A 72,089-nucleotide genomic window follows, 5' to 3' on the forward strand; every position below is an offset into this window, starting at 1 on the left:
TATTTACAAGTATTGCAGACAATCCGCACTTGGGATGGGCGCCCAGCATCCACTACGGACTACGAGAAATAGAATTACCGGTGAGTAAATTCTTATTTTCTCTGACGTCCTAGTGGATACTGGGAACTCCGTAAGAACCATGGGGATTATACCAAAGCTCCCAAACGGGCGGGAGAGTGCGGATGACTCTGCAGCACCGAATGAGAGAACTCCAGGTCCTCCTCAGCCAGGGTATCAAATTTGTAGAATTTAGCAAACGTGTTTGCCCCTGACCAAGTAGCTGCTCGGCAAAGTTGTAAAGCCGAGACCCCTCGGGCAGCCGCCCAAGATGAGCCCACCTTCCTTGTGGAATGGGTATTCACAGATTTTGGCTGTGGCAGGGCTGCCACAGAATGTGCAAGCTGAATTGTACTACAAATCCAGCGAGCAATAGACTGCTTAGAAGCAGGAGCACCCAGCTTGTTGGGTGCATACAGGATAAACAGAGAGTCAGATTTTCTGACTCCAGCCGTCCTGGAAACATATATTTTCAGGGCCCTGACAACGTCTAGCAACTTGGAGTCCTCCAAATCCTTAGTAGCCGCAGGCACCACAATAGGCTGGTTCAGGTGAAACGCTGACACCACCTTAGGGAGAAATTGGGGACGAGTCCTCAATTCTGCCCTATCCATATGGAAAATCAGATAAGGGCTTTTACATGATAAAGCCGCCAATTCTGACACTCGCCTGGCTGAAGCCAAGGCCAATAACATGACCACTTTCCACGTGAGATATTTCAGATCCACGGTTTTTAGTGGCTCAAACCAATGTGATTTTAAGAAGCTCAACATCACGTTGAGATCCCAAGGTGCCACAGGAGGCACAAATGGGGGCTGAATATGCAGCACTCCTTTCACAAATGTCTGAACTTCAGGTACTGAAGCTAGTTCTTTTTGAAAGAAAATCGACAGAGCCGAGATCTGTACTTTAATGGAGCCTAGTTTTAGGCCCATATTCACTCCTGCTTGCAGGAAATGCAGAAATCGACCTAGTTGAAATTCCTCTGTTGGGGCCTTTTTGGCCTCGCACCATGCAACATATTTCTGCCATATGCGGTGATAATGCTTTGCCGTAACATCTTTCCTGGCCTTAATAAGCGTAGGAATGACTTCTTCCGGAATACCCTTTTCCTTTAGGATCCGGTGTTCAACCGCCATGCCATCAAACGCAGCCGCGGTAAGTCTTGGAACAGACAGGGCCCCTGCTGTAGCAGGTCCTGTCTGAGCGGTAGAGGCCACGGGTCCTCTGAGAGCATCTCTTGAAGTTCCGGGTACCACGCTCGTCTTGGCCAATCTGGAACCACGAGAATGGTGTTTACTCCTCGCTTTCTTATTATTCTCAATACCTTTGGTCTGAGAGGCAGAGGAGGGAACACATAAACCGACTGGTACACCCACGGTGTCACTAGAGCGTCCACAGCTACCGCCTGAGGGTCCCTTGACCTGGCGCAATATCTTTTTAACTTTTTGTTGAGGCGGGACACCATCATGTCCACCTGTGGTTTTTCCCAACGGTTTACCAGCATCTGAAAGACTTCTGGATGAAGTCCCCACTCTCCCGGGTGGAGGTCGTGTCTGCTGAGGAAGTCTGCTTCCCAGTTGTCCACTCCCGGAATGAACACTGCTGACAGTGCTAGTACATGATTCTCCGCCCATCGGAGAATTCTTGTGGCTTTTGCCATCGCCATCCTGCTTCTTGTGCCGCCCTGTCGATTTACATGGGCGACTGCCGTGATGTTGTCTGACTGGATCAGCACCGGCTGGTGTAGAAGCAGGGATTTTGCTTGACTTAGGGCATTGTAGATGGCCCTTAGTTCCAGAATATTTATGTGAAGGGAAGTCTCCTGACTCGACCATAGTCCTTGGAAGTTTCTTCCCTGTGTGACTGCCCCCCAGCCTCGAAGGCTGGCATCCGTGGTCACCAGGACCCAGTCCTGTATGCCGAATCTGCGGCCCTCTAGAAGATGAGCACTCTGCAGCCACCACAGTAGAGACACCCTGGTTCTTGGAGACAGGGTTATCAAGCGATGCATCTGAAGATGCGATCCGGACCACTGGTCCAACAGGTCCCACTGAAAGATTCTGGCATGGAACCTGCCGAAGGGAATTGCTTCGTAAGAAGCCACCATCTTTCCCAGGACCCGCGTGCAGCGATGCACTGATACCTGTTTTGGTTTCAGGAGGTCTCTGACTAGAGATGACAACTCCCTGGCTTTCTCCTCCGGGAGAAACACTTTCTTCTGGACTGTATCCAGAATCATACCCAGGAACAGTAGCCGTGTCGTCGGAACCAGCTGTGACTTTGGGATATTCAGAATCCAGCCGTGCTAGTGCAGCACCTCCTGAGATAGTGCTACTCCCACCAACAACTGTTCCTTGGACCTCGCTTTTATTAGGAGATCGTCCAAGTACGGGATAATTAAAACACCCTTTCTTCGAAGGAGTATCATCAATACCCTCGGTGCCGTGGACAGTCCAAACGGCAGCGTCTGGAATTGGTAATGGCAATCCTGTACCACAAATCTGAGGTACTCCTGGTGAGGATGGTAAATGGGGACATGCAAGTAAGCATCCTTGATGTCCAGGGATACCATGTAATCCCCCTCGTCCAGGCTTGCAATAACCGCCCTGAGCGATTCCATCTTGAACTTGAATTTCTTTATGTACGTGTTCAAGGATTTCAAATTTAGAATGGGTCTCACCGAACCGTCCGGTTTCGGTACCACAAATAGTGTGGAATAATAACCCCGGCCTTGTTGAAGTAGGGGTACCTTGATTATCACCTGCTGGGAATACAGCTTGTGAATTGCCGCTAGCACCGCCTCCCTGTCTGAGGGAGCAATCGGCAAGGCAGATTTTAGGAACCGGTGGGGTGGGGACGCCTCGAATTCCAGCTTGTACCCCTGAGATACTATTTGCAGGATCCAGGGATCCACCTGTGAGCGAACCCACTGATCGCTGAAATTTTTGAGGCGACCCCCCACCGTACCAGGCTCCGCCTGTGGAGCCCCACCGTCATGCGGCGGACTTGGAAGAAGCGGGGGGAGGACTTTTGCTCCTGGGAACCTGCTGTTTGTTGCAGCCTTTTTCCCCTACCTCTGGACAGAAAGGACCCGCCTTTTCCACGCCTGTTTTTCTGGGTCCGAAAGGACTGAACCTGATAAAACGGCGCCTTCTTAGGCTGTGAGGGGACATAGGGTAAAAATGCTGACTTCCCAGACGTTGCTGTGGAAACTAGGTCCGAGAGACCATCCCCAAATAATTCCTCACCCTTATATGGTAACACTTCCATGTGCTTTTTTGAATCTGCATCTCCTGTCCACTGGCGAGTCCATAAGCCTCTCCTAGCAGAAATGGACAATGCACTTACTTTAGATGCCAGTCGGCAGATTTCCCTTTGTGCATCTCTCATATATAAGACTGAGTCTTTTATATGGTCTATGGTTAACAGGATCGTGTCTCTGTCTAATGTGTCAATATTTTCTGACAGTTTACCTGACCACGCAGCGGCAGCACTGCACATCCAAGCTGGCCTAAGTATAATGCCTGTGTGTGTGTATATACAGACTTCAGGATCGCCTCCTGCTTTCTATCAGCAGGTTCCCCTTGAGGGCGGCCGTATCCGGAGACGGTAGTGCCACCTTTTTAGACAAACGTGTGAGCGCTTTATCCACCCTAGGAGGTGTTTCCCAACGTGACCTATCCTCTGGCGGGAAAGGGAACGCCATTAGTACCTTCTTAGGAATTACCAATTTTTTATCAGGGAAAGCCCACGCTTCTTCACACATTTCATTTAATTCATCTGATGGGGGAAAAAATAAGATTTTACTTACCGATAAATCTATTTCTCGTAGTCCGTAGTGGATGCTGGGGACTCCGTCAGGACCATGGGGATTAGCGGCTCCGCAGGAGACAGGGCACAAAACTAAAGCTTTAGGATCAGGTGGTGTGTACTGGCTCCTCCCCCTATGACCCTCCTCCAAGCCTCAGTTGGGATACTGTGCCCGGACGAGCGTACACAATAAGGAAGGATATTGAATCCCGGGTAAGACTCATACCAGCCACACCAATCACACCGTATAACTTGTGATCTAAACCCAGTTAACAGTATGATAAACGTAGGAGCCTCTGAACAGACGGCTCACAACAATAACAACCCGATTTTTTTGTAACAATAACTATGTACAAGTATTGCAGACAATCCGCACTTGGGATGGGCGCCCAGCATCCACTACGGACTACGAGAAATAGATTTATCGGTAAGTAAAATCTTATTTTCTCTGACGTCCTAAGTGGATGCTGGGGACTCCGTCAGGACCATGGGGATTATACCAAAGCTCCCAAACGGGCGGGAGAGTGCGGATGACTCTGCAGCACCGAGTGAGAGAACTCCAGGTCCTCCTCAGCCAGGGTGTGCCCCTGACCAAGTAGCAGCTCGGCAAAGTTGTAAAGCCGAGACCCCTCGGGCAGTCGCCCAAGATGAGCCCCCTTCCTTGTGGAATGGGCATTTATATATTTTGGCTGTGGCAGTCCTGCCACAGAATGTGCAAGCTGAATTGTACTACACATTCAACTAGCAATCTTCTGCTTAGAAGCAAGAGCACCCAGTTTTTTGGGTGCATACAGGATAACAGCAAGTCAGTTTTCCTGACTCCAGCCGTCCTGGAAATCTATATTTTCAGGGCCCTGACAACATCTAGCAACTTGGAGTCCTCCAAGTCTCTAGTAGCCGCAGGTACCACAATAAGCTGGTTCAGATGAAACGCTGACACCAACTTAGGGAGAAACTGGGGACGAGTCCGCAGCTCTGCCCTGTCCGAATGGACAATCAGATATGGGCTTTTGTGAGACAAAGCCGCCAATTCTGACACTCGCCTGGCCGAGGCCAGGGCCAACATCATGGTCACTTTCCATGTGAGATATTTCAAATCCACAGATTTGAGCGGTTTAAACCAACGTGATTTGAGGAATCCCAGGACTACGTTGAGATCCCACAGTGCCACTGGAGGCACAAAAGGGGGTTGTATATGCAGTACTCCCTTGTCAAATTTCTGGACTTCAGGAACTGAAGCCAATTCTTTCTGGAAGAAAATCGACAGGGCCGAAATTTGAACCTTAATGGACCCCAATTTGAGGCCCATAGACACTCCTGTTTGCAGGAAATGCAGGAATCGACCGAGTTGAAATTTCTTCGTGGGGCCTTCCTGGCCTCACACCACGCAACATATTTTCGCCACATGTGGTGATAATGTTGTGCGGTCACCTCCTTCCTGGCTTTGACCAGGGTAGGAATGACCTCTTCCGGAATGCCTTTTTCCCTTAGGATCCGGCGTTCAACCGCCATGCCGTCAAACGCAGCCGCGGTAAGTCTTGGAACAGACATGGTACTTGCTGAAACAAGTCCCTTCTTATCGGCAGAGGCCCTGAGTCCTCTGTGAGCATCTCTTGAAGTTCCGGGTACCAAGTCCTTCTTGGCCCATCCGGAGCCACGAGTATAGTTCTTACTCCTCTACGTCTTATAATTCTCAGTACCTTTGGTATGAGAAGCAGAGGAGGGAACACATACACCGACTGGTACACCCCTGGTGTTACCAGAACGTCCACAGCTATTGCCTGAGGGTCTCTTGACCTGGCGCAATACCTGTCCAGTTTTTTGTTCAGGCGGGACGCCATCATGTCCACCTTTGGTCTTTCCCAACGGTGCACAATCATGTGGAAAAAACTTCTCGATGAAGTCCCCACTCTCCCGGGTGGAGGTCGTGCTGAGGAAGTCTGCTTCCCAGTTGTCCACTCCCGGAATGAAAACTGCTGACAGTGCTATCACATGATTTTCCGCCCAGCGAAGAATCCTTGCAGTTTCTGCCATTGTCCTCCTGCTTCTTGTGCCGCCCTGTCTGTTTACGTGGGCGACTGCCGTGATGTTGTCCCACTGGATCAATACCGGCTGACCTTGAAGCAGAGGTCTTGCTAAGCTTAGAGCATTGTAAATTGCTCTTAGCTCCAGTATATTTATGCGGAAAGAAGTCCCCAGACTTGATCACACTCCCTGGAAATTTTTTTTTTCCCTGTGTGACTGCTCCCCAGCCTTTCAAGCTGGAATCCGTGGTCACCAGGACCCAGTCCTGAATGCATAACTGTGGCCCTTTAGTAGATGAGCACTCTGCAGCCACCACAGAAGAGACACCCTTGTCCTTGGAGACAGGGTTATCCGCTGATGCATCTGAAGATGCGATCCGGACCATTTGTCCAGCAGATCCCACTGAAAAGTTCTTGCGTGAAATCTGCCGAATGGAATCGCTTCGTAAGAAGCCACCATTTTTCCCAGGACCCTTGTGCAATGATGCACTGACACTTTTCCTGGTTTTTTGGAGGATCCTGACTAGCTCGGATAACTCCCTGGCTTTCTCCTCCGGGAGAAACACCTTTTTCTGGACTGTGTCCAGAATCATCCCTAGGGACAGCAGACGTGTCGTCGGAGACAGCTGCGATTTTGGAATATTTAGAATCCACCCGTGCTGTCGTAGAACTACTTGAGATAGTGCTACTCAGACCTCCAACTGTTCTCTGGACCTTGCCCTTATCAGGAGATCGTCCAAGTAAGGGATAATTAAGACGCCTTTTCTTTGAAGAAGAATCATCATTTCGGCCATTACCTTGGTAAAGACCCGGGGTGCCGTAGACAATCCAAACGGCAGCGTCTGAAACTGATAGTGACAGTTTTGTACCACGAACCTGAGGTACCCTTTGTGAGAAGGGCAAATTTGGACATGGAGGTAAGCATCCTTGATGTCCAGGGACACCATATAGTCCCCTTCTTCCTGGTTCGCTATCACTGCTCTGAGTGACTCCATTTAGAATAGGTCTCACCGAGCCGTCTGGCTTCAGTACCACAATATAGTGTGGAATAATACCCCTTTACTTGTTGTAGGAGGGGTACTTTGATTATCACCTGCTGGGAATACAGCTTGTGAATTGTTTCCAATACTGCCTCCCTGTCGGAGGGAGACGTTGGTAAAGCAAACTTCAGGAACCTGCGAGGGGGAGACGTCTCGAATTTCCAATCTGTACCCCTGGGATACTACTTGTAGGATCCAGGGGTCCACTTGCGAGTGAGCCCACTGCGTGCTGAAACTCTTGAGACGACCCCCCACCGCACCTGTTTGTACGGCCCCAGCGTCATGCTGAGGACTTGGCAGAAGCGGTGGAAGGCTTCTGTTCCTGGGAATGGGCTGCCTGCTGCAGTCTTCTTCCCTTACCTCTATCCCTGGGCAGATATTATGGGGACGAAAGGACTGAGGCTGAAAAGACTGTCTTTTTCTGCTGAGATGTGACTTGGGGTAAAAAAGGTGGATTTTCTAGCTGTTGCCGTGGCCACCAGGTCCGATGGACCGACCCCAAATAACTCCTCCCCTTTATACGGCAATACTTCCATGTGCCGTTTGGAATCTGCATCACCTGACCACTGTCGTGTCCATAAACATCGTCTGGCAGATATGGACATCGCACTTACTCTTGATGCCAGAGTTTCGCATATATAGAAATGCATCTTTTAAATGCTCTATAGTCAATAAAATACTGTCCCTGTCAAGGGTATCAATATTTCCAGTCAGGGAATCCGACCAAGCCACTCCAGCGCTGCCCATCCAGGCTGAGGCGATCGCTGGTCGCAGTATAACACCAGTATGTGTGTATATACTTTTTAGGATATTTTCCAACCTCCTATCAGTTGGCTCCTTGAGGGCGTCCGTATCTGGAGACGGTAACGCCACTTGTTTTTATAAGCGTGTGAGCGCCTTATCCACCCTAAGGTGTGTTTCCCAACGCGCCATAACTTCTGGCGGGAAAGGGTATACCGCCAATAATTTTCTATCTGGGGAAACCCACGCATCATCACACACTTCATTTAATTTATCTGATTCAGGAAAAACCACATGTAGTTTTTTCACACTCCACATAATACCCTTTTTTGTGGTACTTGTAGTATCAGAAATATGTAACATCTCCTTCATTGCCCTTAACAAGTAACGTGTGGCCCTAAAGGAAAAAACGTTTGTTTCTTCACCGTCGACACTGGAGTCAGTGTCCGTGTGGACAGGTACTAATTGGTTTGCCGGCCGTCTCATGTCGTCAACCGACCTTGCAGCGTGTTGACATTATCACGTAATTCCTTAATTAAGCCATCCATTCCGGTGTCGACTCCCTAGAGAGTGACATCACCATTACCGGCAATTGCTCCGCCTCCTCACCAACATCGTCCTCATACATGTCGACACACAAGTACCGACACACAGCACACACACAGGGAATGCTCTGATAGAGGACAGGACCCCACTAGCCCTTTGGGGAGACAGAGGGAGAGTTTGCCAGCACACACCAAAAACGCTATATTATACAGGGACAACCTTTATATAAGTGTTTTTCCCTTATAGCATTTTAATATGTGTATATATATATATATATATATATATATATATATATATACATATACATATACATATATATATATATACATATCGCCAAATAAGTGCCCCCCCTCTCTGTTTTAACCCTGTTTCTGTAGTGCAGTGCAGGGGAGAGCCTGGGAGCCTTCCCACCAGCATTTCTGTGAGGGAAAATGGCACTGTGTGCTGAGGAGAATAGGCCCCGCCCCCTTTTCGACGGGCTTCTTCTCCCGTTTTTCTGAGACCTGGCAGGGGTTAAATACATCCATATAGCCTCCAGGGGCTATATGTGATGTATTTTTAGCCAGAATAAGGTATTATACATTGCTGCCCAGGGCGCCCCCAGCAACGCCCTGCACCCTCCGTGACCGTTGGTGTGAAGTGTGTGACAACAATGGCGCACAGCTGCAGTGCTGTGCGCTACCTTCATGAAGACTGAAAAGCCTTCTGCCGCCGGTTTCTGGACCTTCAATCTTCAGCATCTGCAAGGGGGGTCGGCGGCGCGGCTCCGGGACGAACCCCAGGGTGAGACCTGTGTTCCAACTCCCTCTGGAGCTAATGGTGTCCAGTAGCCTAAGAAGCCAATCCATCCTGCACGCAGGTGAGTTGAACTTCTCTCCCCTAAGTCCCTCGATGCAGTGAGCCTGTTGCCAGCAGGACTCACTGAAAATAAGAAACCTAAAAACTTTTTCTAAGCAGCTCCTTAAGAGAGCCACCTAGATTGCACCCTGCTCGGACGGGCACAAAAACCTAACTGAGGCTTGGAGGAGGGTCATAGGGGGAGGAGCCAGTACACACCACCTGATCCTAAAGCTTTAGTTTTGTGCCCTGTCTCCTGCGGAGCCGCTAATCCCCATGGTCCTAACGGAGTCCCCAGCATCCACTTAGGACATCAGAGAAACTACGGGTATTTTTTTCTCCCCAAACATAATACCCTTTTTAGTGGTACCTGCATTTATATCAGAAATGTGTAACACCTCTTTCATTGCCTCAATCATGCAGTGAATGGCCTTAGTGGGCATCAGGTTTGACTCGTCGTCGACACTGGTGTCAGTATCAGTGTCGACATCTGGGTCTGCTTGAGGTAGCGGGCGTTTTAGAGCCCCTGACGACCCATGCGACGCCTGGGCAGGCACGAGCTGAGAAGTCGGCTGTCCCACATTTGGCATGTCGTCGATTTTCTTATATAAGGAGTCTATACGTGCACTCATTACTTTCCATAAGCCCATCCACTCAGGTGTCTGCCCCACAGGGGGTGACATCCCTTCTAAAGGCATCTGCTCCACCTCATTATCCTCATCAAACATGTCGACACAGCCGTACCGACACAACGCACACACACAAGGAATGCTCCGAATGAGGACAGGACCCACAAAAGCCCTTTGGGGGATAGAGAGAGTATGCCAACACACCAGAGCACTATATAATGCAGGGACTAACCGAGTTATGTCCCCTATAGCCGCTTTTTATTTTTATATATATATATATATATATATATATATATATATATATATATATATATATATATATATATATATATATATATATATATCGCGCCTAAATTTAGTGCCCCCCCGCTCTGTTTTTACCCTGTTCTGAAGTGTAGACTGCAGGGGAGAGCCAGGGAGCTTCCTTCCAGCAGATCTGTGAAGGAGAAATGGCGCCAGTGTGTCGGAGGGAGATAGCTCCGCCCCTTTTCCGCAGCCTATTCTCCCGCTTTTTCCTGGATTCTGGCAGGGGTATTTACCACATATATAGCCTCTGGGGCTATATATTGTGGTATTTTTGCCAGCCAAGGTGTTTTTTATTGCTGCTCAGGGCGCCCCCCCAAGCACCCTGCACCCTCAGTGACCGGAGTGTGAAGTGTGCATGAGAAGCAATGGCGCACAGCTGCAGTGCTGTGCGCTACCTTGGTGAAGACTGATGTCTTCTGCCGCCGTTTTTCCGGACCTCTTCTTGCTTCTGGCTCTGTAAGGGGGACGGCGGCGCGGCTCCAGGACCGAACACCAAGGACTGGGCCTGCGGTCGATCCCTCTGGAGCTAATGGTGTCCAGTAGCCTAAGAAGCCCAATCCGGCTGCAAGCAGGCGAGTTCGCTTCTTCTCCCCTTAGTCCCTCGCTGCAGTGAGCCTGTTGCCAGCAGGTCTCACTGAAAATAAAAAACCTAAACTATACTTTCTTTCTAAGGGCTCAGGAGAGCCCCTAGTGTGCATCCAACCTCGGCCGGGCACGAAATCTAACTGAGGCTTGGAGGAGGGTCATAGTGGGAGGAGCCAGTGCACACCAGGTAGTCATGAATCTTTCTAGAGTGCCCAGCCTCCTTCGGAGCCCGCTAATCCCATGGTCCTTACGGAGTTCCCAGCATCCACTAGGACGTCAGCGAAAATAAGATTTTAAACCTACCAGTAAATTTCTTGTAGTCCGTAGAGGATGCTGGGCGCCCGTCCCAAGTGCAGACTACTTCTGCAATACTTGTATATAGTTATTGCTTAAATAAGGGTTATGTTTTAGTTGCATCGGTTTTGAACTGATGTTTTGTTGCATACTGTTAACTGGGTAGTTTATCACAAGTTATACGGAGTGATGGTGTGGCTGGTATGAATCTTGCCCTTGGATTAACAAAAATCCTTTCCGTCTCCTCTGGGCACAGTTTCTCTAACTGAGGTCTGGAGGAGGGGCATAGAGGGAGGAGCCAGTGCACACCCAGATCTAAAGTCTCTTAAAGTGCCTATGTCTCCTACGGAGCCCATCTATCCCCATGGTCCTTATGGAGTCCCCAGCATACTCTATAGACTACGAGAAAAAGATCTACTGGTAGGTTTAAAATCTTATTTTAGAATACAAGTGAGCCTTTAAGATTTCCAGCATGTGCTCTTACCCCCGTGAAGGCACAAAAACCACTGATACCTTGGGAGTATGGAGGGTTACAATTTAAATGTGCCTGACCCTGCCGATGCCCCTTCCATATCAAGAGTACGCAAGTGACCCCTAGTGGATGAAAAAGCCTTGTTCAGCCAAGAAGTTGGTCCAATATGCCATAACTAGTCTTAAATTTAACTCTATACTGCAGTCACTTATGCTTATTCCATATCCATTTTCTTTTCACATGGTTTTCAATCCACCAATAAGTATCTGAAGTAGCATGCAATATCCTCAAGTTAAATGTACTAGAGCAGTTCATGCTATTAGTCTGCATGCATATAGCAGTATGTACTTCTGATCAATAAACTTATTTGGAAACAATTAATGTTTACCCTTGCAGTCTTGAGTTTCAATTCCCAATAGATATCCAAGTGAAACTGATCAAGATTCAAAACCTGGGAGCCGTGGGCTACATGTATTTAACCCTAGCAGGTCTTCTGACACCAAAGTCCATTAATTCACCATCTATACCATGTAACAGACTGAATCTTATCACAGCAGATTTAAGTCTTGCAGACAGGAGACTATTGGGCATAAATACTAGTTTGAAGGCTTCATTATAATACAAACCCTTTGCTATGTAACAACTGATTGAATGCTGTGGGCACCTTCTCCACACAACCCTTCCCTGATCAGGCTTGAAGCTCGTTCCACCTAACTAGTCTGTATACATATCATCCAGGAGGTACCTGCAGTACCAGTGTTTGTGTACTTCAGCATTACTCAAGAGTAGACATTCCAAAGCCAGTCACACAGTTGTGCACAAGAGGAACACAACTGGTATTTGCATATTTTTGCACCCAAGAAGCTGTAGATCAGTTTGCATTTCTGAATCAGGGCCTTCAGGTGCAAATACAGCAAGATTGTCTATGCTCAATTTAGACTAGAAGATTTCCCTTTAACTCCCCTAGAGCCCAGAAGCACCAAGTCTATACATGACTTTGATCACACTGAGCTAGATAGTAAAGGTTGACTTGCCTGCACAGTCTTTTCTTGCAATACCAACACCACACATTGGTATCACAAGCCGTGTACACGCGTGATATGCACTAGTTTTCCTTGCTATTTTGACTATAGTCTATATTGCACCTTTAGTCAACCTGCATGACCCTGTATAATACTTGTACATTTAGTTGCACCTGATCCCTTTGTGAAATTCTTCAAGCCCTTGTCCATGCCCTATACACCATATCACCCGTATACAGAACTGAGGCACCATGTAAGGGCTATATCTGAACTAGCTGTAAGCAACAAGTTCTGGGAATTGAATATTAACCCTCCCATCTTGAGTTAAATTTCTAGCATGTTTAACACTAGATTTTCAACATTCCAACCCATTACACAAGAGCAAACAGATTAGTTTTCTGAAGACTTTTATTGTAGTTCTTGGCCCCTAGTGGATGAAGGAGAAATGTAACATCACATCTTTCTAGCATATCCATGCATTGCAGCTCCTGATCCATCCAGGTAATGATTCCCTGCAGAAAAGAAAGAAAGTTAGGTCTGCAAGGACTAAGATGTGTACTACACATGACCAAACCCGTCTCAGAATGTGTACATGTTCTCATACAGAATTCAAACAATGTAGGTAAAAGACAAAGCATCATTGACAGATCGGATACATGCAATAGTAGGGTGCATAACTTACCAGTCATCTGATCTTCCATCTTTGCTTGCCAATGTACTGCAAAATAAAGAATGTTTTAGTTCCCAATAATCACATGTCTGAGTCAGTAATACAGGAGGGGGAACAGAACTCAGCAGTCAGATCCATAATAGTGTGTCATCACAAGTCAGGTTCGGGATAGACTCATCATTGTTCAGGTGTAACCAGGTTAGAGACTCCCTGCCAGCCCCAGTACATCACAGACTAGACTAGTTTGTGGAATTTCCTATAAAGCCCACTCAAAGACTGGGTGTAACACATGACTTCATACATTTGCTACTGAGATGTAGCAAGTCCCTCCAGGAGCCTATAATAAAGGCTCCAAGTCTGTGCACATCTACACAAGTCAATGCTGCTTGGCCATAAAGCAAGTAGAGCCATCAGATTTGGGCCTCTATGAACATGTGGTCTAGCCTGAAACAGCTAGTCAGGGACTGAGTCAGATAAGGTTACATAGCAAAAACTATATGGCATCAATACAATTACCTGTGAGTGGACAGGTTGCATTTTGAAAGGGTGCAGGCCCACCAGGCAGCACTGATACGCAGACTTGTGGTTTTGCATGCAGCTTTATGGGGCTGTGAACAAAACAGTCCAGGGGTATTGGAAGTGGCATATAGCTGCACTTATGGGTAACTGAACCCCTATCATTGGGCAATTCTCTAGAAGTTAATAGAAAACAGTTTCATTGACTAATCTACTGTAGCAACTTTGAGTACACAGGCAGCAACTAAACTGGTGAAGTGATAATGCCTGTTAATAGGTCTGACACCAAGTAGTAAAATTATTACTCATTTTTTTTTGGGGGGGGGGGGGGGGGGATTTTGCATACGAGTTCACTAGGATAAACTATGATAAAAGCCACGTGTCCTATTATGTTGCCAGAAGTGACACTGTACATGACATGTGAATTGCCAAACATGTGAATGCCGTACACTACTGCTCCTACCATGCAGTCACCCACTGGTGGGCACTTCATGCTGAAGCACTGGCATCATAAGAGGATGCATATGTAGTTGGTCTGAAGCCTGATGTGGCACCATAATGTAGTCCCTTCTGTTGACAGAACATGACTGATCACTTGAACATACCTGATAAGCCTGGGGCTCCTGTCCTCTGAAGGGCTGCTTGAGGCCAAGGCACTGTTTCAAAGACACTGTCAGAAAACAGAAGACCATGTGTTTAGTCATGGAAGATGTAGAACACTAACCCACACCAATAGTCTGTAGCATCAGCAAAGCCATTTGGCAGTATCGTCAAAGTCTCTTCATGAGGCTTGGAAGACCATCGTGAGAACAAACATCATTTGCACTAGAGTCCTGAATCCCAACACTCGCAGCATCTAACAAATTACCAAGCCAATAGCACATTGTAGAACCTGCATTAAAATAAGATTTTACTTACCGATAAATCTATTTCTCGGAGTCCGTAGTGGATGCTGGGGTTCCTGAAAGGACCATGGGGGATAGCGGCTCCGCAGGAGACAGGGCACAAAAAGTAAAGCTTTTCCGATCAGGTGGTGTGCACTGGCTCCTCCCCCTATGACCCTCCTCCAGACTCCAGTTAGGTACTGTGCCCGGACGAGCGTACACAATAAGGGAGGATTTTGAATCCCGGGTAAGACTCATACCAGCCACACCAATCACACCGTACAACTTGTGATCTAAACCCAGTTAACAGTATGATAACAGCGGAGCCTCTGAAAGATGGCTTCCTTTAACAATAACCCGAATTAGTTAACAATAACTATGTACAACTTATGCAGATAATCCGCACTTGGGATGGGCGCCCAGCATCCACTACGGACTCCGAGAAATAGATTTATCGGTAAGTAAAATCTTATTTTCTCTATCGTCCTAGTGGATGCTGGGGTTCCTGAAAGGACCATGGGGATTATACCAAAGCTCCCAAACGGGCGGGAGAGTGCGGATGACTCTGCAGCACCGAATGAGAGAACTCCAGGTCCTCCTTAGCCAGAGTATCAAATTTGTAAAATTTTACAAACGTGTTCTCCCCTGACCACGTAGCTGCTCGGCAAAGTTGTAATGCCGAGACCCCTCGGGCAGCCGCCCAAGATGAGCCCACCTTCCTTGTGGAGTGGGCCTTTACAGATTTAGGCTGTGGCAAGCCTGCCACAGAATGTGCAAGTTGGATTGTGCTACAGATCCAACGAGCAATCGTCTGCTTAGACGCAGGAGCACCCATCTTGTTGGGTGCATACAATATAAACAACGAGTCAGATTTTCTGACTCCAGCTGTCCTTGCAATATATATTTTTAATGCTCTGACAACGTCCAGTAACTTGGAGTCCTCCAAGTCACTTGTAGCCGCAGGCACTACAATAGGCTGGTTCAGATGAAATGCTGACACCACCTTAGGGAGAAAATGCGGACGAGTTCGCAGTTCTGCCCTGTCCGAATGGAAAATCAGATATGGGCTTTTGTAAGATAAAGCTGCCAATTCTGACACTCTCCTGGCAGAAGCCAGGGCTAGAAGCATGGTCACTTTCCATGTGAGATATTTCAAATCCACCTTTTTTAGTGGTTCAAACCAATGAGATTTTAGGAAGTCCAAAACCACATTTAGATCCCACGGTGCCACTGGAGGCACCACAGGAGGCTGTATATGCAGCACTCCCTTAACAAAGGTCTGGACTTCAGGGACTGAAGCCAATTCTTTTTGAAAGAAAATCGACAGGGCCGAAATTTGAACCTTAATAGATCCCAATTTGAGACCCATTGACAATCCTGATTGCAGGAAATGTAGGAATCGACCCAGTTGAAATTCCTCCGTCGGAGCACTCCGATCTTCGCACCACGCAACATATTTTCGCCAAATTCGGTGATAATGTTGCACGGTTACTTCCTTCCTTGCTTTAATCAAAGTAGGAATGACTTCTTCCGGCATGCCTCTTTCCTTTAGGATCCGGCGTTCAACCGCCATGCCGTCAAACGCAGCCGCGGTAAGTCTTGAAACAGACAGGGACCCTGCTGAAGCAAGTCCCTCCTTAGAGGTAGAGGCCACGGATCTTCCGTGATCATCTCTTGAAGTTCCGGGTACCAAGTCCTCCTTGGCCAATCCGGAACCACTAGTATCGTTCTTACGCCTCTTTGCCGTATAATTCTCAATACTTTTGGTATGAGAGGCAGAGGAGGAAACACATACACCGACTGGTACACCCAAGGCGTTACCAGCGCGTCCACAGCTATTGCCTGCGGTTCTCTTGACCTGGCGCAATACCTGTCCAGTTTTTTGTTGAGGCGAGACGCCATCATGTCCACCATTGGTCTTTCCCAACGGGTTACCAGCATGTGGAAGACTTCTGGATGAAGTCCCCACTCTCCCGGGTGAAGATCGTGTCTGCTGAGGAAGTCTGCTTCCCAGTTGTCCACTCCCGGGATGAACACTGCTGACAGTGCTATCACATGATTCTCTGCCCAGCGAAGAATCCTTGCAGCTTCTGCCATTGCCCTCCTGCTTCTTGTGCCGCCCTGTCTGTTCACATGGGCGACTGCCGTGATGTTGTCCGACTGGATCAATACCGGTTTTCCCTGAAGCAGAGGTTCTGCCTGGTTTAGAGCATTGTATATTGCTCTTAGTTCCAGAATGTTTATGTGAAGAGACGTTTCCAGGCTCGTCCATACTCCCTGGAAGTTTCTTCCTTGTGTGACTGCTCCCCAGCCTCTCAGGCTGGCGTCCGTGGTCACCAGGATCCAATCCTGTATGCCGAATCTGCGGCCCTCCAATAGATGAGCACTCTGCAACCACCACAGAAGAGACACCCTTGTCCTTGGAGACAGGGTTATCCGTAGGTGCATCTGAAGATGCGACCCTGACCATTTGTCCAACAGATCCCTTTGGAAAATTCTTGCGTGGAATCTGCCGAATGGAATCGCTTCGTAAGAAGCCACCATTTTTCCCAGGACTCTTGTGCATTGATGTACAGACACCTTTCCTGGTTTTAGGAGGTTCCTGACAAGCTCGGATAACTCCTTGGCTTTTTCCTCCGGGAGAAAAACCTTTTTCTGAACCGTGTCCAGAATCATCCCTAGGAACAGCAGACGAGTTGTCGGCATTAACTGGGATTTTGGAATATTCAGAATCCACCCGTGCTGTTTTAGCACTTCTTGAGACAGTGCTAATCCCATCTCTAGCTGTTCTCTGGACCTCGCCCTTATTAGGAGATCGTCCAAGTATGGGATAATTAATACGCCTTTTCTTCGAAGAAGAATCATCATCTCGGCCATTACCTTTGTAAAGATCCGAGGTGCCGTGGACAATCCGAACGGCAGCGTCTGAAACTGAGTGTGACAGTTTTGTACAACGAACCCGAGGTACCCCTGGTGTGAGGGGTAAATTGGAACGTGGAGATACGCATCCTTGATGTCCAAGGATACCATAAAGTTCCCCTCTTCCAGGTTCGCTATCACTGCTCTGAGTGACTCCATTTTGAACTTGAACTTCTTTATGTACAGGTTCAAGGACTTCAGATTTAGAATAGGCCTTACCGAGCCATCCGGCTTCGGTACCACAAAAAGAGTGGAATAATACCCCTTCCCTTGTTGCAGAAGAGGTACCTTGACTATCACCTGCTGAGAGTACAGCTTGTGAATGGCTTCCAACACCGTCTCCCTTTCGGAGGGGGACGTTGGTAAAGCAGACCTCAGGAAACGGCGAGGTGGATCTGTCTCTAATTCCAACCTGTATCCCTGAGATATTATCTGCAGGATCCAGGGATCTACTTGCGAGTGAGCCCACTGCGCGCTGTAATTTTTGAGACGACCGCCCACCGTCCCCGAGTCCGCTTGATAAGCCCCAGCGTCATGCTGAGGCTTTTGTAGAAGCCGGGGAGGGCTTCTGATCCTGGGAAGGAGCTGCGTGTTGCTGTCTCTTCCCTCGACCTTTGCCTCGTGGCAAATATGAATAGCCCTTTGCTCTCTTATTTTTAAAGGAACGAAAGGGCTGCGGTTGAAAAGTCGGTGCCTTTTTCTGTTGGGGAGTGACTTGAGGTAGAAAGGTGGATTTCCCGGCTGTAGCCGTGGCCACCAAATCTGATAGACCGACTCCAAATAACTCCTCCCCCTTATACGGCAAAACTTCCATATGCCGTTTTGAATCCGCATCGCCTGTCCACTGTCGCGTCCATAAAGCTCTTCTGGCCGAAATGGACATAGCACTTACCCGTGATGCCAGTGTGCATATATCCCTCTGTGCATCACGCATATAAAGAAATGCATCCTTTATTTGTTCTAACGACAGTAGAATATTGTCCCTGTCCAGGGTATCAATATTTTCAATCAGGGATTCTGACCAAACTACCCCCGCACTGCCCATCCAGGCAGTTGCTACAGCTGGTCGTAGTATAACACCTGCATGTGTGTATATACTTTTTTGGATATTTTCCATCCTCCTATCTGATGGATCTTTAAGTGCGGCCGTCTCAGGAGAGGGTAACGCCACTTGTTTAGATAAGCGTGTTAGCGCCTTGTCCACCCTAGGAGGTGTTTCCCAGCACTCCCTAACCTCTGGCGGGAAAGGGTATAATGCCAATAATTTCTTTGAAATTATCAGCTTTTTATCAGGGGCAACCCACGCTTCATTACACACGTCATTTAGTTCTTCTGATTCAGGAAAAACTATAGGTAGTTTTTTCATACCCCACATAATACCCTGTTTAGTGGTACCTGTAGTATCAGCTAAATGTAACGCCTCCTTCATTGCCAAAATCATATAACGTGTGGCCCTACTGGAAAATACGGTTGATTCGTCACCGTCACCACTGGAGTCATCGCCTGTGTCTGGGTCTGTGTCGACCGACTGAGGCAAAGGGCGTTTCACAGCCCCTGACGGTGTTTGAGTCGCCTGGACAGGCACTAATTGATTGTCCGGCCGTCTCATGTCGTCAAACGACTGCTTTAGCGTGTTGACACTATCCCGTAGTTCCATAAATAAAGGCATCCATTCTGGTGTCGACCCCCTAGGAGGTGACATCCCCATATTTGGCAATTGCTCCGCCTCCACACCAATATCGTCCTCATACATGTCGACACACACGTACCGACACACAGCAGACACACAGGGAATGCTCCTAATGAAGACAGGACCCACTAGCCCTTTGGGGAGACAGAGGGAGAGTTTGCCAGCACACACCAAAAGCGCTATATATATATATATCAGGGATAGCCTTATAATAAGTGCTCCCCTATAGCTGCTTTGTTATATAAAAATATCGCCATAAATTTGCCCCCCCTCTCTGTTTTACCCTGTTTCTGTAGTGCAGTGCAGGGGAGAGACCTGGGAGCCGTCCTGACCAGCGGAGCTGTGAGAGGAAATGGCGCCGTGTGCTGAGGAGATAGGCCCCGCCCCTTTTCCGGCGGGCTCGTCTCCCGCTATTTTGAGAAATCAGGCAGGGGTTAAATATCTCCATATAGCCTCTAGGGCTATATGTGAGGTATTTTTAGCCTTTATAGGTACTCATTTTGCCTCCCAGGGCGCCCCCCTCCCAGCGCCCTGCACCCTCAGTGACTGCCGTGTGAAGTGTGCTGAGAGGAAAATGGCGCACAGCTGCAGTGCTGTGCGCTACCTTTAGAAGACTGCAGGAGTCTTCAGCCGCCGATTCTGGACCTCTTCTGTCTTCAGCATCTGCAAGGGGGCCGGCGGCTCCGGTGACCATCCAGGCTGTACCTGTGATCGTCCCTCTGGAGCTTGATGTCCAGTAGCCAAGAAGCCAATCCATCCTGCACGCAGGTGAGTTGACTCCTTCTCCCCTCAGTCCCTCGCTGCAGTGATCCTGTTGCCAGCAGGAATCACTGTAACATAAAAAACCTAGCTAAACTTTCTCTAAGCAGCTCTTTAGGAGAGCCACCTAGATTGCACCCTTCTCGGCCGGGCACAAAAATCTAACTGGAGTCTGGAGGAGGGTCATAGGGGGAGGAGCCAGTGCACACCACCTGATCGGAAAAGCTGTACTTTTTGTGCCCTGTCTCCTGCGGAGCCGCTATCCCCCATGGTCCTTTCAGGAACCCCAGCATCCACTAGGACGATAGAGAAAAATGGTTCTTGTAAACCAGTTATAGTATTGGTCAAAAAATAAAACCCTACCCATCACTTAACCCAAACTGAAATACTTGATAAACCTACCATGGAATGATGTGACGGATCACATGTTCTGCACATCCTGCAAGAGGAGATCAAGCATCAGTTGAAGATCAGAAGACTATTCACACAAGCACTTCTCCAGAAGGACTCCCATCAGCTTAGGAGCCAATGAGGCACTGCACAGTTACATAATGCCTGCTTTTACATTCATGACAGGACACCCTACTTCTACAGATCAGGTGTTTGACCTTACTACCAACCATGGCTAGCCATGTCAACCCCATTAGCCAAATGGTGTGGGTTGCTCTGCAGGTAGAGGTAGTTCTACTAGTTCTAGATCGTGCTACAGTCTGCCCATCTCATTAGGCCACAAAGTAAAGGGGCAGGAAACCAATTAACAATGCAGACATTTGAAGTTCCCACATACTGGCAGAAGCCTTGAACTCAGCAGTCAGATCCATAAAGTTGTGTCATCACAAGTCAGGTTCGGAATAGACTCATCATTGTTCAGGTGCTATACAAGAACACTGGGTGGTTTGCACTAGTGTAACCCAATGAAGGATGCAAGTTCTAAAGCTTAAGCTGTGATTTACTGTAGGGATGTACAGAAACTTCCATGAGTACAAGCTGGATTTAGGAACAAATGCCAGTCGTCAATAAACTAGCAGACTGTTCTATGATCTTTCAACAAAGAATCAAGCAATTCTCATGACTACAATGCACAAAGCCAGGTCACAAGGTTCTACACACCTGAAATGGTGATGGGATGTCACCATGAAGCAGTGCAGACCTCTTTTGTAGGAAGCCAGTCATCACATTAGAACCTAGAACAAGAGAACACATTACTCCTGCAATCCATTTTGGCCACCACTTTGTCCACTGTACTGCATCAGTAAAGCCAATTGGCATCATCGTCACAGCCTCTGCATGGAGACTTGGAAGACCATCGTGAGAATAGACATCATTTGCAGCACAACAAAGTATCAAATGGAAACTTTAAAAGCACATTAACTTACATCATAATCCCACAGTAAATTCTTCCAGTGTGCAGCCAGGACTGTCCAAAAACCTAGGAGCAAAAAATAAAATTAAAACCATTGTCAAACTAAAATAAAACATTGATCTTTAGCAAGTTCCTATGGTCAGTGTCCATGCCTATAGCCATGAGATTCATGCTTGCCTCACTAGGACCTTACATGTTAATCCTACAATAGGTACTTAGTATAGGGGGACATATACTAAGCAGTGATACAAGTGGAGAAGTTGCCCATGTCAACCAGTCAGCTGCCCCGTATACTTTTGTAGTATGCAAATGTTAAGTGCTACATCATGCCGATTGGTTGCCATGTGCAAATTCACCACTTATCACTGCTTAGTACATGTCCCACTTAGTGAGGTATGGAAGCGAGAGGTGTGCAGAGCGATCTTAACACAGACCGCTCAGCACACCTCTCCACCTGCTCAGCACGATGTGCTGAGGGGGGGGGGGGGGGGGGGGGGGAGAGGATCTTACACAGACACCTGCTCACTTCACACAACGGCGAAGTGAGCGACCCGCTAGTTTGAGCATGCAGGCTCAATCTAGCACTGGCGATAGCAATGGGGGGCTGCACATCGCTAGGGGGCATACACATGACAGATCCCTGCTTAAACTCTAAGCAATCTAGACAGATTGCTTACATTTTAATCACTGATCTCAGTGTGTACCCCCCTATGAAACATTCAGTACCACAATGTAAATGCAGGAAGGAACTAAAAAGACATTCCCTAGACCAGTGTTTCCCCAACCTCAGTCCTCAAAGCACACCAACAGTCCTGGTTTTAGTGATACCCAGGTGACTTAATTAGCACCTCAGTTATTTTGATTTAACCATCTGCTGAAGCCTGGATATCACTAAAACCTGTACTGTTGGTGTGCCTTGAGGACTGCAGTTGGGAATGCCTGTCCTAGACATACAGTACGAGTACAAACTAATGGTCTTACAAGTGTTGCCAAGTGATGAACTCAGCAGTCAGATCCATAGTAGTATGTCATCACAAGTCAGGTTTGGGATAGACTCATCATTGTTCATGTAAGATTAAATAGATTGGGGTAAAATAGAAGTTTACTTATAAAGCACCAGCTTATTGAATTTTGCTTTATAATGGGTATTATAAGAGCTCAAGTCACAGGAACCTGCCTACATCAGACTTCACACTTCTGCAGATGTATATACCACAGCAAGCCAGCTATACGAGTGTTACTGGTAACTTGACTTGAAGAATACCTGTCCTGCAGACGAGTCGTGCCATGCATGTCTGTATGAAGCCAGTATTCCAAGAACCAGCCCGGACAACAGTGGGAGACATCCTTTCAGGACTGAAAGTGTAGGACAAAATGGGCACTTTAATATGGTGAAATTAGTGTTCAAGAATCATGTCGGTTCATGTAGACATTTTCACTATTTAGGCAAAGGACATTTCATTACACAGAAACCGAAGTTTAAGAGCAGGGGAAAAAAAATAATTACAGGGAAAGATTGACTTTAACCACTGACTTAGATCAAGTTAAGGCAGTTGTTCCCAAACAGTCCAGGTTTTAGGGATAGCCATCCTCAAGCACATGCTAGCACCTCGGTTTGATTATACCATCAGATCACATGTATGGATAGCCTTAAAACCTGGACTGCTAGGGTGGCCTGAGGACAGTCTGGGAAACAAAGCTAAGATGTTGATTCAATTAGCCACAAGACCTGTGATGTGCTGTTGAAACACCAGCAATGGTACATCAACTACACCCACTTCCCATGGATATTTGAATGGAGCCACACACAAGTCTGCCATCACGCATACTGTCAAGTGTAGCATATCTACAATGTATTTGTGGGACAGCAGCTCAGCTGATTGAATCCACCTCAAGACTGATGCAGACCACACTAACAAAGGTTTCCTTACCACTGGCATTTCTATGATAGGCCCCACTGTACAGTAGTTAAGTTAGTCCCTGGAACATGGTGGGTGCAAAGCTTCTGGAGACCTGCATATGTGCAGTATACACAGCACAATGCTGGAGCCTACTGTGCTGTGGAGAGGGGGCCACCCCGAGTCTGCACACAGGCCCACTCCTGTTAAACTGCCCCTGTTCCTTACACCTGTAATTCATGTTTGGCCTTTACCAAGTGCACCGTACTGCATCAGTAAAGCCAACTGGCATCATCGTCACAGCCTCCGCATGGAGACTTGGAAGACCATCGTGAGAATAGACATCATTTGCAGTGCAACAAAGTATCAAATGGAAAACATTCAATAGCACAGTCACTTACATCACATCTTAGCAATAGGTCCCTTCAGTTTGCAGCCAGGGCTTGGTCCAAAAACCTAGAAGGAAAAAACAAAAAGCCAATCAAATCTCCTGCCAAGAGACTGCATATTACTCTACTTAAAACCAAGTTACAAGTTAAATCATTGCACAGCTTCACTGCAGAATGCTAGCTTATTATTATTCTCTTTATATGGTGCCACAAGGGTTCTGCAGCACCCAATTACAGAGTACATATGCACATAATCAAAACAGGAAACTAGTGACTTACAGTTGACAATTTAGGACAAGTACAGGGTAACTAAGCATGACTACACCAGTAAATGACAGATAAGTTCCAGGTGGCCAAAAAACTGCGCAATTTGGGCAGTTGAGGATTATTAAAGTAAGAAAAGGATAAGCACATGAGGGAAGAGGGCCCTACCAGTGACCGCTTACATTTCAATATTTCTATTGCTCATGCCTCCAAACTACTCAAAACCTCCTCTCAGCCTCCCAATGGACAGACTCATCTACTCATGAGGGCCACTGCCTTGATCTAGTATTCACCAGACTATGCACTCTTTCCACCTCAGATAACCTTATCACCTGCATGCTCTCCTGTTAATTCAAACTCTGTTGCTGAAGTGCTCCAACCCTCCTCAAACCCACAGAAATATTAACACAAATATTCAATACATTTCCACCTCACCCCAACAACTGCTTTCACCTCTACCTAGATGGCTGTATCAAACCTGAACCAGGCTCTAGAAATAGCACTTGATGAAGTGGCTCCAGCTATCCATCACACTCCATGTAGGCCTAGATGTCAGCCACAGAACTAAAGAAATCTACAAAAACACACGTAAACTTGAACGTCAGTGGCGTAAATCTTTGAGACTTGCTCACATAAAAGACTATACCACTTGTAGGAATGCCCTGGACACTGCCAACACATTTCCAAACTCATCTCTGCTCAAGCCTCTACCCCAAATGACCAATACATTCAGATCACTTGTGAATCCTCCTTCAACTACCCCACCAGCCACCATCAAGGAACAAGATCTTGCTTCCTACTTCAAGGAGAAGATAGACAAAATCCAAGACAAAATTATCATCCTGCTTCTCTACTACCTCTCCTCTTGATCCTTTACCCTCACAAATAAGTAAAGCTCTGTCTCCAGTGCTCATCCCTACCTTAACTAACTGTACTGATATTTTTCCATTTTCAAGCATGCAGTGATTAATCCCATTTAAAAAAATCAAAAACTAAATTCTGACCCCATCTCAGCTCCCTTGTCTTTCTAAGCTACGAGAGACTTGACTCGCACAACTTATTGGACCCACTTCAGTCAGGCTTCTGTTGCCAAGACTCTAGAGCAGGCATGTCCAAACTGCGGCCCTCCAGCTGTTGTGAAACTACATATCCCAGCATGCCCTGACACAGTTTTGCTGTCAGAGAATGCTAAAGCTGTGTTAGGGCATGCTGGGATGTGTAGTTTCTCAACAGCTGGAGGGCCACAGTTTGAACATGACTGCTCTAGAGACAGCACTGACCAAACTGGTTAATGATTGTCACTACGAAGTATATAGGCCATTACTCTCTTCTAGATCTATCTGCTGCCTTTGACACTGTTGACCACTCTCATAAAGATTACAAACTCTAGGTCTTAAAGGCACAACCCTTTCTTGGTTCTACACTACTTTTCTAATTGCTCCTTCAGTGTTTACTTCTCTGAATCTACGTCCTCTTCGCTACCTCTTTCAGTTGAACTACTGCAAGGCTCAGTTCTTAGGTCCTCTGCTTTTCTCAGTCTATACCTCATCTCTTGGTAAACTAATCAGCTCTTTCGGATTGCAGTATAATCTGTATGCAGCCGATACTGAAATCTACCTATCCTCCCCAGATTTGTCTCTATCTGTACTGGGCCGTGTCACTGAAGGTTCTGGTATGAATGGTAGACCATGTTATGGTCGACATTCATTAGGTCGACATGGACACATGAAAACGGTCGACACATGAAAAGGTCGACATGAGTAACTTTTTTTTGTGCCGTTTTTTCGTTAAGTGACTGGGAACCCCAATTAGTGCACCGCGTCCCCTTGCATGGCTCGCTTCGCTCGCCATGCTTCGGGCATGGTGCCTTCGCTCCGCTACCGCTTGGCACAGATTACCATTCCAATCGTAGTCCACGTGGATCGTAAAGTATGGAAAAGTTCCCCAAAGGAAAAAAAAAAAAAAAAAAAAAAAAAAAAAAAAAAAAAAAGTAAAAAAACTCACGTCGACCTTTTCATGTGTCGACCATGCATCCATGTCCATCAATAGTGGTCGACCTAATGACTGTCGACCATAACATGGTAGACCATGTGAACGGATACCGTCACTGAATGCCTCTCTGCCATTTCATCTTGAAAAACACCTCAAACTTATTTCAAAAAGTTAATTATATTTCCAGCCAATAGGTACCAACCTGATTTCTATCACTGATGAAAACTCGTCAACCCTACCCCACAAGCTCACTGCCTAGTGGTCACCCTTGACTGATCTGTCATTTGTTCCCCACATTCAATCTGTTTCAAAATCATGTTACATGCATCAAAAAAAAAAAAAAAAAAAAAAAAAAAAAAAATGCAAAATACAACCATACCTTACACAAAAAAAAAAAAAAAAAAAAAAAAAAAAAACATTCATGCTCTCATTTCCTGCATTAATTGTAATAGTCCAACAGTCTCCCCAAAACCAGACACCACTTAAATCCATTCTGAATGCAGCTGTGAGGCTAATCTTCCTTGCTAGACTAATCTGCAGATCCGCCATCAGTCCCTCCATTTGGTTACCTGTATTCTACTATATTCAATATAATACTTTTACTCACACACAAAGCTATTAAACCAAACTACACCAAAGTACATCACTTCCTTATCGCAAAATCTCACAACCTCTTCACAAGATCCGAGTCTCCCATCCACTCATTACTTGCTTCAACTCAATTGCAGGACTTTTTTCAGGCTGAACCTACTCTGGAATGCCCTACCATGCACAGTAAGACTTCAGTCTTCAAAAGTTCCCTGAAAACTAACCTCTTCAGGCAAGCATATCAAATTCCAGAACTGCCAACAACTTTCATAAACTTTCCTATCAAACTGCAGCCACTCTGCACAGTATACACATCTGCTCATTCTTCCTCCCGACCCCAGTTCATCATTGCTGTGTGACCATATACAGCCGACCAAGAATCTTTGCAATCTGGTTGACAACTACGCGATAGTCTGGCATGGCTGCACAAGGATAGGTGCCATTTCCCAATAGATTGTAAGCAGGACCTTCCTACATCTATGACTTATTTACAATTGTAAATAACAGAATTTGCTGCACTATATAACAAACTTAAATGTCTGTAAGTAGATGCACCATGCAGGGAAAGTGATTAAACTAGCTTAGCAAGACAGAAATAACTAGCTCTAATAAGTGGGATGAAGTAATGAACTCAGCAGTCAGATCCATAATAGTTTGTCATCACAACTCAGGTTTGGGATAGACTCATCATTGTTCATTTAGGTGAAATCTCAACTAAAGCCCCCTTTAACATGCAAGGAATGCAGCAACTGATGTATCTGCCTGTAGTCTTCATGCTGGCTTACACCTCATTGGAAGAACCTCCAACTTCCCCCATTTAAGTCACACAATCTACAACTTCCTCAAACTGCTCCAAGGCAGATCTCCATCCAAAGAAAAGACAGGATCTGCAGCACAACAACATGTGCTTCCCCTAGTGTTCAGTTCTACACCACTTCTAGTGTCACACTGATTAAGGCAGTGGTTCCCAAACTTTTGAATAACGGCACTCTAGAGTATCAGAATTGTCTTCATGGCACCCCTATGCCAAAACTTTTTTGTTGAGAGATTTAGAATAAATATTAAATGAAGTAAATTGTGTTTATATGTCATCCTTAGGTTCAATTGTGTGGTGTGGGACAGGATTTGCTTCTGTTTGTCCACATTGTCTGATTGGCAGCTACCAGCACTGGTTTTGCCTATTACACTGATCATAAATAATTAAAATTTGTCCTAGACCACCAATCCAAGGCACCCCTGCAAGTGTCCTGAGGCACCCCAGGGTGCCTAGGCACACAGTTTGGGAACTACTGGATTAAGGAATAGGGACAATTCCATAATGGGCATAGCACATACCTGTGATGTGCAGTTAAACTGTACATTACAGTTCACCAGCACATTGGTGTGCCTATTACAAATGTTCAGCTTTCATGTTACTGCAAGTGAGGCAAGTGTGCACTGCATTACTGTTCAGCTGCCTTTGACTGCTTAGACTTCCCCAGCAGAAAAGCCACCATGTTGGGAGACCACTTCATTCTGCACTTCACATAAAGCCAAAAAACTTTAATTCTTAGCAGCCTACACCCACATGCAAATCACAGAAATCCAAAGTTACAAGTCCCTGCAAAACCTCTTTATTACTGTAATTAGACTAGAATACCTGCAGATCAGAATCATGGATATCCATACAAAACCAAGGCATTCTTCCAAGCTTAGCCAGGACAGTTTCAGGAGGCCAATTCTTTCAGGACTGAAAGAAAATGAGAGACACGACACATTGAGGTTTAAGCACCAAGCAGCTGGTAGGCACTTCCTAAATTCCTGTACTGCAGAACATGGAAGCACCCTATCACTATACACATAATACAGACCGTCCAGTAATAAGGACTAACCCAAGAATTAACCACTCCAGCCCCAGGCAGAGCCAACAGTGCATGTTTACAGATCTCAGTGGCATAGGCAGCAAATTTTTTTTTTTTTTTTTTATTAAGTGTGTCAGCCAGTAACAGATATACCAGCACTAACAAGGGTATCTGGAAAACATGCACAATCAGGGCTCCCAAGGACTAGAGATGGGTAATGGGCTAAAACCTGAAATACAAAGATCAAAGACAGAACAAGGATAACACGTCACAAATACATTGCTGGCCGAATAACAGTCTCATGGGACCAGATAGGGAGCGTTGCAACCACCATGTAGTGAGATGCAAGGATGTTTTCAAGCACTCAATGAACGGGTTCGCAGCACACCCTGGGTAGCGTACTCCTCCAGCAATCAATAACACTGTGCCGTAGACCATCACATAGCCAGTTACCACATCATAGCCTTGCTATAACCAGCCACACAAAAATCGATACTCACCGCTACAGCCACGAGGTAAGAGAGACCGCCCAACCGATGCGGGGCCGCTTAAATACCAGCCAGGGGCGGAAGTGACCTTAAAGTTCTGGCACTGGGCATGTCTCCCGTGAGAGGTGAAGCTGTGTTGCGCGGCGCCATTACTGGCACGGTAGACGCTAGATTAAAGTGGCCTAAGGGACCTTTTACGTCAAGGGGAGGAACCACGACACAAGGGGGAGGAATTAGGCCAGCGTGCGTGTTGGCACATGTGGGTGTTACACCGGAAATGATGTGGAACTGAACACCAGGGGAAGCGTTAACAGCTATGTCTTATTATGCTCTCCCTTGCTGTTATTGGCAGCTGCCATTTTGGGGTAGTCAGAGGGAGCAGGAGGAAGAATGCAGCCGTTGTTTCCCGCTGTTGGCGGCCATTATAGATACATGAAGTGCCGGGTATCTATCACTCTGTCATGGTTCCTGATTTAATGTGATATGTGACTGTACTGAATAGCTGGGTTTGTTGTGTTACTAAGCACAGGCTTTCTAGAGGGTTATAACACAATAGCCACGTGGTGATGATTGCTATGTGGTGCTGGGAACAATAAGGGTTACCCAGAGGTGGTTTTTTTTTCTATGAAAAAGATGTCAGTACGCACTTGAAGTTACAAGTTACATACTTCCCAGTTCCCAGCCATCCTGATTTTGGCAGACAGCCCTGCTTTTCGTGCATGGTCCTGGTGTTCCACCCGAGGCCACAGTCAGGGTGAAGCTGGACCTTCTGTCACCCAGGTCAAAGACTCAGTTTGGCACCCCCTCTCTCTCCCCATCAGATATTAGTTACCCCCTACCTATATCATAAAGAGTACATGCAGTGACCGCTATAAAATGCAGAGAGCACCCCAGTGACCTGAATACAATGCAGAGAGCACCCCAGTGACCTGAATACAATGCAGAGAGTACCCCAGTGATCTGAATACAATGCAGAGAGCACCCAGTGACCGGAATACAATGCAGAAAGCATCCCAGAGACCTGAATACAATGCAGAGAGCATCCCAGTGACCTGAATACAATGCAGAGAGCATCCCAGTGACCTGAATACAATGCAGAGAGCATCCCAGTGACCTGAATACAATGCAGAGAGCATCCCAGTGACCTGAATACAATACAGAGAGCACCCCAGTGACCTGAATACAATACAGAGAGCATCACAGCGACCGCCATATAATGCAGAGACCATTAGTGACCCCCATATAATACCAAGAGTATCTGTCACTGCCATACAATATATAAAGCATTGTTGTGAACTGAGTACCTGGAACTCAGGGGAGTGGGTGGCAACTGGGGAGTTCCAGTACTCCCGAGTGAAGCTGCAGCTAGTATGAATGACCGCAGCAACTCCTACTCTACCCCTGACTCCGTTACTCCTCCCAGTTGTCGGTTGGTGCCTGCAGAGCTAGTCTTCTCCTATAGCAGCCACGTTTGAATGGGCGAATTAGGTTCGCCGAGACTCCGATGCCTCCAGGTCTTACGAGGTAACAAGGCACCAACCGAGACTGCGAGTGAGCAAGGGGAAAGCTAACTAAAACCTGTGAGACTACCAAGGGGAGAGAATAAAGAAGGACAATGAACAGATTTATGTGCGGTGTGGCCGCCGAAATCCCAGCATAGGAACCAAGGCACAAACTGAGGAGAGAGTTTGTTGGAGATAAAAACCTCCTATATCAAGTTCCTTCGGTTGTCTGTTTAAATACCTTTGACCAATCGATTGGGAGACTCAATCAGACGACATCACGCTTGGTTATGTTGATAAGAATGAGCCCACTTTGGTTTATTGTCTAGGGGTTCTTATAGGCATGTACAGGAATTTGTTACACGTCACAAAACATAAGCATAAGCGTAATTTCTCACACATAGAAATTATGAGACATTACAATCCTTGAGAGTCAGTCTGTAGACACTGTTCCCAAAACATTACTGTTCTTCAAAACATCACTGTTCTCAAAAACATGTTCCAGGAGATAAGCGATTTGCTTAACCTTGATTTTCAGAGGAACTTCTAACTAATAAAATGTCAGCATTACTTATAATTTTAAAGCAAAAGTGTTTCTTTATATTCAAACAGTATGACTACTGCTATACACAAATGGCTGAAAACTACTCTAGCATGATGCTGTCTCTTTCAAGTTCAAAACACAAACAAATTACAGTGTGAAAGCAATGACACTAAGTATACAAGTGATTGTGAAAGCAACAATGCTCTAAGATGTTATAAGCAATTAAATAAACTGTGAGAGCAACAATGCTCAAAGATGTTTCACACTGAAGCAGGAACTATCACCAGCGATTTGGGAGAGGCTAGGAAAGGAATATAAATGGTGCTGCACCAATCAGAACCCAGTATTTAGATATTAATGAAAGGACGCGCAGCTGTGCTGCTGCACGTCCACAAGACACAACCTGACTAGTTACCCAGCAACCGGGAATGCTGCCTGCATCTAGCGTCCTGGTTGCTAGGCACTCGGCTGCTCCCAGTCCCCCCTGCGGTAGCGTTGCCAGGTGCAGAATGGGACCCGAAAGCGTCGGCTCACGGAGGAAGTGCAGCGTCCCGATCGCTTGGTAACAGCTGGAACCTGGCTCCTCCATGAGCCGTGCTGCGGCTGAAAACAAGCATCAGTGACTGCTATACAATATATAAAGCATCAGTGACTGCCATAATGCAGAGACCATCAGTGACCGCCATATAATACAGAGGTTATCAGTGGCCGTCATAATATATAAAGTATCAGTGATTGCCATATAATGCAGAGACTATCCGTCACCACCATATAATACAGAGAGCATCAGTGGCCATCTTACAATATATAAAGCATCAGTGACGACCATATAATGCAGAGGACATCAGTTGCCGCCATCCAACATATAAATCATCGGTGACTGCAATAAAATGCAGAGACTGTCAGTGACCGCCATATAATACCAAAAGCATCAGTGGCCATCTTACAATATATAAAGCAGTGTTTCTCAACCTCGGTCCTTAAGGCACACTAACAGTCCAGGTTTTAGTGATATCCATGCTTGAGCACAGAGGAAAAAATTAAAATAACTGAGGTACTAAATACATCACCTGTGCTCAAGTATGTCTGACCTTAAAACCTGTACTTTAAGTGTGCCTTGTGGACCGTGGTTGGGAACCCCTGATATAAACATCAATGACTGCCACATATACAGAGTGTGACCGCCATATAACTACAGAAAGTATTTTTATTTGCCAGACAGTATTATTACTTAACTAGGTGCTTCATCGCGCCCTACGGGCGCTCTTCACACCGTCGCAAGGGGCTACATCCCCTTAACACTTGCATGCCTTTCTGGGGTTCAATATTTGTATTATATGGAGTATTACCTGCATTCCTTTGTTAGTGGTTAAATATTGCACAATGAAAGGGCATGCAATGGCGAAGGAGGCGCAGCCCCTTGCGACGGCGTGAACAGCACCTGCAGAGCACGATGTACAGAATGCAGCGGGTGCGGGGGGGACTGCGGATGGGGGAAGGTGTCTGTAGATGCTGCGGGTGGAGGGGGGAACGGATGCGGGGGGGCGGATGGGGAAGGGTCGGGAGGTGCTGCGGGTGGGGCAGGGGAGTGGGGGCTGCAGATGGAGAGGTCCGGAGGCACTGCAGGTGGGGGAGGGGCAGGGGTGCCACGGGTGGGAGAGGGGCAGGTGCGGGGATGTTCCGGATGGGTGAAGGGTTACGGAGGTGCTGTGGGATGGGAAGGGGCGGTGGTGCCGGGGGTGGCGTAGGGGGTCCGGAGGCGCAGCGGGTGGGGGAGGGGCAGGTGCGGGTGTTGAGGCGGATGGGGAAGGGGGTCAGGAGGCGCTGCAGGTGGTGGAGGGGCGGGTGCGGGGGTGCCGTGGGTGGGGGAGGGGTGGGTGAGGGGGGGACCGCGGATGGAGGAGGGTGTCTGCAGATGCTGCGCGTGGAGGGGGGGGCAGGTTTGGCGGGAGACATATATGGGGGGTGGGTGGTGGAGGGGTCTGGAAGTGCTGTGGGTGGTGGAGGGGCGGGGGAGTGGGAGCCGCGGGTGGTGTAGGGGGTCTGGAGGCACAGCGTGTGGGGTAGGGGTGGGGTGCCGCATGTGGTGTAGGGGAAGGTGCGGAAGTGTGGTGTATTGGGGAGGGGTCTGGAGGCGCTGCAGGTACTGTACCTGCCAAAAAGGTAGTTGGAGGGTATGCAGTAACAGGGCCAGGACAGGGGTGACAGGGTCAGGACAGGGGTGACAGGGTCAAAACAGGGTTGACGGGGCAAGGACAGGGGTGACGGGGCAAGGACAGGGGTGACGGGGCCAGGACAGGGGCGACGGGGCCAGGACAGAAATGACAGGGACAGGATAGAGGTGACAGGGCCAGGGTAGGGGCGGCAGGACCAGGACAGGGGTGACAGTGCCAGAATAGGGTTGACAGGGCCAGGATAGGGGTGACAGGGCCAGGATAAGGGTGACAGGGCAAGGCCAGGGGTGACAGGGGCATGACAGAACACAGGGCACCGGAGAGATTGGTATTAGGGACAAAACAGTGGTGACAGACAGATGTGTCTTACCAGAGTCACTACTGCTGGCTGCTGCTGTTCCACTCCAACCTGTTGGGATCTGCTGCTGCTGGAGACTTGGTGGGGCTGACTCTCTCAGGCTGGAGTCCTGCTTCCTCTGCCCGCCTGCATCCCTCCCACCCACTCCTCAGCTAGTGGTGGGGTTGCCGGGGCTGGAGATAACAGAGGCAGTACGGAACCTGTACAGCAGCAGGTGCCCCACAAAACTGCAGCTAAGAAGCGTGGAGTGTGCCAGAAAGTGACGCTCCTCCGCGCCAGAGAGCCCCTGCTGAGTATGCTGATGTGGAGGGTCAAGCACACAGTGAGCCGGTGCCCGTCTGTCTGTACGGCATACCCCCTCACACATCCCCATACCTCCCAACTGTCCCGATTTTGGCGGGACAGTCCCATTTTTTTGGGTCTCTCCCGCTGTCCCACCCGCGGGCTGCAGTGTCCCGCGGTGGGGGCAGTTAGGAAGCTCCTGTACTCGCTGTTCTGCTTAGCAGAGCAGCGGTATTTAGTGGAGACAGGAGGAGAGGGGGCATCAGGGGGTACGGATTACGGGGGGACCCGACAGCAGAGCTGGATTAAGGGGGGGGGGGCAGGGTGTACGTACCCCGGGCCCCACAGTTTTAGAGAGCCTCCCAGCTGGAGTAGCTCTGTCCGAGCTCTGAAGCTCCCCCGTCCTGCCAGCAACAGCAGCAGCAGCAGCGTTGTGCTTCAGTCAGCACACGCTGCTGCGTGTTGGCAGGTCTGTGGTGTTGCAGGGAGGCAGCAGCCTTCCTGCTTTCTTCTGCCTGTGCAAGTGTGTAGGGGGAGTGACCACCTTCTCTGGATTTACCCCTAGCTGAGGGGCCAAAATCCCATTTAAAAAACTCACAATTTCTGGAATTTGCATAAGGGGGCGTGACCACGTGTCCCGCGATTAAGCCACGCCCTGAACCCGCAGCAGGCACAGCAATGAGATAGGGCCCCCGTCTCATGTGCCCTGGGCCCCCCGGACTCATAATCCGCCCCTGGGGGCATGCCAGCAGCTCACAGAGCGCTGGGCATGCCCCCTCACTGATGAAAACGGGGGCGTGGCTTGCGAGCATGGGTACTCCAGCAAAACCACGCCCCCTTTTCGTTGGCCACCCCCCCTTTTTGCCGCGCGTGTGTCCCTCCTTCTGCCTGAAGAAAGCTTGGAGGTATGCACCCCTGCCTGTGCCATGCTGATACCATCTGCTTCTGCTCCTAGTCTATAGATTTGCCCAGATCTGTGACTCATTTGACTAACTCCGCCCAGTGTTGTGACTCCGCCCAGCGTTAGCAAATGAGGCACAAAGTCACAGATCTAGGCTAATATATAGGAGATAATTAACCCTTCTTCAAAAACTATTAACTACCTCAGCATCATTGTAATGCCATTGTAATTAATATAATTAACCTACATAACACTCATTATTAATTAGCCAAACATCAAATAATTAATGTACATTAACCCATTAATTACCTTCTTTAGGCCCTGCTTCTGAGTCGCATGCAGCAGTACCTTTATGCAAATTCTGCTGCAAACTATTTTCCTTGTGTACATCCACGCAGCAGAATGCATCCATGCACACTGTAATGCCGATTGCTGTGTCCTTATATGCCACCATTGGTCGTACCATCGAAACTTGCTCGAGCCCTGTGTCAGGTGCAGTTTCTCTAACGTCCTAGTGGATGCTGGGGACTCCGTAAGGACCATGGGGATAGACGGGCTCCGCAGGAGACATGGGCACTTTAAGAAAGAATTTAGGTTCTGGTGTGCTCTGGCTCCTCCCTCTATGCCCCTCCTCCAGACCTCAGTTTGATACTGTGCCCAGATGAGCTGGGTGCTTTTCAGTGAGCTCTCCTGAGTTTGTTGAGAGAAAGTATTTTGTTAGGTTTTTTATTTTCAGGGAGCTCTGCTGGCAACAGACTCCCTGCATCGTGGGACAGAGGGGAGAGAAGCAGCCCTACTCTCTGAAGCTAGGTCCTGCTTCTTAGGCTACTAGACACCATTAGCTCCAGAGGGATCGTACGCAGGATCTCACCCTCGCCGTCCGATCCCAGAGCCGCGCCGCCGTCCCCCTCGCAGAACCGGAAGACAGAAGCCGGGTGAGTAAGAGAAGCAAGAAGACTTCAAATCGGCAGCAGAAGACTCCGTTCTTCACTGAGGTAACGCACAGCACTGCAGCTGTGCGCCATTGCTCCCACACACCTCACATACTCCGGTCACTGTAAGGGTGCAGGGCGCAGGGGGGGCGCCCTGGGCAGCAATTGGGACCTCTTTGGCAAAAGTTTAGCATATATACAGTTGGGCACTGTATATGTGTATGAGCCCCGCCAAAAAAATTGTACATTAAAGCGGGACAGAAGCCCGCCACTGAGGGGGCAGGGCTTCTTCCTCAGCACTCACCAGCGCCATTTTTTCTCCACAGCTCCGCTGAGAGGAAGCTCCCCAGGCTCTCCCCTGCAGATACACGGTAGAAAAGGGTAAAAAGAGAGGGGGGGGGGCACATAATTAGGCGCAAAAATCAATATAAACAGCAGCTACTGGGTTAACATTAAGTTACTGTGTTATTCCTGGGTTTATAGCGCTGGGGTGTGTGCTGGCATACTCTCTCTCTGTCTCTCCAAAGGGCCTTGTGGGGGAACTGTCTTCAAAAAGGGCATTCCCTGTGTGTGTGGTGTGTCGGTACGCTTGTGTCGACATGTTTGACGAGGAAGGCTATGTGGAAGCAGAGCGGGAGCAAATGAATGTGGTGTCTCTGCCGACGGCGCCGACACCTGATTGGATGGATATGTGGAAGGTTTTAAATGATAATGTTAATTCCTTGCATAAAAGGTTAGAAAAAGCTGAAGCCTCAGGACAGTCAGGGTCTCAACCCATGCCTGATCCTATGTCGCAGAGGCCGTCAGGGTTTCAGAAGCGCCCACTATCCCAAATTGTTGACACAGATACCGACATGGATTCTGACTCCAGTGTCGATTACGATGATGCAAAGTTACAGCCTAAATTGGCTAAATCCATCCGTTATATGATTATAGCAATTAAGGATGTGTTGCACATCACAGAGGAAACCCCAGTCCCTGACAAGAGGGTACATATGTATGGGGAAAAGAAACCGGAGGTAACCTTTCCCCCCCTCACACGAGCTAAATTAGTTATGTGAAAAGGCTTGGGAATCTCCAGATAAAAAACTGCAGATTTCCAAAAGGATTCTTGTGGCGTATCCTTTCCCGTCAACGGACAGGTTACGCTGGGAATCCTCCCCTAAGGTGGACAAAGCTTTAACACGCTTATCCAAGAAGGTAGCCCTGCCGTCACAGGATACGGCTACCCTCAAAGATGCTGCGGATCGCAAACAGGAGGTTACCCTGAAGTCCATTTATACACATTCGGGTACCTTGCTGAGGCCGGCAATCGCGTCGGCCTGGGTGTGTAGTGCTGTAGCAGCATGGACGGATACCTTATCTGAGGATATTGAGACCTAAGACAAGGATACTATGTTGTTGACCTTGGGGCATATTAAAGACGCTGTCCTATATATGAGAGATGCTCAAAGAGACATTAGTCTACTGGGTTCTATAATAAATGCTATGTCAATTTCTTCCAGAAGGGTCCTGTGGATTCGGCAATGGACAGGTGATGCCGACTCAAAAAGGCATATGGAGGTTTTACCTTACAAGGGTGAGGAATTGTTTGGGGAGGGTCTCTCGGACCTGGTCTCCACAGCTATTGCTGGAAAGTCGAATTTTTTGCCATATGTTTCCCCACAGCCTAAGAGAGCACCGTATTATCAAATGCAGTCCTTTCGATCACAGAAAAACAAGAAAGTCCGAGGTGCGTCCTTTCTTGCCAGAGGCAGGGGCAGAGGAAAGAAGCTGCACAACACAGCTAGTTCCCAGGAACAGAAGTCCTCCCCGGCTTCCACAAAATCCACAGCATGACGCTGGGGCTCCACAGGCGGAGCTAGGCCTGGTGGGGGCACGTCTTCTGAATTTCAGCCACAGGTGGGTTCACTCCCAGTTGGATCTCTGGGCAATAGATATTGTGTCTCAGGGATACAAGCTGGAATTCGAAGAGATTCCCCCTCACCGATACCTCAAATCGGCCCTACCAGCTTCCCCCCACGAGAGGGAAATAGTGTTAACTGCAATTCACAAATTGTATCTTCAACAGGTGGTGGTCAAGGTTCCCCTCCTTCAACAAGGAAGGGGTTATTATTCGACCATGTTTGTAGTCCCGAAACCGGACGGTTCGGTCAGACCCATATTGAATTTAAAATCCCTGAACAGGTACCTGAAAAGGTTCAAGTTCAAGATGGAATCGCTGAGAGCGGTCATCGCAAGCCTGGAAGGAGGGGATTTTTGGGTGTCTCTGGACATAAAGGATGCATACCTTCATGTCCCCATTTATCCACCTCATCAGGCGTACCTCAGATTTGTGGTATAGGATTGTCATTACCAATTTCAGACGTTGCCGTTTGGTCTCTCCACGGCTCCGAGAATATTTACCAAGGTAATGGCGGAAATGATGGTGCTCCTGCGGAAGCAAGGGGTCACAATTATCCCATACTTGGACGATCTCCTCATAAAAGCGAGATCAAGAGAGCAGTTGCTGATCAGCGTAGGACTTTCTCTGGAAGTGTTACGGCAACACGGCTGGATTCTAAAGATTCCAAAGTCGCAGTTGGTTCCTACGACTCGTCTGCCTTTCCTAGGCATGATTCTAGACACAGACCAGAAAAGAGTTTATCTCCCGATAGAGAAAGCTCAGGAACTCATGACACTGGTCAGGAACCTATTAAAACCAAAACAGGTGTCAGTGCATCACTGCACTCGAGTCCTGGGAAAGATGGTGGCATCATACGAGGCCATTCCCTTCGGCAGGTTCCATGCGAGGACCTTTCAATGGGACTTACTGGACAAGTGGTCCGGATCACATCTTCAGATGCATCGGTTAATCACCCTATCCCCCAGGGCCAGGGTGTCTCTCCTGTGGTGGCTGCAGAGTGCTCACCTTCTCGAGGGTCGCAGATTCGGCATTCAGGACTGGGTCCTGGTGACCATGGATGCAGGCCTCTGAGGGTGGGGGGCAGTCACATAGGGAAGAAATTTTCAAGGGCTGTGGTCAAGTCAGGAGACTTGCCTTCACATCAATATCCTGAAATTAAGGGCCATATACAACGCCCTAAGTCAAGCGGAGACCCTGCTTCGCAACCAATCGGTGCTGATTCAATCAGACAGCATCACCGCAGTGGCTCATGTAAACCGCCAAGGCGGCACAAGGAGCAGGGTGGCGATGGCGGAAGCCACCAGAATTCTTCGATGGGCGGAGAATCACGTACGAGCACTGTCAGCAGTGTTCATTCCAGGAGTGGACAACTGGGAAGCAGACTTCCTCAGCAGGCACTACCTCCACCCGGGAGAATGGGGACTACATCAAGAAGTCTTCGCGCAGATTGTAGGTCGGTGGGAACTGCCACAGGTGGACATGATGGCATCCCGCCTCAACAAAAAGCTACAGAGGTATTGCGCCAGGTCAAGAGACCCTCAGGAGCAGTGGCGCACCCAGGGGGGGTTTCCGAGCACCCAGAAACCCCCCTCCACTGGAAATTTTTTTTTTTTTTTTTTAGCTGCATGAGTATTATTAATGGCTGTCTAGCATCCTCTGCAGCCTGCTGTCTTCCTGGTGGCACTTGTAAGTGCAATAAAAGTTTACTTTATTTTAATTATAGTACATATATATCCATTTGCATACATATATACACATGTATATACATACATACATATAAACACACACACACACACACACACACACACACACACACACACACACACACACGATATATATATATATATACATGTGTATATATATGTGTACTGTATGTGTGTGTATATGTATGCATGTTTAATATGCTATGTATATGTGTATATGTATATATATATATATATATGTGTATATATATATATATGTATGTATATATATATATATATATATATATATACACACACACACAGACACACTAGTTTTACGGACCCAGCATATACTGGGTCACCTCAGTCCCCACCCCCGTGATTGGCTCTGCCCAGTTCTGGAAACCCCCCCATGCAAATCCTGCGTTTGCCACTGAGGAGATAGCTGTAGACGCACTGGTGACACCGTGGATGTTCCAGTCGGTTTATGTGTTTCCTCCTCTTCCTCTCATACCCAAGGTGATGAGAATCATAGGAAAAGGAGGAGTGAGAACAATACTCATTGTTCCGGATTGGCCAAGAAGGACTTGGTATCCAGATCTGCAAGAAATGCTCACAGAGGACCCATAGCCTCTGCCTTTCAGACAGGACTTGTTGCAGCAGGGGCCCTGTCTGTTCCAAGACTTACCGCGGCTGCGTTTGACGGCATGGCGGTTGAACGCCGGATCCTAGCAGAGAAAGGCATTCCGGATGAGGTCATTCCTATGCTGATAAAGGCTAGGAAGGACGTGACAGCTCAACATTATCACCGTATATGACGAAAATATGTTGCTTGGTGTGAGGCCAGGAATGCCCCTACGGAGGAATTCCAGCTGGGCCGGTTCCTTCACTTCCTACAGTCAGGAGTGAATTTGGACCTAAAATTGGGTTCCATTAAGGTCCAGATTTCGGCCCTATCCATTTTCTTTCAAAAGGAGTTGACTTCTCTACCTGAAGTTCAGACGTTTGTGAAGTGAGTGCTGCATATTCAGCCCCCTTTTGTGCCTCCAGTGGCACCTTGGGATCTTAACGTGGTGTTGAGTTTCCTGAAATCCCACTGTTTTGAACCACTCAAAACGGTGGAGTTGAAATATCTCACGTGGAAGGTGGTCATGCTATTAGCCTTGGCTTCGGCTAGGCGTGTGTCAGAGTTGGCGGCTTTGTCACATAAAAACCCCTATCTGGTTTTCCATGCGGATATAGCAGAATTGCGGACCCGTCCACAATTTCTGCCGAAAATGGTTTCATCCTTTCATATAAACCAACCTATTGTGGTGCCTGTGGCTACTACTGACTTGGAGGATTCCTAGTTGTTTGATGTGGTCAGGGCTTTGAAGGTTTATGTAGCCAGAACAGGGTCAGGAAAACAGAGTCTTTGTTTATCCTGTATGCTTCCAACAAGCTTGGTGCTCCTGCTTCAAAGCAAACTATTGCTCGCTGGATCTGTAACACGATTCAGCAGGCTCATTCTGCGGCTGGATTGCTGCTGCCAAAATCAGTTAAGGCCCATTCCACTAGGAAGCTCTTCTTGGGCGGCTGCCCGAGGGGTCTCGGCATTACAGCTTTGCCGAGCGGCTACTTGGTCAGGTTCAAACACTTTTGCAAAGTTCTACAAGTTTGATACCCTGGCTGAGGAGGACCTTGTGTTTGCTCAATCGGTGCTGCAGAGTCATCCGCACTCTCCCGCCCGTTTGGGAGCTTTGGTATAATCCCCATGGTCCTTACGGAGTCCCCAGCATCCACTAGGACGTTAGAGAAAATAAGATTTTACTTACCGGTAAATCAATTTCTCGTAGTCCGTAGTGGATGCTGGGCGCCGTCCCAAGTGCTGAATTCTTCTGCAATACTTGTATATAGTTATTGCTTCAATAAGGGTTATGTTATGGTTGCATCAGGGTTGACCTGATGCTCTGTTGTTGTTCATACTGTTAACTGGGTAAGTTTATCACAAGTTATACGGTGTGATTGGTGTGGCTGGTATGAATCTTGCCCTGGATTACCAAAATCCTTTCCTTGTACTGTCAGCTCTTTTGGGCACAGTTTCTCTAACTGAGGTCTGGAGGAGGGGCATAGAGGGAAGAGCCAGAGCACACCAGAACCTAAATTCTTTCTTAAAGTGCCCATGTCTCCTGCGGAGCCCGTCTATCCCCATGGTCCTTACGGAGTCCCCAGCATCCACTACGGACTACGAGAAATAGATTTACCGGTAAGTAAAATCTTATTTTCTCTGACGTCCTAGTGGATGCTGGGAACTCCGTAAGGACCATGGGGAATAGACGGGCTCCGCAGGAGACTGGGCACTCTAAAAGAAAGATTAGGTACTATCTGGTGTGCACTGGCTCCTCCCACCATGACCCTCCTCCAGACCTCAGTTAGATTTCTGTGCCCGGCCGAGCTGGATGCACACTAGGGGCTCTCCTGAGCTCCTAGAAAGAAAGTTTATTTTAGGTTTTTTATTTTACAGTGAGACCTGCTGGCAACAGGCTCACTGCATCGAGGAACTAAGGGGAGAAGAAGCGAACCTACCTGCTTGCAGCTAGCTTGGGCTTCTTAGGCTACTGGACACCATTAGCTCCAGAGGGATCGACCGCATGGAACTGGCCTTGGTGTTCGTTCCCGGAGCCGCGCCGCCGTCCCCCTTACAGAGCCAGAAGCAAGAAGAGGTCCGGAAAATTGGCGGCAGAAGACTTCGGTCTTCACCAAGGTAGCGCACAGCACTGCAGCTGTGCGCCATTGCTCCTCATGCACACTTCACACTCCGGTCACTGAGGGTGCAGGGCGCTGGGGGGGGCGCCCTGAGGGCAATATATGACACCTTGGCTGGCAAATCTACATCATATATAGTCCTAGAGGCTATATAGATGTAAAATTACCCCTGCCAGTATTCCAGAAAAAGCGGGAGAAAGTCAGTTGAAAAAGGGGCGGGGCTTCTCCCTCAGCACACTGGAGCCATTTTCTCTTCACAGTGCAGCTGGAAGACAGCTCCCCAGGCTCTCCCCTGTAGTTTTCAGGCTCAAAGGGTTAAAAAGAGAGGGGGGGCACAAAATTTAGGCGCAATATTGTATATACAAGCAGCTATTGGGAAAAATTCACTCAATATAGTGTTAATCCCAAAATTATATAGCGCTCTGGTGTGTGCTGGCATACTCTCTCTCTGTCTCCCCAAAGGGCTGTGTGGGGTCCTGTCCTCAGTCAGAGCATTCCCTGTGTGTGTGTGCGGTGTGTCGGTACGGCTGTGTCGACACGTTTGATGAGGAGGCTTATGTGATGGCAGAGCAGATGCCGATAAATGTGATGTCGCCCCCTGTGGGGCCGACACCAGAGTGGATGGATAGGTGGAAGGTATAAACCGACAGTGTCAACTCCTTACATAAAAGGCTGGATGACGTAACAGCTGTGGGACAGCCGGCTTCTCAGCCCGCGCCTGCCCAGACGTCTCAAAGGCCATCAGGGGCTCAAAAACGCCCACTCCCTCAGATGGCAGACACAGATGTCGACACGGAGTCTGACTCCAGTGTCGACGAGGTTGAGACATATACACAATCCACTAGTAACATCCGTTACATGATCCCGGCAATAAAAAATGTGTTACACATTTCTGACATTAACCCAAGTACCACTAAAAAAGGGTTTTATGTTTGAGGAGAAAAAGCAGGCAGTGTTTTGTTCCCCCATCAAATGAGTGAATGAAGTGTGAAAAAGCGTGGGTTCCCCCGATAAGAAACTGGTAATTTCTAAAAAGTTACTGATGGCGTACCCTTTCCCGCCAGAGGATAAGTTACGCTGGGAGATATCCCCTAGGGTGAATAAGGCGCTCACACGTTTGTCAAAAAAAGGTGGCACTGCCGTCTTAGGATACGGCCACTTTGAAGGTACCTGCTGATAAAAAGCAGGAGGCTATCCTGAAGTCTGTATTTACACACTCAGGTACTAGACTGAGATCTGCAGATAGTGCTGCTGCAGCGTGGTCTGTAACCCTGTCAAACAGGGATACTATTTTGCGAACATAAGAAGTCGTCTTATATATGAGGGATGCACAGAGGGATATTTTGCCGGCTGGCATCCAGAATTAATGCAATGTCCATTCTGTCAGGAGGGTATTAGAGACCCGACACTGGACAGGTGATGCTGACTTTAAAAGGCACATAGAGCCTTATAAGGGTGAGGAATTGTTTGGGGATGGTCTCTGGGACCTCGTATCCACAGCAACAGCTGGAGAAAAAATAAAATCAATAAATACATTTTTTTACCTCAGGTTTCCTCACAGCCTAAGAAAGCACTGTATTATCAGGTACAGTCCTTTCGGCTTCAGAAAAGCAAGCGGGTCAAAGGCGCTTCCTTTCTGCACAGAGACGAGGGAAGAGGGAAAAAGCTGCACCAGTCAGCCAGTTCCCAGAATCAAAATGCTTCCCCCGCTTCCTCTGAGTCCACCGCATGACGCGGGGGCTCCACAGGCGTAGCCAGTTACGGTGGGGGGCCGCCTCAAAAATTTCAGCGATCAGTGGGCTCGCTCACAGGTGGATCCCTGGATCCTTCAAGTAGTATCTCAGGGGTACAAGCTGGAATTCGAGGCGTCTCCCCCCCGCCGTTTCCTCAAATCTGCCTTGCCGACAACTCCCTCAGGCAGGGAGGCTGTGCTAGAGGCAATTCACAAGCTGTATTCCCAGCAGGTGATAGTCAAGGTGCCCCTACTTCAACAAGGAAGGGGTTACTATTCCACACTGTTTGTGGTACCGAAACCGGACGGTTCGGTGAGACCCATTTTAAATTTGAAATCTTTGAACACATACATAAAAAAATTCAAGTTCAAGATGGAATCGCTCAGGGCGGTTATTGCAAGCCTGGAGGAGGGGGATTACATGGTATCCCTGGACATCAAGGATGCTTACCTACATGTCCCCATTTACCATCCTCACCAGGAGTACCTCAGATTTGTGGTACAGGATTGCAATTACCAATTCCAAACACTGCCGTTTGGACTGTCCACGGCACCGAGGGTCTTTACCAAGGTAATGGCAGAAATGATGATACTCCTTCGAAAAAAGGGAGTTTTAATTATCCCGTACTTGGACGATCTCCTTATAAAGGCGAGGTCCAAGGAGCAGTTGTTGGTCGGAGTAGCACTATCTCGGGAAGTGCTACAACAGCACGGATGGATTCTATACATTCCAAAGTCACAGCTGGTTCCTACCACACGCCTACTGTTCCTGGGGATGGTTCTGGACACAGAACAGAAAAAAGTGTTTTTCCCGCAGGAGAAAGCCAAGGAGCTGTCATCTCTAGTCAGAGACCTCCTGAAACCAAAACAGGTATCGGTGCATCACTGCACATGAGTCCTGGGAAAAATGGTAGCTTCTTACGAAGCAAAATTCCATTCGGCAGGTTCCATGCAAGAACCTTTCAGTGGGACCTCTTGGACAAGTGGTCGGGATCGCATCTTCAGATGCATCGGCTGCTAACCCTGTCTCCAAGGACCAGGGTATCTCTACTGTGGTGGCTGCAGAGTGCTCATCTTCAAGAGGGCCGCAGATTCGGCATACAGGACTGGGTCCTGGTAACCACGGATGCCAGCCTTCGAGGCTGGGGGGCAGTCACACAGGGAAGACATTTCCAAGTACTTTGGTCAAGTCAGGAGTCGTCCCTACACATAAATATTCTGGAACTGAGGGCCATTTACAATCCCCTAAGTCTGGCAAGGCCTCTGCTTCAAAACCAGCCGGTACTGATCCAATCAGACAACATCACGGCAGTCGCCCATGTAAACCGACAGGGCGGCACAAGAAGCAGGATGGCGATGGCAGAAGCCACAAGGATTCTCCGATGGGCGGAAAATCACGTCTTAGCACTGTCAGCAGTGTTCATTCCGGGAGTGGACAACTGGGAAGCAGACTTCCTCAGCAGACACGACCTACACCCGGGAGAGTGGGGACTTCATCCAGAAGTCTTCCAACTGTTGGTAAACCGTTGGGAAAGGCCACAGGTGGACATGATGGCGTCCCGCCTAAACAAAAAACTAGATATTGCGCCTGGTCAAGGGACCCTCAGGCAATAGCTGTGGACGCTCTAGTGACACCGTGGGTGTACCAGTCGGTTTATGTAAGAACGATACTCGTGGTTCCGGTTGGGCCAAGAAGAGCTTGGTACCCAGAACTTCAAGAAATGATATCAGAGGACCCATGGCCTCTACCGCTCAGACAGGATCTGCTACAGCAGGGGCCCTGTCTGTTGCAAGACTTACCGTGGCTGCGTTTGACGGCATGGCGGTTGAATTCCGGATCCTAAAGGAAAAGGGCATTCCGGAAGAAGTCATTCCTACGCTGATAAAAGCCAGGAAAGAAGTAACCGCAAACCATTATCACCGTATTTGGCGAAAATATGTTGCGTGGTGTGAGGCCAGGAAGGCCCCAACAGAGGAATTTCAGCTGGGTCGTTTTCTGCACTTCCTACAGTCAGGGGTGACTATGGGCCTAAAATTGGGTTCCATTAAGGTCCAGATTTCGGCTCTGTCGATTTTCTTCCAGAAAGAACTGGCTTCACTGCCTGGAGTTCAGACATTTGTAAAGGGAGTGCTACATATTCAGCCCCCTTTTGTGCCTCCTGTGGCACCTTGGGATCTCAACGTGATGTTGAGTTTCTTAAAATCACATTGGTTTGAGCCACTTAAAACTGTGGATTTGAAATATCTCACGTGGAAAGTGGTCATGTTATTGGCCTTGGCTTCGGCCAGGCGTGTGTCAAAATTGGCGGCTTTGTCATGTAAAAGCCCTTATCAGATTTTCCATATGGATAGGGCAGAATTGAGGACTCGTCCCCAGTTTCTCCCTAAGGTGGTATCAGCTTTTCACTTGAACCAACCTATTGTAGTGCCTGCGGCTACTAGGGACTTGGAAGATTCCAAGTTACTGGACGTAGTCAGGGCCTTAAAAATTTATATTTCCAGGACGGCTGGAGTCAGGAAAACTGACTCGCTTTTTATCCTGTAGGCACCCAACAAAATAGGTGCTCCTGCTTCTAAGCAGAATATTGCTCGCTGAATTTGTAGCACAATTCAGCTGGAGCATTCTGCGGCTGGATTGCCGCATCCTAAATCAGTAAAAGCCCATTCCACGAGGAAAGTGGGCTCATCTTGGGCGGCTGCCCGAGGGGTCTCGGCTTTACAATTTTGCCGAGCTGCAACTTGGTCAGGGGCAAACACGTTTGCTAAATTCTACAAAATTGATACCCTGGCTGAGGAGGACCTTGAGTTCTCTCATTCGGTGCTGCAGAGTCATCCGCACTCTCCCGCCCGTTTGGGAGCTTTGGTATAATCACCATGGTCCTTACGGAGTTCCCAGCATCCACTAGGACGTCAGAGAAAATAAGATTTTACTCACCGGTAAATCTATTTCTCGTAGTTCGTAGTGGATGCTGGGCGCCCATCCCAAGTGCGGATTGTCTGCAATACTTGTATGTAGTTATTGCCTAACTAAGGGTTATTGTTGAGCCATCTGTTGAGAGGCTCAGTTATATTTCATACTGTTAACTGGGTGTAGTATCACGAGTTATACGGTGTGATTGGTGTGGCTGGTATGAGTCTTACCCGGGATTCAAAATCCTTCCTTATTGTGTCAGCTCTTCCGGGCACAGTATCCTAACTGAGGTCTGGAGGAGGGTCATGGTGGGAGGAGCCAGTGCACACCAGATAGTACCTAATCTTTCTTTTAGAGTGCCCAGTCTCCTGCGGAGCCCGTCTATTCCCCATGGTCCTTACGGAGTTCCCAGCATCCACTACGGACTACGAGATATAGATTTACCGGTGAGTAAAATCTTATTTTCTCCATCTGACCATTGCACAGATTAAGGGCCTACTGTGAATATCAGAGGACGTGTGCCCAGTGCTGTGGGTGTGGCCGGTTCCATGTAGGTGTGACCAGTGTTGTGTGGGTGTGGCCAGTGCGATGTAGGTGTGACCAGTTCTATGTGAGTGTGGCCAGTTTCATGTACACTTCCTACACTATCAGCCAAAATCTCCCTGATTACGTTAAAGTAGAAAACCTGCATCACTTTTATGATGAAAATAGAAATAAAAATGTAAAACGTATGTTTTATGGCCGACTATGTGGCCATCTGGGCATATGGTCTTCATCTTGCTGTTATTATGATGGGCCTTTTTTATGTGATGGCCTGGAGCTGTAGTCCCATAAATTCCGTTATTAATCTGGCCCTGTGTCAGACTATGGCCTTTTATGCCTGGTTCTGTGTCCGAATTTATCTGCTTTCATGAACACTGAATGGAACGTTTTTGCATACGCTTACAGTCATAACACGGGAACGCCCCCCACTTTTCCACAACATTCCTGATACCATCCATCGCAATTGCTACAGCGTCTTTCTGTGTAACGCATGCCCCGGTATGAGAACATTTTGCGCATGCGCAGTTGCAAAAAAAATCACTCACCTACATGAACATCGGCATTGCATACATATTGCGTGTGGCTTATATTTTCTGAGATTATTCAGAACATTTTGCAGGTGATACTTGCAAAGTTTGGAATCCTTGGAGCCCAGGGGACCGTAGTTGTGTCCCCCCCGAATTTAGTCAGAGTTCATATATTTTTATTTGGCAGGGTCTAGCTCAGGCCCCCAAAGCCCTTGGGGTTCCACATTTTGCAAATTGCAATGACACATTAATCTGAGTGAACCCTGAAAATTTGAGGTCTCAGCTGTTAGTAGGTGGCAATCCTTTTCCCTATAACAAAGGCAGCTTCCTGCAAACTACTTTACTTCTTTTGATACTTTAAAAAGAACGTACAAAGGGCCTTATGCAGGTCCCAATGCTGATGCAATGCATGCCGTAAAGTTCCAATGTTTGGTACTTTGCACATTTACTGCACATGTGCAGTATGGGTCTATGGGGGTCATTCCGACCCGGTCGCATTCTGCAGTTTTTCGCAGCAGTGCGATCGGGTCTGAACTGCGCATGCGCCGCGACCACAATGCGCAGGCGCGTCGCTGGCTGGCGACGGGAAACGCCGGGCAGCGTGGGACCTTACGAAGAACGCGATGGCAGTGGCGATCGCAAGGTGACAGCAAGAAGGCGTTTCTGGGTGACAACTGACTGTTTTGTGGGAGTGCCGTGGAAAACGCAGGCGTGTCCAGGCGTTTGCAGGGCGGGTGTCTGACGTCAATTCCGGGACCTTACAGGCTGAAGTGATCGCAGTGGCTGAGTAAGTTCAGAGTTACTCAGAAACTGCACAAAAACTTTTTGCACAGGTCCCCTGCACAAGCGATCGCACACTTGCTATGCTAAAATACACTCCTCCATAGGCAGCGACTAATCGCACGGCTGCAAAAAACTGCTACCATGCGATCAACTCAGAATGACCCCCTATGACAGCGGACGTACTATGACCGGCCAGGCCAACCTGTGGCTCCCCAGCTGTTGTGAAACCACATCGGGCATGCCCTGACACTGGCCCTCATTCCGAGTTGTTCGCTCGCAAGCTGCTTTTAGCAGCATTGCACACGCTAAGCCGCCGCCTACTGGGAGTGAATCTTAGCTTAGCAAAATTGCGAACAAAAGATTCTCAAAATTGCGAATAGAAATTTCTAAGCAGTTTCTGAGTAGCTCGACACTTACTCTGCCACTGCGATCAGTTCAGTCAGTTTCGTTCCTGGTTTGACGTCACAAATACACCCAGCGTTCGCCCAGACACTCCCCCGTTTCTCCAGCCACTCCCGCGTTTTCCCCAGAAACGGCAGCGTTTTTTCACACACTCCCATAAAACGGCCAGTTTCCGCCCAGAAACACCCACTTCCTGTCAATCACACAACGAAGAAAAAACCTCGTAATGCCGTGAGTAAAATACCAAACTTCTTAGCAAATTTACTTGGCGCAGTCGCAGTGCATGCGCAATTAGCAGAAAATCGCTGCGATGTGAAGATAACTACCGAGCGAACTACTCGGAATGAGGGCCACAATTTTAGCATCCCCTAGTAGCAAAACTGTGGCTGAGCTGGGTAGTGCTGTTACTGCTATGCCATGTGGAAGCATTTCCAAGGTACTCACTAAGCCAAAACATGGCCAAGCATGTTCTGAGACTGTTACCAATATCAATAGCAGGCAGAAAATGACCAATATTATAAAAACAGGTCAAACCCAAGATTCAAACTGTTGACCCTGACATCACTGTTTGCAGGGTACATCCTACAGGGTAGGAAACTTAACCACTAGGCTACAGAGCTTGACCATGTGTTTGCACTGCAGAGATATTTTTCTCAAGGTGTAGTCTGTGTTTCTGCAGTGGGGTACACTGGGATTCCACAGGGAATACATTGGGGTGTAGAGTTGGATCTTGATCCGAGGCACCAACAGGCTAAAGCTTTGAATGTTTCCAGGATGCACTGCACCGCCTCCTCTATAAACCCGCCTCCAGGCACTGGAGCTCAGTTTGTAAGTTGGTGCCTGCAGAGCAGGTCACTAACAGGTGGGGCTGCTCTAGGCAGCCCTGAAAAGAGCTTTTTAAGAAGACTTAAAGGGCCGCAGCGCTGTTTATGTCATTCTGCGGCTCCGACACCTCCCCAGCAGCGCTGCATACTCCCGCAGCCGGGTTCCCGGGTACTTGCAGCGGATGCTCACCGGTCATCAGGCACACTACCACTGACGCTCTCCAGGATCGCGTGGCTGCACATCAGGGAGGAGGTAAGAGGGTCCCCCAGGTGGGACCCGCCGGTAAATCATGGTCCGGTCGCGGTCCCAGGAGACGGACCACGCCGCTGGCGAGGACACTACTGCACAAGGACACCACTATATCCACCAGGACAGGGAGCACATGTTGGATTTACTAAAATCCATTTTACATAGGCTCCACAGTACCCGGTGGTGAGGGGATAAGGCACTGACCTGTAGCCCCTCCCCCAGCTCCGGGCGCCATCTACTGCTGGTGTTCCCACCCTGGAGCTGCATTTCATTCTCTCACTCCCTGACAGAGATTTTGGCGCCATCTTCACTAATAGCTGAGCTGATCTCCGGGACTGCAGGTCACTGTCTCCCGCCTGTCTCATCAACGCTGTGCATTTACAGACAATTAAGTATTCTACATGTCATTTTAGACAGTGTTAGTTAAGAACAAGTGTACTGCTATCTGAATATTTAGTACAAGTATTCTGTGATATACATCCAGTATCTACTGTGCATTGTTATATCTATATTCATACATATCTACAGTATATGTAGTGTTACTAGTCCAGTGCAGTTTTATAGTTTATCAGTAATAACTTCTGCATTGTACCTGTGACTGAGTGTGCCTGTAGCTGCTGTGTGGATTTAATTCTCGTGTATCACACTACTTGCTATCACTATATTCTGTACCCTGGGGGGCTAGGTGCGTCAGAGTCTCATATATATATAGTGCTACACAGTATATACGGTTTGTTTGTTTTTTACTGTGTATTTCAGTCACCTAATACCACTTAAATCCTCTGTTTGTGCCCTGCATTTACTGTCACATATCACAGGGGGTTATTTTGCAGGTATTGTGTTTGGCTATATTGTACTGTTACGCTCTAAGGCTACATTCCCTATAATTTCTGCCACACAGAGCGGGAAATCTGCGAACACTTCTGCATCATGCAGTGCTGGCACCAAGGATTTACCTGAGGGGGAAGTTTTAGCTGATGGTTCAGGCACTGGGTGCCATACACCTCCCAGTCAACCCGCAGCACCTGTGGCCAATTAGGACCCACCTTGGGCAGCGTACTCAAGTATGCTGAGTACGCTTGTGACACATCTTATGCCCCCTGTGGGACCTCCTGTGCTATTACTGCCACATATTGTCCCTGTAGTTAATCCGCCCTGGGCGGACACTCTGTCTACCCATTTACAACAATTAAATTAATCTTTGGTTAGACAAAAGTCTACCCCACGCCCCTCTGGGGCCAAGGGGTCATCTAAGCAGGCCATTTTTTCCTCACAATCTACTAATATTTTGGATAATTCTGATGAAGATGGAGAATATACTGATCCGTTAGACACTGATACAGTCGCTTCTGATGAGGAATCTACAACCCAGGTTGATGGTCCTGACCTAGCGGAGGCTATTAAGCTGAATCTCCAAATAGATGATGAGATCGAGCCCACTACTGCATCTAAGAAACCTGAAAAGTTCAAACGTCAGAAGGTTACTAAAGTAGTCTTACCACATTCTGACCATTTAATTGACATATGTCAAGAATCCTGGTCGTCTCCAGAAAATAAATTTTCCCTGTCTAAAAATATGCTAGCTCCTTATCCTATCACTGCGGAGTTGAGTAACAAGTGGGAAACTCCACCGCCGGTGGACTCTCATGTCGCCAGTCTTGTGGTGTCATCTACTCTGCCTGTCACCACTGTCACCTCACTGAAGGAACCAATGGATAAGCGTGTGGAGGGTTGCCTGAAGTCTATTTACTCTCTTACCGGTGCTGTACTTAGACCCACTATGGCAGCCTCCTGGGCTGCAAAAGGAATTGAAGCATGAGTTCAGGCAATTGAGGATGAGCTGCCTTGGGATTTTTATGACACTGACAGACAATATCTGTCTTATATTACCACAGCCTCCCACTATGTTCAGGAGGCGGCCTCTGAGGCAGGTGTTATGGCGGCCAAGGCTACTACGTCTATCCTGGCTCACTGAATTTTGTGGTTGAGGTCCTGGAAGGTGGACCTGGACTCCAAAAAGACCTTGGAGGTGCTCCCTTTTAAGGGAGACATACTATTTGGGGAGGATCTGAACATGATTGTGACTGACTTGGCAACTGCTAAGACTGCATTTCTCCCAAGTACTAATCCTTCTGCTCCGAAGGCTAAGAGTACCACTTTTTGTTCCTTTCGACCTCCAGGAAAAGCAAAAGGTCAGGCGTACCCGAGACAGGCTCGTGCTTCCAAAACTATTAAGCTGTCAAAGTCAAAAATATTACATAGAGAGAACATACAGACTCCACACATTATGAGTCGCTATACTTGCAAATACGCGCAGCGAGCACAGCAATATATGGTAACATACACATTTACACAGACATGCCACAGAGATAGATTCGACACATATTTCATACAGCACATAATTTGAACATATCAAGCGCCAGACATCAAAAAGTTTCAAATTATATAATGGAGTAACGTCATGTATGTGTATCATTGGAACGAAGCAAGATGGACATGTAGTGTTTGGTATTAAAGCAACCAGATTAATGTGTACATCAATTTGATGCCTGTTATTAAGTTGTAGCTCATAGCAACAAGTAGATATGATTAAATGTATGAAAGCTAAAGTCACTCTTATTAGAACAATGGATTTCCTGGAAGACAGCATGAACTGACCAGTGACTCATCATGAATGAGAAAGTTCCCTCCCCTAGACTAGTCTGTGCACTCCCCCAAACTACGTAGTACATAGCTGATTGCATGATTGCAGACACAAGAGCTGGCTGTTCTCTTTGTCCCAGATGATGATAGAGATGCTGTCTATCCAGTGGCTGCATGATTTTACACAGAGAGAGAGAGAGAGTGATATGGAATGGAGACTTTATTACAGCAAAATATGGTAATTGTATCACTGGCCATGTATGTATTTGAATTAGTTTGTATTAACTGCTTACTGTGTAAATTGTAACCATGTAACTATATATATATATATATATATATATATATATTTATATATATATATACTGTACATTGTGATATATTGAATACATATCCTTTTAATAACAAATATATATATCAATGAGCTTTGGAACTCAGATAATGCGTGGGTGTATTGTTTTCTCATATGGGATGCAGTGTTTTGCGATGTATAGCGCACATTCTTAGCACATGGTAATAAGATGCGCAGGTGTCCACAGTATATATTAGAGCGGTAATTTTAAATATTTGTTAGAAAGCAATTTGACATTTACAGATGGGGCTGCGTCTGCGATATCACGTTCTTAATGATGCACTGTACATTACAAACGCGGCTGTGATTGACCGGCTAACGATGGATGCATCGCGACGCTGACGAATCACATCCATGTGTATTGTTGTGTTACCAGTAAGCCGCTGATATGAAATTCAAGGGACAATGTGTTTCTCACAATATTTAAAATGCTAAAACGTATTTTTATTGTTGCAAAACAAAGTTCAAATAAGTCAAATTGTGTTTGATTCAGATTGGATTGTTTATCCGTTAAGCAGGGGCGGATCCAGAAGAAAATGACAGGTGGGGACCATGGAAGGGGCAAGTACATTTGCGTGCGCCTTTAGCGCATGCGCTCCCAGAAAAGGGGTGTGTCCTCACTACAAGGGGTGTGGCCTCACAGGACAGGGAGAGAGTGAGAGAGAGTGACTTGCACTAGGTGACAGGGAGAGTGACTATCAGTTGGTGACAGCTAGTGGTTGATGTAGAGTGACTGGCAGTCGGTGACAGGCAGTGGGAGAGAGGGTGACTGGGAGAACGTGACTGGTAGTGTGTGACTGGATATAGAGTGACTGGCAGTGGGTGACGGAGAGTAACTGGCAGTGGCTGATGGGGAGTGTGACAGGGAGAGGGTGAATGGTGGTGGGTGACAGGGAGACTGGCAGTGGGTGACAGGGAGAGGATGACTGGCCGTGGGTGACAGGGAGAGGGTGACTAACTGGCAGTGGGTGACAGGGAGAGGATGCCAGGGAGACTGGCAGTAAGTCACAGAGAGAGGGTGACATCTGATTCAGTGTGATGTGGGCCCCTATGACACACATATAAGTTGGGAGGGAAAGGAGCACAGGTACAAAAAAATTCTATTGTCATCTTGCATAATATACCACATACACATAAAAAACACACATCTCACTGACTCACTCACCTTCCCGAGCATATCACAGGCGGATCCCTCTAGCCAGAGTTCTATTATGCACAATGACGGTAAGCTGGGGGGAACAGAGGATAAGTCTCCCCCAGCACTGAGCCCACTCCCGCGGACTCCAGTAATGCTCCCCAGTCTCCAGCACAGTCCACGGCTCCAGGCACACAACAGCACCCGCTGTATTGTAGCAGTAGGCAGCCGCCGGGTCTCCTGAAACTACTGCAGCTCCATGAGTGGGTGTGCGCACACAGCAGCACTTCGCTGCATCTAACCTACTACATTAGCAGCATGGTAGCAGCAGACAACTGCCGGCAGAGCGGGATTAAGGCTTTGGGGGGCCCGGGGTACTTAAGACAGGGAGACCCTAAGGTACAAAATTAAAAGTATATATATATATATATATATATACACAGGATATAGGGTAAAGGCACAGAGGGGGAGATACATGGAGGGAGATGGTGCTGAGGGGGGAGAGACAGTGAGGGGGACGGTGCTGATGGGGAGAGGCAGGGAGTGGGAGGGTGCTGAGGCGGAGAGACAGGAAGGGGAATGGGGAGGGTGCTGAAGGGGAGATACAGGGAGGGGGAGGGTTCTGAGGGCAAGATACAGGCAGGGGGAGGGTGCTGAGGGGGAGATACAGGGAGGGTGACGGTGCTGAGGGGGAGATACAGGGAGGGTGAGGGTGCTGAGGGAGATACAGGGAGGGTGAGATGCTGAGGGGGAGATACAGGGAGGGGGAGGGTGCTGAGGGGGAGATACAGGGAGGGGGAGGGTGCTGAGGGGGAGATACAGGGAGGGGGAGGATGCTGAGGGGGAGATACAGGGAGGGGGTGGGTGCTGAGGGGGAGATACAGGGAGGGGGAGGGTGCTGAGGGGGAGACACAGGGACATAACTGTCAGGAAAGAAACAATGAAGGATTCCCTGACAACCTTGCACACCCCCCCACCCACATTTACTTAGCAAATACCTTAAGGCTTTGCCCCACTGGCTGGCATCCTAGGACAGGAGTGAGCTTTTGTGACTCCTAATGGTGCTCATAAACAGCAGGTACAGGAGGAGAGAGCGCACGGTGAGTACAGGAGGTGGGCCGGGTACAGAAGGAGAGAGCGGTAGCGTGCGGCGCTGTACAGGAGGAGAGAGCGCACTGAGAATACAGGAGGCGGGCCGAGTATAGGAGGAGAGAGCTGCAGCGTGCGGCACGGTACAGGAGGAGAGAGCACACTGTGAGTACAGGAGGCAGGCCGGGTACAGGAGTAGAGAGCGGCAGTGTGCGGCGCGGTACAGGAGGAGAGAGCGGCAGGATGCGGCGTGGTACAGGAGGAGAAAGTGGCACCATGCAGCGCGGTACAGGAGGAGAGAGCACACTGTGAGTACAGGAGGCGGGCTGGGTACAGGAGGAGAGAGCGGCAGCGTGCGGCACGGTACTGGAGGAGAGCGCACTGAGAGTACAGGAGGCGGGCTGGGTACAGGAGGAAAGAGCGACAGCGTGCGGCGCGGTACAGCAGGAGAGAGCGCACTGTGAGTACAGGAGGCGGGCCGGGTACAGGAGGAGAAAGCGGCAGCGTGCAGTGCGGTACAGGAGGAGAGAGCGGCAGCGTGCGGCGCGGTACATGAGGAAAGAGCGCACTGTGAGTACAGGAGGTGGGCTGGGTACAGGAGAGAGCGGCAGCGTGCGGCGCGGTATAGAAGGAGAGAGCGCACTGTGAGTAAACGAGGGGGGCCGGGTACAGGAGGTGAGAGCGGCAGCGCACAGCGTGACGTGTTCACACCATGGGTGTGTGCCGAGTTGCCATTGGTTACGAGGCAGGAGGAGGTGCAGCGCAGTGCTGGCGGCTGACAGTGTGAGTACGACGACTGTCAGTGGGGAGCACAGCACCACGCCATGGGTCGGTAATAGAAATCCGATCCATGGGGGGTGGCAGGGGGCCCTTTCAGAAGGGGGTCTGGGGTATTTACCCTCAGCCCCTCCTTCCTTAATCTGGCTCTGACCGCCGGGCCTCCTGCGCTGGGACTAGTGCCCACTGGCTCTATCTGTGGCTGATTTAAAAAAAAAACTGCCTCAAATGACAGGGAGGGGGAGGGGGAGGAAGGGGGCGGGCCCAGGCCCGAGTGCCCCTCCCCTGGATCCGCCATTGCCGTTAAGTAGATTTAAAATACATTTAAAAGCTGCTGCATAGCCATGATATAGCTGTGTTAGCATGCTGAGAAAATATATATATTTAAACTCAGGCCTAAAGTAACATTGGTGCCTGTATGGGGTGTGATTTCTTTGTGACAAAGGAGCCACATGGCGTGTCCACCATCTTGTGTAAACCTCATGGATGTGGAAGGGTGAGGAGCAGTGGCCATTTTAGGAAGGTCACTTTCTAAATAGTTGATTTTCTGCTCAGAACAATCAGTTTCCTTTGTCACAAAGTTTCCATCAGATACATTTGTTTGCTATATAGATAAAGTTGAAATAAGTGTATTAAGGGAGTAATTATAAAGACATGAAACGCATTTCTGGCCTAGACATTAAAGGTTTATACAGAAAAACTGGGTGTTGTGTTTATGAGCGATAGTAACTTTTATTGCTCATATTTATAGAGACTGTGGTTTGTTGAATTGCGGACGCACTTTTGTACACGTGGTACGGACAAAGTAGAGGGTCGCACACGCGGCGTAAAAGGCACGCACGGTCGCGTGTTTACGCAAGGTTGTGTAGGATTGTGGGCGCAAAGTACAAATCACACGATAGTTGTTCCATTAAAGGCGGGATAGTATACATTTAATACAATAGCACATAACTATCCGATTTCAAAAGCAGATTAGTGTAAGACTTTGTTTAAACGGTGCTGCCTTTGGGTTAAAACCATCAGTCGAAGGGAGTGGTATTTTCTGTGCAGAAAAGAAAAACAAGGTGTATCTGAGTGAGTGAAAGCAGGAGTGAGTGGAGATGAATCCCGGAAATTCGGGTTCCGTGGAAACACTGGGTTAGTAGAGGCCCGGTGGCGTAGGGTTCGCTACCTTGCGTGATCAGAACTAGGTGGTCTAGGTAATCTAGGTGGTCTAGTTGTCCCAAATCTAGGTGGTCTAGAGTGGTCTAGGTGTTCTAGGTGGTCTACAGCAATCGTAGGGCATATAAATAACTAGTATCTATAGGCTGTGCGATTGAATCGCACGTCCGTGTGTTCTACACAGCACAACGTGATACCATTATGTCATATGCGCTGTGGAAAAGCATACGCAGACGTGATTGTATAGACAAAGGGGTTTTTCTTTGATAACGTCGGGAAATCTCCCTGGTGGAAGACCATTGGAAAGGGTAAACAATAGTTATCTAATTTCTCTGTTTTTCATCCTACAAAAATTCCAGTGGAAAGATACCGAAAATGAATTTTTCGCTGCCTCTCTTAGGAAAATATTCCAACAGAACCTCCACCGAAAGAAATTACAGTGCTGTAAGGTCTTATAGGAGCCCTATGTTGGGTGCATTGCGATCCACTATCGACAGTGTATCGTTGTACTGGCCAGCGTGGGCGAGAGCGAGTGAAAGGTGCTCGAGTAACTTTCATCGTCTGCTTGCATTGAGTATTTTGGTGTTTGTGGGAACGGCCGAGAGGGCAAGACCCACAATTATGGGAGCCAGTTGCTCAAGTGAGAAAAGTTCAGTATGCAGGGTTCAGGCTGGAGAATTGCGGCCGAGAGGGTCAGCAAGGTTTATTATGTGTGAGAATTATGGTTAACATGCGGAGGCTTATTGCAATGAATGGGTACGTATAACTGCTGATGATAGGGCATCATTCCCTGGGGTTGGTGAGTTTGATCCTAAGGTATTGCAGGTGGTATGTCTAACCAAAGTCATATAAGACAAGAACGGAAATATAAGACCTGTTTGAACTTGTAGCTACAATAAACAAGTAGGAAGAAAAAGAGAAAGCAAGTACACTGCCATATGTAGATGTGGAAGCAGTTACGGCCAGCATACAAACTATAGAAAATAATAAAAATATGAAAAATATGAATGTAACCTATATATGTACTAATGAATGTCGAAGTTTTTCTCTGACGGAGAAGGCGACCTGATTGGTTTCAGCCATTTCTCATGCACTCAGAGGAGTATCCAACCGGTAAAAGAAGAGCAGTAGCCTGCGGGGGAAGTTGCTGAGACCAGTGGAACTGGTAAGTATGGTGTCATTCGTGTACATATATAGTAAAACTCAAAAATAAAATAAAAATCAAGAAAGTAACATCAGAAATGGAGAAAAACCTGTCCGCACATTAGTATTTGCCAGTAGGAAAGCGGACAGAGACAGGGTAACCCCCGGGTATTTCTTTTAGTTACCATATAAGAAGTATTCATTCCTAGTAATGCCCCTAGTCAAGATGAGCTCGGAAATGTTTCTTGGACCATGTACAGACCCTTAATACGGGATGAGAAGTTTTGAATGAATACTTCGCATGACCTAGAAGCTTGTTAATTTTTTTTTTGTCTTTTGCAGTAATAGAAAATTCTCTGTCTGGATAAGATCACTGGAAAACATTAATTCGGCAAATAGGAGGAACGAAAGAAGTGCAACATTACCCTTTGATAAAAACCTGCTGAAGTTACGATTGGGCCCCTACAATGCTAATCCCTTTCCTTTCCTTCTTTTTCCCAAACAGAAATGGCCCCTGACTAACGTAACAGAGATTTTGTTAAATGTGAAATACATATATTGTTCTCCTGCTCAGGAAGTACAAGGTATGTTAGATACCCTCAAAGACTAATGTTGCATTACACTGTTCTAGATTCATGTCCATCACAGGTAGAGGAAATTATCTCACAGATACCGGGTTCCCTATGATCTTAAGATGGACAGGACACTGGATTGATGGCGAATGTTGCCCCAGTAGCAGTACAAGTAATTGATGGTAGGATAGCTCCAAAAATTCCCCAGTATCTAAAGCCAGAGGTAAAATTAGGAGTGTACCCCGTCATAGAGCGGCTGCTACAGCAGGGCATCCTAGTCAGGACGTCCAGCACAGCTAATAGTCCCATCTTCCCTGTGAAAAAGAGTGGGGGAAGGGTTACAGGCTAGTGCAGGATCTAAGGGGGATAAACAAGATAGTTGAGAGTCAATTCCCCCATAGTGCCCAATCCAGTTGTCATTTTAATAAAATCGCCAACCTCTATTCTGTTTGTCCACAGTTTCCTCTTCATCTTTTGCGTTCACACAGGAGGGTACAATACAGGGACCCGATTACAGTTCAAACACTACATGCCTAATTGGTCCTTCAGAGTTCTGCCTGAACCCAGTATATCTCACCAGCACGATAACACCAGTATTACTGCAGTGTGCCTTGTCATGCACAAAGGGTGGAGGAAGGATGAGAATACTGGTGAAGGGAAATTTTGTATAGACACTGATATGCCTGTTGGTGAATGGCAAACCTGACATTTTCTTTTTCATTTTCTCCTTCTTTCTCTCCTCTAGAGATGTTTTTTTCTTGTTTATTTTTTATTTTTTTAGTTATGCTCATGGTACTCTACATTGCAAACACACAACAGTTAAATTAAGATACAAATTTGTGTTCCCTACAGGAAAAGGAGGTCTGGAAGGTGAAGGGATATGGTCAGGAGTCCTCAGGACTTTGGACAGATGGACACGGTAAGCCAGTGGCCCCCAGAGCATATCTCCCAAGCCTAGCTGAGGCGGCACACGGTCTGACTCATCTAGGTAAAGAAGGTATGTGCAAGCTGGTAAGAGCCTACTGGAATGCACCAGGGTTCTCTTCTCATGCAAGTAAGAAAGCAATGACATGTCTTACTTACTTGAGGAAGAATATTGGTAAGGCAATACCAACAGAGCCATCCCATATCCCTCCTGCAGACAGACCTTTTCAGGTAATACAAATCGACTTTGTACAGTTAATACCCTTTAGGAATTATTGTTATGTATTGGTGTGCACTGATGTTTTCTCAAACTGGGTAGAGGCATTTCCTGCCGCCACGGATGCTGCTGTGTTTACCGCAAAGAAAATTGCGTAGAAATTTGTGTGTAGATATGGTACCCCTAGAAGTAGGAGCAAAGCTTGAAATTGGACTATTGTGATCATAGATACTGCCACTAGTATTATGTAGCATCGGAACCACTCCCAGATCTTCACTTAGCGAATCACCCTCTTCAAAAAAAAAATAATATATTTTTTGGAAGACAACCTCATGTCATGATTGATCCGCACAATGATCAGAAATACACCAATGAGGTGACAGTACAGTACCTTATCAAGATGAGCCAGCATTTGAGAACTTGACAAAAGAACTTGAAACTGTTGATTCCTGGTATGCCAAATACTAACTGTCTTGATAGTGAACCAAGAGACTGTGTGATTGTTCTTACGTTCAGGTTGCCTAATAGACAGGTGGGAAGGACCGTACCAAGTTTTGTTGACAGCACTATCCCAGTGAAAGTAGCCGAGAGAGAGACTTGGGTCGACGATTCCCATTGCAGGAAAGTCGGTAGTCCGGAAGGAACTCGTAAATGGAGTGAGATCGCAAAAGTATCACCAGAGAGTCTGTTCCGTGAAGACTGAGGCGGCACTGTTGAACACTACCTGAGCGTGCTAAAGGATCACAGAAAGACCAGTCGTAATTGATTTGCTATGAACAAGAGTTGTTTTGTTCTATTTCTCTTTTCTCTCTTTCCCGCTGACATTTTTTTCAGGACAATCTATTTTTGCGAGGTTTTCATAAGGAGTCGAGTGTGGGACTGGAACTGGTTCTGGAGGAAGGAGTGATTTCCTTATAGGATCCCAGGATTAGCCGATCAGTTTGTTAAAGCCAGAGAAAAATCAAAGGTCTAGTAGTTACGGAGTTCGGAGGTCACGTGATAGGCTATTGTCTGAGGAATACTGTATTTTGTAGTTATTGTGAAGATGAGAGCATCCAGAGATGTCAGTCTAGCAATAAGGGGACAGACATCCCTTGAGTGATTACCACTCACTAGTGGGTAAGGTCTTAAACCAAACGGAATGGTGGATGTGCTCACAGGTACCTCTAAGACGAAAAGATGCAGGATTAGTGCCATATTTTTTTTAGAGTTAGCTGAGGTACTTGAATTACACGGAAGGGGGAGGGGACCGGTGGACAAAGAATATAATATAACTAGACCCCCTAGCCTTAAGATCCACCAGTACCATAGATAAATCCTTGGTATGTTTAAATTTCACCAATTCAGGAAATTGGGAGGTAATCAGGAACAATCAGACAATGGCTATTCACACATAGCAGATAAAGAGCTCATTAATATGTGTGGAAGAAAGGTTTATGAGTGGCTCTCCCCGAACTCTGAAGGTTTATGTTATTTAGGAAGGACACTACATATAACCCTTGTTCAATGATGAAACAGACCTAGCATACGTTCCAGAAATGGAAACAATGTTCAGAAAATGATAGGAATATGTAAATCATGAAAATGTTATATGTCACTTTCACGATTTGTTTGTGTCTTCTCCCTTTACCCAGCAGAACCTCAATCGAATCCAAACATCAGTGTACGAAGACATAGGTACATGTATGTGTGAAATGTTCATTCAAATCAGACATTATAGGCCAAAGCACTGTCCCAGCATACTCTATAGGTTGAATGTTGTCCCACACCCAACCAGTGGTCCCGTGACCGCCGCGTGCATATAGAGGATGTCTCGTCCTCCTCCCTGTCTTCCCCAAATGTAGTCAAGTGTCTGATTTGCGAAATGAAAACATACGTGTGTCTAGGTCACCGATTATTGTCTGAAATATTTTTTCTTATGTTAATAATTTATGGCAGTTGTTTACTGCCAAAGGGTGGACTGTCGAAGTCAAAAATATTACATAGAGAGAACATACAGACTCCACACATTATGAGTCGCTATACTTGCAAATACGCGTAGCGAGCACAGCAATATATGGTAACATACGCATTTACACAGACATGCCACAGAGATAGATTCGACATATTTCATACAGCACATAATTTGAACATATCAAGCGCCAGACATCATAAAGTTTCAAATTATATAATGGAGTAACGTCATGTATGTGTATCATTGGAACGAAGCAAGATGGACATGTCGTGTTTGGTATTAAAGCAACCAGATTAATGTATATTTCAATTTAATGCCTGTTATTAAGTTGTAGCTCATAGCAACAAGTAGATATGATTAAATGTATGAAAGCTAAAGTCACTCTTATTAGAACAATGGATTTCCTGGAAGACAGCATGAACTGACCAGTGACTCATCATGAATGAGAAAGTTCCCTCCCCTAGACTAGTCTGTGCACTGCCCCAAACTACATAGTATATAGCTGATTGCAGACACAAGAGCTGGCTGTTCTCTTTGTCCCAGATGATAATGGAGATGCTGTCTGTCCAGTGGCTGCATGATTTTACAGAGAGAGAGAGAGAGTGATATGGAATGGAGACTTTATTACAGCAAAATATGGTAATTGTATCGCTGGCCATGTATGTATTTGAATTAGTTTGTATTAACTGCTTACTGTGTAAATTGTAACCATGTAACTCTTTATATATATATATATATATATATATACTGTACATTGTGATATATTGAATACATATCCTTTTAATAACAAATATATATAAATGAGCTTTGGAACTCATAATGTGTGGGTGTATTGTTTTCTGATATGGGATGCAGTGTTTTGCGATGTATAGCGCACATTCATAGCACATGGTAATAAGATGCGCAGGCGTCCACAGTATATATTAGAGCGGGCATTTTAAATATTTGTTAGAAAGCAATTTGACATTTACAAAGCCCAAAACTAAACAATACCGGGCCGCCTGTCAGCCTGCTTCCAAACAAGACAAGCCTGCTGCATGATGGGGAGGGCCTTCCCCTGGGGGATCCCATGGTGGGAGGCTGACTTCTGCAGTTCGCCCAGGCCTGGTTAAAGACCACTTTGGACACCTGGGTGCGGGAAGTTGTCTCTCACGGTTACGCAATCTCTTTCAAGAGACGTCCCCCTCACCAGTTCTGCTCAACGGTTATCCCTTTGGATCCGTTGAAAGCGCAAGCTCTACATTTGGTTGTGCAATCCCCCCTGGACACAGGAGTGGTACTCCCGGTACCTCTGTCCCAGAGAGGTAGGGGATACTATTCGACCCTGTTTTTAGTTCCGAAGCTAAATGGGTCCTTCCGGCCTATACTCAACCTCAAATCATTGAACAAATTTGTGAGAGTGTCCAAATTCCGTATGGAAACTCTTTGCATATTGTACTGGCCATTGAAGCTGAAGATTATATAGTATCCCTGGACATACAGGATGCTTACCTGCACATACCTATTGCCATATCGCATCAGCAATATCTGTGGTTTGCTATTGGCAACCTACATTATCAATTCCAGGCCCTGCCATTTGGACTGGCCACAGCCCCTCAGATCTTCACCAAGGTCATGGCCGCGATGACGGCCCTTCGCCGTCAGGGAATCAGGATCCTGCCGTATCTGAACAACTTGCTGATCCTGGCGAACTTCCAAGATTTTCTCCTCAGTCATCTGGAACTGATGGTCCAATTCCTACAAGCCCACAGGTGGCTCATCAACTGGAAAAAGTCCTCGCTGGTCCCTGCTGAGAGCATGGTGCACCTGGGGGCACTGCTGGACACACACAGCCAGGGATTGTTTCTGTCTCCATAGAAAATCCTGAAACTTAAGGACAGGATCAGATACTTCCTCTCTCACCCAAGAGTGTCGATACACTCGGCGATGCAAGTACTAGGCCTCATGATGTCGGCGTTCGACATGGTGGAGTACGCTCAATTTCATTCCCACCCTCTGCAGAGGTTAATCCTTGCCTGCCTCATAGGATCAGGTCTCAAACGATCTCCTTGACTCCGGAGGTTCGTCTATTGAGCAGGGGCCGTCCTTTCTGGATCTCCAACTGGGTCCTCCTGACAACGGATGCCAGTCTGCGAAGTTGGGGCTTGGTGTTGGAGTAACACTATCTCCAGGGTCGGTGGACCAAGGAGGAATCTCTCCTCACGATAAACATTTTGGAATTGCGGGCAGTGTCCACTGCGTTGACACTGGCCCTGCCTCTGTTACAGAACAGGCCTGTCCAAGTACACTCAGACAACGCCACCATAGTGGCGTACATAAATCATCAAGGCGGAACTCAAAGCCGCATGGAAATGCTGTTTGTATAAAAAATCCTCCATTGGGCGGAACGTCATCTGCCGGCAATATTGGCAGTGTTCATTCCCGGAGTCCTCAACTGGGAAGCGAATTTCCTCAGTCATCAGGACGTTCACGCCGGAGAGTGGAGTCTTCATCCAGAAGTCTTTCAACTCCTTATGGACAAGTGGGGCCTACCAGATGTGGACCTGATCGCTTCTCGATGCAATCACATGGTTCTGGTCTTCGGATCAAGGACAAGGGATCCTCAAGCAGCGTTCGTGGATGCACTGATAATTCCATGGAACTTTCATCTGCCGTACGTGTTCACTCCAGTGTCACTCCTGCCCAGGATACTAAGGAAGTTCAAGCAAGAAGGAGGAATGCTACTTCTAGTCGCTCCAGCATGGCCCAGACCGCATTGGTTCTCAGACCTGCAGGGTCTATTGATAGATCATCCTCTTCTACTTCCTTAATGCCCAGACTTCCTTGTTCAGGGCCCTTGTGTCTGTCCGGACCTGGCCAGACTGGTTTTGATGGCGTGGCTCTTGAAGCTTCACTCCTTAGGGCCAAGATATTCTCTGAGGCGTTTATTCAAACCATGTTGAAGGCCTGCAAACCGTCTTCTGAACGGATTTATTACAGGGTTTGGAACTCTTACTTCACATGGTGTGCTGCTAAGAATTATGATGCCTATTCGTTTAGAACTTCCAGGCTTTTAGCTTTTCTGCAACAAGGCCTAGATTTGGGCCTTCGTCTGGCCACCCTCAAAGTTCATATATCTGCCTTGTCGGTATGGTTTTAGAGAAAACTTGAGTCTATTCCTGACGTTCATACTTTCACTCAGGTTGTTTTACGGATTCAGCCTCCCTATGTCCCTCCTGTGGCTCCATGAGATCTGTCTGTTGTCTTAAATGCCCTACAAGAGTCTCCATTTGAACCTCTTGAGTCTGTGGACCTTAATTGCCTTACGCTTAAGGTTGTGTTTCTGCTGGCTATTGCCTCTGCTAGGAGGGTGTCGGACTTAGCCGCTTTGTCCTGTTGTCCACCCTTTCTGATTTTTCACAGTGACTGGACAGTTCTTAGAACTCTCCTCGGTTATCTACCTAAGGTGGTGTCATCTTTCCTTCTTAACCAATAAATCGTGGTTCCGGCTTTTATCTCTTCTGGTTTGTCCTCCAAAGAGTGGTCTTTGGATGTGGTAAAGGCTCTCCATATATATGTGGAGAGGACTGCCTCTATTAGGAGTTCAGATACCCTTTTTGTACTTTTTGGTTTTCACAAACGTGGCTGGCCTGCGAATAAGCAAACCTTGGCCAGATGGATCAGAATGGTGATTGCACAAGCCTATGCGCAGGCTGGACTCCCAGCTCCTGCTACTATCAAAGCCCCTTCTACTCGGTCTGTTGGACCTTCTTGGGTGGACCACCGTGGTGCATCCGCTGAACAATTGTGCAAGATGGCTACGTGGTCCTCAGTGAACACGTTCATTAGGATTTATGCCTTTGATACTTCCACCTCCCAGGATGCTTCCTTTGGACGCCGGGTTCTTGTGCCCGCTACGGTCTGTCCCCTCTCATGAGGAACTGCTTTAGGACATCCCCAATGTTATTCCCTGTGGAATCCCAGTGTACCCTGCTGCAGAAAAGATTTGTGGTAGACTTACCATGGTTAAATCTCTCTGCGAGGTACACTGGATTCCACAGGGCGCCCACCCTGACGCATTTACCTTCTTTGGGTTTGTATGGCATTAGCTGCTGGTCCCTTCTCCTGTCGTGAGAATGTGGTTCTATGTGACTAACATCTGCCATCTCTTTTACCTGCTACTGCATTGGACTGGTTAACTAAACTGAGCTCCAGTGCCTGCAACATCCAAACATCATCCTCAAGCCCAGGGTACTCTTTGCCATGTAGAAGGATTTCCAAGGTACTCACTGAGCCACCACATGGCCAATCATGTTCTGAAACTATTATCAATATCAGGCAGAAAATGACCAATACTATAAACACAGATCTAACCCAGGCTTTGAAACAGTGACCCTGACATCACCATCTGCACTGTGGGCAGGAAGCTTAACCACTAAGCTTCGTAGCCTGCCCAGGTGTTTGTATAGCAGAGAGACTTTTCTCAATGTGTATTCTGTGTATTTAGTATTGATGTTAAACTTTAATGTAAATAATAATAACAAGTGCAACATCCAACTGAGGATGCAACCATCATCCAAAAGCCCAGGGTACTCTAAGCCATATAGAAGCATTTTAAAGGTACTCACTGAGCTACCACATGGCCAATTAAGTGCTGAGAGTGTTATCAATATCAGGCAGAAAATGATCAATAGTATAAACACAAGTAGAACACGGAATTTGAGCCAGTGACCCTTATATCACCATCTGCATTGCGGGCAGGAAGCTTAACCACTATGCTATGGAGTCCGCCTGAGTTTTTGTACAGCAGAGAGACTTTTCTCAATGTATTTTCTGTGTATTTAGTATTGATGTTGAACTTTAATAAAATCAATAATAATAACAACAAACATAGTGCAACACCCAACTGAGGATACAACCATTATACACAATCCCAGGGTACTCTAAGCCATATGGAAGAATTTCCAAGGTATTCACTTAGTCACCACATGGCCAATCATGTTCTGGCACTGAGACATCAGGTGGAAAATGACCAGTGCTATAAACAGAAGTTGAATCCAGGCTTTGAACCAGTGACCCTGACATCACCGTCTGGAGGAAGCTTAACCACTTGGCAACGGAGCCTGCCCTAGATTTCGCACAGCAGAGAGACTTTTCTAAATATGTATTCTGTGTATTTAGTATTAATGTTGAACTTTAATAAAAATAATAATAATAATAATAATAATAATAATAATAATAATAATAACAAACAGTGCAACATCCAACTGAGGATACATCCATCATCCACAAGCCCAGGGTACTCTAAGCCATATGGAAGCATTTCAAAGGTACTCACTGAGCCACCACATGGCCAATTATGTTCTGAGACAGTTATCAATATCAGGCAGAAAATGACCAATACTACAGATGTGTCCTCAAACATCATGACTCATAGCGTACAATTAAGGCTCCTGAGTTGCAAGTTGTAAATAATGTTATGGCGTGAGTAATGTCCCACGTCATGTAATGCAATTTCACCGCTAGGTGGCGAATGCGCCATGTTAAGCCTACAGTGCTGAATATAATGCTGTGGCAGTAGACAGTGATCTGTGAGAGGCTGGCCAATCACGTTCTTCACTTTATAATTTTTTTTTGTCTTCTACAAAATACAATGCTACGCTGCTGCCTGTTCACGCTATTGATATTGTCATTACATTGTGTATTAAGTTCTGGATTATTATCTCAGAAAACATTCCAGGTTTTGTTGCTATCAAATGGATAGAAACATCTAATGCACTGTACCACTGGGTTCCTGTCTCATTAATGTGACTTCCAGATTGTCTCTATTGTTGTGCTGCCATTCACATTATGCTGTATACTGTAGTACACAGGCCCTGGAAGAAACTGAACTCCACACACAGGTCACATCACATATACACCAGGGGTGCTTACTCTTATCACAGATGGCTGTGGCCTAATGAATATGGTCATCAGCTGCAATGTGTGTACCCTTTGGTGTGATCCCCAGAGCGGCATGCAATTACTATAATCTTTTCTCTTACGTCCTATAGGATGCTGGGGACTCCGTAAGGACCATGGGGTATAGGCGGGCTCCGCAGGAGACATGGGCACTCTAAAAGACTTTAGATGGGTGTGCACTGGCTACTCCCTCTATGCCCCTCCTCCAGACCTCAGTTAGATCCTGTGCCCAGAGGTGACTGGATGCACAGCAGGGGAGCTCTCCTGAGTTTCTCTGAAAAATACTTTTTGTTAGGTTTTTTAATTTCAGGGAGCACTGCTGGCAACAGGCTCCCTGCATCGTGGGACTGAGGGGAGAGAAGCAAACCTACTTAAATGATAGGCTCTGCTTCTTAGGCTACTGGACACCATTAGCTCCAGAGGGTCGGAACGCAGGTCTCACCCTCGCCATTCGTCCCGGAGCCGCGCCGCCATCCTCACAGAGCCGGAAGATAGAAGCCGGGTGAGTATACAGAAGAAAGAAGACTTCAAAGGTGGCAGAAGACTTCATGATCTTCACTGAGGTAACGCGCAGCGGTAACGCTGCACGCCATTGCTCCCACACATACACACACAGCGGGCACTGTAAGGGTGCAGGGCGCATGGGGGGCACCCTGGGCGGCAATATGAACCTCAAGGGACACTGGCACATAATGTAGATACTGCGGAGGCAGTATATTGAAACCCCCCCACCAGTTTAAATATTTTGAGCGGGACCGAAGCCCACCAGTGAGGGGGCGGAGCTTGGTCCTCCAGCACTAACCAGTGCCATTTTCTCCACAGCACACTGCAGAGAAGCTGGCTCCCCGGACTCTCCCCTGCTGAACATGGTTACAGAGGGCAAGAAAGAGGGGGGGGGGGGCACATTTAATTGGCGCAGTGAGTGTATTTATATATATATATATATATATATATATATTTATAAAAGCGCTATACTGACTGGGATTTTTTTTCCAGTGCCCGGCGGCGCTGGGTGTGTGCTGGCATACTCTCTCTCTCTGTCTCTCCAAAAGGGCCTTATTAGGGGACTGTCTCCATATAGATATATCCCTGAGTGTGTGGGGTGTCGGTACGTGTGTGTTGGCATGTCTGAAGCGGAAGGCTCATCTAAGGAGGAGGTGGAGCAGATGATTGTGGTGTCTCCGGCGGCAACGCCGACTCCTGATTGGTTGGATATGTGGAATGTTTTAAATGCAAATGTGTCTATTACATAAGAGATTGGACAAATCAGAGTCCAGGGAAAAATCAGGGAGTCAATCCATGGCTTTGACTGTGTCACAGGGTCCTGCAGGGTCTCAGAAACGTCCCCTGTTGCAAATAGCAGACACTGATACCGACTCGGATTCTTACTCCAGTGTCGACTACGATGATGCGAGGTTGCACCCAAGGGTGGCCAAAAGTATTCATTATATGATTGTTGCAATAAAAGATGTTTTGCATATCACAGATGACCCCTCTGTCCCTGACACGAGGGTATGCATGTTTAAGGAAAAGAAACCTGAGGTAACCTTTCCCCATCTCATGAACTGAACGCTTTATTTGAAAAGGCTTGGGAAACTCCAGACAAGAAACTGCAGATTCCCAAGAGAATTCTCATGGCGTACCCTTTCCCCGCGCAGGACAGGGTACGGTGGGAATCCTCACCCAGGGTAGACAAGGCTTTGACACGCTTGTCCAAAAAGGTGGCACTACCGTCTCCAGACACGGCAGCCCTCAAGGATCCTGCTGATCGCAGACAGGAAACTACCTTAAAATCAATTTATACACATATGGGGGCCTTGCTCAGACCGGCAGTGGCGTTGGCATGGGTTTGTAGCGCCGTAGCAGCATGGGCAGATAACTTGTCATCTGACATTGACACCCTAGATAAGGATAGCATTTTATTGACCTTGGATCACATTAAAGACGCAGCGTTATATATGAGAGACGCTGCGAGAGACGTTGGGCTGTTAGGTTCACGAGCCAACGCCATGGCAATTTCTGCTAGGCGAGCCCTGTGGACCCGCCAATGGACGGGTGATGCCAACTCGACGAGACATATGGAAATTTTGCCCTACAAGGGTGATGTTTTATTTGGGGAGGGGCTCGCGGACCTGGTTTCCACGGCTACCGCGGGTAAATCTTTTTTGCCTTATGTTCCCAGCAGCAAAAGAAAACACCACAATATCAGATGCAGTCCTTTCGGTCGCATAAGTCCAGTAGAGGTCGGGGCTCTTCCTCGCCAGAGGTAAGGGTAGAGGGAAAAGAATGCCAGCTACGGCTAGTTCCAGGAACAGAAGTCCTCCCCGGCTTCTACTAAAGCCACTGCATGACGCTGGGGCTCCACTGAGGGAGTCCGCACCGGTGGGGGCACGTCTTCGACTCTTCAGCCAGGTCTGGGTTCTGTCAGACGTGAATTCTTGGGTGATGGAAATTGTATCCCAAGGCTACAAACTGGAATTCGAAGAGGTGCCTCCTTGCCGATTTTTCAAGTCGGCTTTGCCAGCTTCTCCCCCAGAGAGGGAAATAGTTTTAGCTGCAATTCAAAAGCTGTGTTAACAGCAAGTGGTTATCAAGTTTCCCCTAGTCCAACAGGGGAAAGGGTACTATTCGACCCTGTTTGTGGTCCGGAAGCCGGATGGCTCAGTCAGACCCATTCTGAATCTAAAATACCTGAACCTGTACTTGAAAAAGTTCAAGTTCAAGATGGAATCGCTCCGGGCAGTGATCTCCAGCCTGGAAGGGGGGGAGTTTATGGTGTCACTAGACATAAAGGATGCGTACCTTCACGTCCCCATATATCCTCCTCATCGGGCCTACCTGAGATTCGCTGTCATTACCAATTTCAGACGTTGCCGTTTGGGCTTTCCACGGCCCGAGGATTTTCACCAAGGTAATGGTGGAAATGATGGTACTCCTGCGCAGGCAGGGAGTCACAATTATCCCGTACTTGGACGATCTCCTGATAAAAGCGAGATCGAGAGATCTATTGCTGAAAAGCGTGTCGCTCTCCCTGAGAGTGCTGCAGCAGCATGGTTGGATTCTAAATGTACCAAAGTCACAATTGATTCCAACGACTCGACTATCATTGCTAGGCATGATTCTGGACACGGAACAGAAGAGGGTTTTTCTCCCAATGGTAAAAGCCCAGGAACTCCAGAACATGGTCAGAGACCTGCTAAAACCAAAAAGAGTGTCAGTTTATCAATGCACTCGAGTTCTGGGAAAGATGGTGGCGGCCTACGAGGCCATCCCCTTCGGCAGGTTCCCTGCGAGGACTTTTCAGTAGGACCTTCTGGACAAGTGGTCCGGGTCCCATCTTCACATACATCAGAAAATAAGCCTGTCCCCCAGGGCCAGGGTGTCTCTCCTGTGGTGGCTGCAGAGTGCTCACCTTCTAGAGGGTCGCAGGTTCGACATTCAAGACTGGGTTCTGGTGACCACGGACGCGAGCCTCAGAGGATGGGGAGCAGTCACACAAGGAAGAAATTTTCAGGGACTGTGGTCAAGCCAGGAGGCTTGTCTACACATCAACGTACTGGAATTGAGGGCCATATACAACGGCCTAGGAAAAGCGGAGAATCTTATTTGTGACCTACCGGTTCTGATTCAATCAGACAATGTCACAGCTGTGGCTCATGTAAACTGCCAAGGTGGGACAAGGAGCAGAGTGGCAATGGCGGAAGCCACCAGTATTCTTCGCTGGGCGGAAAATCACGTAAGCGCTCTGTCAGCAGTCTTCATTCCGGGAGTGGACAACTGGGAAGCAGACTTCCTCAGCAGACACGATCTCCATCGAGGAGAGTGGGGACTTCATCAAGGAGTTTTTGCAGAGATAACAAGTCTTTGGGGACTTCCTCAAATAGACGTGATGGCGTCACGCCTCAACAAGAAGCTTCTGAGGTATTGTGCCAGGTCAAGGGACCCTCAGGCAGTAGCGGTAGACTCCCTGGTGACACCATGGGTGTTTCAGTCGGTCTATGTGTTCCCTCCTCTTCCTCTCATCTCAAAAATATTGAGAATCATAAGACGAAAAAGAGTGCAGACAATACTCATTGTTCCAGATTGGCCTTGAAGGGCCTTGTACTCAGATCTTCAGGTGATGCTCATAGAAGATCCGTGGCCTCTTCCTCTCAGGGAGGACCTGTTGCAGCAGGGGCCCTGCGTGTTCCAAGACTTACCGCGGTTACGTTTGATGGCATGGCGGTTGAACACCGAATCCTAGCTGGGAAAGGTATTCCGGAGGAAGTCATCCCTACTCTGATAAAGGCTAGGAAAGAGGTGACAGCGAAACATTATCACCGTATCTGGAGGAAGTATGTATCTTGGTGTGAGGACAAGAATGCTTCTACGGAAGATTTCCATCTGGGCCGTTTTCTCACTTGGAAGGTGGTCATATTGTTGGCCTTGGCATCTGCAAGGTGGGTGTCCGAATTGGCGGCTTTGCCGCACAAGAGCCCCTATCTGATTTTCCATGTGGATAGAGCGGAGTTGAGGACTCGTCCTCAATTTTTGCCTAAGGTGGTTTCATCGTTTCATATG

General features: G+C 47.6%; 1 long non-coding RNA gene and 8 other non-coding genes across 11 annotated transcripts; all 9 read right to left on the reverse strand.

Moving 5' to 3' along the window:
- Positions 1–12,756: 12,756 nt before the first annotated feature.
- On the reverse strand, positions 12,757–28,910 carry LOC134966017 (uncharacterized). 3 transcript variants are annotated; one of them, XR_010188567.1, is made up of 11 exons: positions 28,640–28,910; positions 27,938–28,027; positions 23,467–23,521; positions 22,432–22,523; positions 21,181–21,233; positions 20,915–20,988; positions 20,207–20,243; positions 14,158–14,222; positions 13,553–13,644; positions 13,049–13,084; positions 12,757–12,878 (listed from the first exon to the last, which is right to left on the reverse strand). It is a non-coding gene; the product is annotated as an uncharacterized LOC134966017 (long non-coding RNA). The 3 variants fall into 3 exon arrangements; XR_010188565.1 differs by lacking the exon at positions 13,553–13,644 and having other exon boundaries at positions 28,640–28,854; XR_010188566.1 differs by lacking the exons at positions 13,553–13,644; positions 27,938–28,027 and having other exon boundaries at positions 28,640–28,854.
- Positions 12,939–13,015, reverse strand: LOC134967989 (small nucleolar RNA SNORD34). The gene has a single exon (XR_010189293.1). It is a non-coding gene; the product is annotated as a small nucleolar RNA SNORD34 (small nucleolar RNA).
- LOC134967994 (small nucleolar RNA SNORD50) lies at positions 13,155–13,222 on the reverse strand. Its single transcript, XR_010189298.1, has one exon. It is a non-coding gene; the product is annotated as a small nucleolar RNA SNORD50 (small nucleolar RNA).
- On the reverse strand, positions 14,289–14,377 carry LOC134967990 (small nucleolar RNA SNORD35). The gene has a single exon (XR_010189294.1). It is a non-coding gene; the product is annotated as a small nucleolar RNA SNORD35 (small nucleolar RNA).
- Positions 20,606–20,673, reverse strand: LOC134967996 (small nucleolar RNA SNORD50). The gene has a single exon (XR_010189300.1). It is a non-coding gene; the product is annotated as a small nucleolar RNA SNORD50 (small nucleolar RNA).
- On the reverse strand, positions 21,045–21,134 carry LOC134967992 (small nucleolar RNA SNORD35). The gene has a single exon (XR_010189296.1). It is a non-coding gene; the product is annotated as a small nucleolar RNA SNORD35 (small nucleolar RNA).
- On the reverse strand, positions 22,167–22,234 carry LOC134967995 (small nucleolar RNA SNORD50). The gene has a single exon (XR_010189299.1). It is a non-coding gene; the product is annotated as a small nucleolar RNA SNORD50 (small nucleolar RNA).
- On the reverse strand, positions 23,329–23,418 carry LOC134967991 (small nucleolar RNA SNORD35). Its single transcript, XR_010189295.1, has one exon. It is a non-coding gene; the product is annotated as a small nucleolar RNA SNORD35 (small nucleolar RNA).
- On the reverse strand, positions 26,927–26,994 carry LOC134967993 (small nucleolar RNA SNORD50). The gene has a single exon (XR_010189297.1). It is a non-coding gene; the product is annotated as a small nucleolar RNA SNORD50 (small nucleolar RNA).
- Positions 28,911–72,089: the final 43,179 nt, after the last annotated feature.

This window comes from Pseudophryne corroboree, chromosome 10 (assembly GCF_028390025.1).
Source record: "Pseudophryne corroboree isolate aPseCor3 chromosome 10, aPseCor3.hap2, whole genome shotgun sequence".
Taxonomy (NCBI): Eukaryota; Metazoa; Chordata; class Amphibia; order Anura; family Myobatrachidae; genus Pseudophryne; species Pseudophryne corroboree.